At 45.6% G+C, this 72,089-nt stretch overlaps 1 long non-coding RNA gene across 1 annotated transcript; it reads left to right on the top strand.

Annotated features, from left to right (window-relative positions):
• The first annotated feature begins 18,326 nt into the window (after positions 1 to 18,326).
• Positions 18,327 to 57,191, top strand: LOC135050719 (uncharacterized). The gene is made up of 3 exons (XR_010241763.1): positions 18,327 to 19,712; positions 30,913 to 31,022; positions 56,602 to 57,191. It is a non-coding gene; the product is annotated as an uncharacterized LOC135050719 (long non-coding RNA).
• The last annotated feature ends 14,898 nt before the right edge of the window (positions 57,192 to 72,089 follow it).

Genomic DNA, 72,089 nt, shown 5'->3' with positions numbered 1-72,089 from the left:
CAGACTCGTCCATACTCCCTGGAAGTTTCTTCCTTGTGTGACTGCTCCCCAGCCTCTCAGGCTGGCGTCCGTGGTCACCAGGATCCAATCCTGAATGCCGAATCTGCGGCCTTCTAATAGGTGAGCCTTCTGCAACCACCACAGAAGTGACACCCTTGTCTTTGGTGACAGGGTTATTCGCAGGTGCATCTGCAGATGCGACCCTGACCATTTGTCCAACAGATCCCTTTGGAATATTCTTGCATGGAATCTGCCGAATGGAATTGCTTCGTAAGAAGCCACCATTTTTCCCAGGACTCTTGTGCATTGATGTACTGACACTTTTCCTGGTTTTAGGAGGTTCCTGACCAGATCGGATAACTCCTTGGCTTTTTCCTCTGGAAGGAAAACCTTTTTCTGAACCGTGTCCAGAATCATTCCTAGGAACAGCAGACGAGTTGTCGGGATTAAATGGGATTTTGGAATATTCAGAATCCACCCGTGTTGTCTTAGCACCTCTTGAGATAGTGCTAAAGCTGTCTCCAGCTGTTCTCTGGACCTTGCCCTTATTAGGAGATCGTCCAAGTATGGGATAACTAATACGCCTTTTCTTCGAAGAAGAATCATCATCTCGGCCATTACCTTGGTAAAGACCCGAGGCGCCGTGGACAATCCGAACGGCAGCGTCTGAAACTGATAGTGACAGTTTTGAACAATGAACCTGAGGTACCCCTGGTGTGCGGGGTAAATCGGAACGTGTAGATACGCATCCTTGATGTCCAAGGATACCATAAAGTCCCCTTCTTCCAGGTTCGCTATCACTGCTCTGAGTGACTCCATCTTGAACTTGAACTTTTTTATGTAGAGGTTCAAGGACTTCAGATTTAGAATAGGCCTTACCGAGCCATCCGGCTTCGGTACCACAAATAGAGTGGAATAATACCCCTTTCCTTGTTGTAATAGGGGTACTTTGACTATCACCTGCTGAGCGTACAGCTTGTGAATGGCTTCCAACACCCTCTCCCTTTCGGAAGAGACGGTTGGTAAGGCAGACTTCAGGAAACGATGAGGAGGATCCGTCTCTAATTCCAACCTGTACCCCTGAGATATTATCTGCAGGATCCAGGGGTCTACCTGCGAGTGAGCCCACTGCGCGCTGTAATTTTTGAGACGGCCCCCCACTGTCCCCGAGTCCGCTTGAGAGGCCCCAGCGTCATGCTGAGGTTTTTGCAGGAGCCGGGGAGGGCTTCTGTTCCTGGGAAGGAGCTGCCTGTTGGTGTCTCTTCCCTCTTCCTCTGCCTCGTGGCAGGTACGACAAGCCCTTTGCTCTCTTATTTTTGTAGGAGCGAAAAGGCTGCGGTTGAAAAGTCGGTGCCTTTCTCTGTTGGGGAGTGACTTGAGGTAAAAAAGTGGATTTCCCGGCAGTAGCCGTGGCCACCAAGTCTGATAGACCAACTCCAAATAACTCCTCCCCTTTATACGGCAAAACCTCCATGTGACGTTTTGAATCCGCATCGCCTGTCCACTGTCGTGTCCATAAGGCTCTTCTGGCTGAAATGGACATAGCACTCACCCGAGATGCCAGTGTGCAAATATCCCTCTGTGCATCACGCATATAGATAAATGCATCCTTTATTTGTTCTAACGACAGTAAAACATTGTCCCTATCTAGGGTATCAATATTTTCAATCAGGGATTCTGACCAAACTACTCCAGCACTGCACATCCAGGCAGTTGCTATAGCTGGTCGTAGTATAACACCTGCATGTGTGTATATATTCTTTTGAATAACTTCCATCTTTCTATCTGATGGATCCTTAAGTGCGGCCGTCTCAGGAGAGGGTAACGCCACTTGTTTGGATAAGCGTGTGAGCGCCTTGTCCACCTTAGGGGGTGTTTCCCAGCGCGCCCTAACCTCTGGCGGGAAAGGGTATAATGCCAATAACTTTTTTGAAATTATCAACTTTTTATCAGGAGCAACCCACGCTTCATCACACACGTCATTTAATTCTTCTGATTCAGGAAAAACTGTTTGTAGTTTTTTCACACCATACATAATACCCTGTTTTACGGTATCTGTAGTATCAGCTAAATGTAACGTCTCCTTCATTGCCAAAATCATATAACGTGTGGCCCTACTGGAAAATACGTTTGAATTTCTACCGTCGTCACTGGAATCAGTGCCCGTGTCTGGGTCTGTGTCGACCGACTGAGGCAAAGGGCGTTTTACAGCCCCTGACGGTGTTTGAGGCGCCTGGACAGGCATTAATTGATTGTCCGGCCGCCTCATGTCCTCAACTGACTGTTTAAGGGAAGATAAACCATCACGTAATTCCACAAATAAAGGCATCCATTCTGGTGTCGACCCCCTGGGGGGTGACATCTGCATATTTGGCAATTGCTCCGCCTCCACACCAATATCGTCCTCATACATGTCGACACCACGTACCGACACACACCGCAAACTCACAGGGAATGCTCTAATGAAGACAGGACCCACTAGCCCTTTTGGGGAGACAGAGGGAGAGTCTGCCAGCACACACCACAAAGCGCTATATATACAAGGGATATCCTTATATTAAGTGCTCCCTTATAGCTGCTTTAATATATATATATATATAGCCATTAATGTGCCCCCCCTCTCTGTTTTACCCTGTTTCTGTAGTGCAGTGCAGGGGAGAGACCTGGGAGCCGTTCTGACCAGCGGAGCTGTGACAGAAAATGGCGCCGTGTGCTGAGGAGATAGGCCCCGCCCCTTTTTCGGCGGGTTCTTCTCCCGCTATTTTTCCAGTCAGGCAGGGGTTAAATATCTCCATATAGCCCCTATGGGCTATATGTGAGGTATTTTTAGCCTTGTATAAGGTTTATATTTGCCTCTCAGAGCGCCCCCCCCCAGCGCTCTGCACCCTCAGTGACTGCCCAGTGAAGTGTGCTGAGAGGAAAATGGCGCACAGCTGCAGTGCTGTGCGCTACCTTATGAAGACTGAGGAGTCTTCAGCCGCCGGTTTCCGGACCTCTTCACGCTTCAGCATCTGCAAGGGGGTCGGCGGCGCGGCTCCGGGACCGGACTCCACGGCTGGGCCTGTGTTCGATCCCTCTGGAGCTAATGGTGTCCAGTAGCCAAGCAGCAAATCCACTCTGCATGCAGGTGAGTTTACTACTTTCCCCCTAAGTCCCACGTTGCAGTGATCCTGTTGCCAGCAGGACTCACTGTAAAGAAAAAAACCTAAACTAAACTTTCTCTAAGCAGCTCTTTAGGAGAGCCACCTAGATTGCACCCTTCTCGTTCGGGCACAAAATCTAACTGGAGTCTGGAGGAGGGTCATAGGGGGAGGAGCCAGTGCACACCACCTGACCTAGTAAAGCTTTACTTTTTTGTGCCCTGTCTCCTGCGGAGCCGCTATTCCCCATGGTCCTTTCAGGAACCCCAGCATCCACTTAGGACGATAGAGAAATGTCATTTCTGCAGTGGGGTACACTGGTATTCCACAGCGAATAACATCGGGGGTGTAGAGTTGGATCTTGATCCGAGGCACCAACAGGCTAAAGCTTTGACTGTTCCCAAGATGCACTGCACCGCCTCCTCTATATCCCCGCCTCCCTCCAGGCACTGGAGCTCAGTTTGAAAGTTGGTGCCTGCAGAGCAGGCAGCTAACATGGAGGGCTGCGCTAGGCAGCACTAAAAAGAGCTTTTCTGACAAGAAAGAAGACTTTAAGGGCTGCAGGATAGGCACTTGGTGCTATATGTCATACTGACATATCGTGCTGCGGCTCCCTCACCTCCCCCAGTGGTGCTGTATACTTCCGCGCCCTGGTTGCTGGGTACTTACAGCGGAGGCGCTCTGGTCTCATCAGGTACACTTACTGCCGCTACTCTCCTGGATCGCATGGCCGCACGATAGGGAGGAGGTAAGAGGGTTCCCCAGGCGGGACCCGATGTAATCGCGATTCGGTCGCAGTCTCTGGAGATGGACCGCGCCGCTGGCGTGGACACTGTGGCTGTGCAGGGACCCCACTATATCCACCAGGGCAAGGAGCACAGGTCAGATGCACTAAAATCCGTTTAGTACAGGCTTCATAGTACCCGGTGGTGAAGTCCAGCAGAGGGGATAAGGCTCTGACTTGTATCCCCTCCCCCAGCCCGAGGCACCATCAACAGCAGATGTTCCCTCCATGGAGTTGCATCTCTCTCTCTCCCTCACTCCCTGTCAGCGTTTGGGTGCCATTACACACAGATACCTCCCAACTTTTGGCTGGACGAAATAGGGACTCTCCGACCCGAAAAGGGGGCATGGCCTTGCTTGAGTGGGCGTGGCCTCTCCAAACGGCCCGTTTTTCTGCCTTTTGGGGGCGTGCCCAATGCTCCCCGAGCAGCTGGACAGCCCCCGCTCCCCTCCTAGCTCTGAATACATGCCGTGCGAGTGCGCATAGCATACCTCCCAACTGTCCCGATTTTCGCGGGACAGTCCCGTTTTTTGGGGACTGTCCCGCTGTCCCACCCGCGGGCCACAGTGTCCCGCGGTGGGGGGGTCAGTTGGGAGGCTCTGTCAATCGCTGCTCTGCTTAGCAGAGCAGCGGTGAATAGACGCTGTGCGCATGCGCACAGCGTCTATTCAGTGGAGTCAGAGGGAGAGGGAGCATGCCAGCGGCTCACAGAGCGCTGGGCATGCCCCCTCAGTGACGAAAACGGGGGCGTGGCTCGCGATCGCGGGTCCTCCCGCGAAGCCACGCCCCCTTTTATAGGCCACGCGAGTGTCCCGCTTCACTAAAGAACAATGTTGGGAGGTATGGCACAGCGTGTATTCAGTGATCACCGGCTGCTTTGCAGAGCAGAGTAGCGGGTGATCAAAGCCTCCCCCCAACTGCTCCCCCACCCGCGGGACACTGCTGCCCGCGGGTGGGACAGCGGGACAGGGTCCGAATAGCGGGACTGTCCCACTGAAAGCGGGACAGTTGGGAGGTATGCACACAGCTGCACTGATTCAGGGACTGCTGGGCACTGTCTCATCTGTAAAGCCGCCTGCCTCAACAGCGCTGTGCATTTACAGGACACCTAAGTATTCTACATGTCGTTTAGACAGTGTTAGTTAAGAACAAGTGCATAACTACAGAGATATTTAGTACAAGTATCCTGGATGTATTTTAGTAAATCTGACCTGTGATATACATCCTGTATTTACTGTGCAATGTTATCTCTGTATACATATATAGCTTTAGTTAGTATTGCTAGTCCAGTGCAGTTGTATTGTTTATAATAATTTCTGCATTGTACATGTGACTGTTTGAGCCAATAGCTGCTGTGTGGTTCATATTTCGTATATCTCACACATATTGCTATCCCTATATTCTGTACACTGAGGGGGGCTAAGTGCATCAGGGTCCTATATATATAGTGTTTCACAGGATATACTGTTTGGTATTTTTCTCTGTGTATTTCAATCACCTTATACCACTTAAATCCTCTGTTTGTGATCTGCATTGCAATCATACTCCACAGGGTTTTTTTGTCAGGTACTGTGTTTGGCTATATTGTACTGTTACGCCCTAGGGCTACATTATCCAATAATGTCTGTGTTACAGGGCGGGAGATCTGTGGCTGATCCTGTGTCATGCAGTGCTGACGCTGGCGATTTATCTGAAGAAAATATTCCATCTGAGGGTCCAGGTATTGGGGGTTCTGTACCCCTTGGTCAGCCTGCAGCACCGGTGGCACACCAAGACCCACCTTGGGCTGCTTTTTCTAATTTACTGACTACTGTGCCATTACAATCACATATTGTCCCTTTTGGTAATCCACCATGGGTGGATTCTCTGTCGACTCAGTTACAGCAGTTAAATCATTCCTTTGTTAAATAAAAGCCTGACCCTCACCCTCCTAGGACCAAAGGGCCATCTAAGCGGGCAATTTCTTCCTCACAATCCACGCATGTTTCGGATACTTCATCCGATGAAGATGGCGTATATACTGACCCATCAGACACTGATGCAGATGCTTATGATGGGGAATCATCTACAACCCAGTGGATGTTCCTGGCCTCTTGGAGGCTATCGATGATGAAACTAAACCTACAGATACGTCTAAGAAACCTGATAAGTTCAAACATCAGAAGGTTGCTAAATTAGTTTTGCCACATTCTGACCATTTAGTTGACATACGTCAGGAATCCTGGGAAAGAAATTCTCCCTGTCTACAAAGATGCTAGCTCGTTATCCCCTTGCTGCAGAGTTAAGTAAAAATTGGGAAACACCGCCGCCAGTGGACTCACATGTTGCACGTCTGGTGGTGTCTTCTACTCTGCCTGTCACTACCGTCACCTCTCTGAAGGAACCGATGGATAATCGTGTGGAGGGTTGCTTGAAGTCTATTTACACTCTTGCAGGTGCTGTGCATAGACCTACTATAGCGGCTTCTTGGGCTGCAAAAGCTATTGAAGCCTGGGTTCAAGAAGTTGAAGCGGAGCTACCTTCTAATTTTTCTGATAATGCCAGACAGTGTCTTTTATATATTACCACAGCCTCTCATTATATTCAGGAGGCGGCCTCTGATGCCGGTGTGCTGGCAGCCAAAGCATCTACTACGTCCATTCTGGCTCGCCGGATTCTGTGGTTGTGGTCCTGGTCTGTGGATCTGTACTCTAAAATGACCTTGGTGGTAATCCCTTTTAAGGGAAACATCCTTTTTGGGGAAGATCTGAACAAGATTGTTGCTGACTTAGTGTCTGCTAAAACCGCATGTCTGCCGAGAAATAATCCTTCGGCTCCGAAGGCTAAGAGTACCACCTTTCGTTCCTTTCGACCTCCAAGTAAAGCAAAGGGTCAGGCGTACCTAAAACAGGCTTGCACTTCCAAAACCTCTAAGCCCAAACCTAAACGTTCCTGGGCTGCCCGTCAGCCTGCTTCCAAACCAGACAAGCCTGCTGCATGACGGGGCGGGCTGCCAACTTCTGCAGTTCGCCCAGGTATGGTTACAGACCACTTCAGGTGCCTGGGTGAGGGAAGTCGTCACTCACGGATACGCCATCTCTTTTAAGAAACGTCCACTTGCCAGTTTTGCTCGACAAATATCCCTTCGGATCCGTTGAAAGCAAAAACTCTACATTTGGTGGTACAATCCCTCCTGGACACAGGAGTGATAGTGCCGGTGCCTCTGGCTCAGAGAGGCAGGGGGTACTATTTAACACTGTTCCTAGTTCCGAAACCAATGGATCCTCCTGGCCCATTCTCATCCTCAAGTCTTTGAACAAATTTGTGAAGGTATCCAAATTCCGTATGGAAACTCATTGCTCTTTTGTTCTGGCCTTGGAACCCAAGGACTATATGGTATCCCTGGACATACAGGATGCTTACCTACATATACCTATTGCCATGTCGCAACAGCAATATTTGTGGTTTGCTATTGGCAACGTACATTATCAATTCCAGGCCTTGCCTTTTGGACTGACCATGGCTCCACGAATCTTCACCAAGGTCATGGCGGTCATGACGGCCCTTCTCCGCTGTCAGGGTATCAGGATCCTGCCGTATCTGGATGACTTGTTGATCCTGGCAAACTCCCCAGGGGTTCTCCTCTGAAATCTGGAACAGATGGTCCAATTCCTGCAAGCCCACGGGTGGCTCATCAACTGGAACATATCCTCGTTGGTCCCTGCTGAGGACAGGATATGATGCTTCCTCTCTCGCCCTTGTGTGTCGATACACTCTACGATGCAAGTACTAGGCCTCATGGTGTCGGCTTTAATTTCAATTTCATACTCGCCCCCTGCAGCGGGTAATCCTTTCCAAGTGGGACGGCCTGCCTCACCGGATCAGGTCTCACATGATTTCCTTGACTCGTCTGTCTCCGAGCTGGTGGCTCCAGCACCAATGATTGAGCAGGGGTCGTCCCTTCTGGATCTCCAACTGGGTCCTCCTAATGATGGATGGCAGTCTGCGGGGTTGGAGCGCGGTGTTAGAGCAACTCTTTCTTCAGGGTCGGTGGACCAGGGAGGAATCTCTCCTCCCGATAAACATTCTGGAGTTGCGGGTAGTGTTCAGTGCTCTGGAACTGGCCCTGCTTCTGGTACAGAACAGGCCTGTTCAAGTACAATCAGACAACACCACCACAGTGGTGTACATAAATCATCAAGGCAGCACTCGAAGCTGCATGGCGATGCAGGAAGTGTTAAAGATTCTTCTATGCGCGGAACGCAATCTGCCAGTCATATCGGCAGTGTTCATTCCGGGGGTCCTCAAATGGGAAGCGGACTTCCTCGGTCATCAGTACTTACACGCCGGAGAGTGGAGCCTTCATCCAGAAGTCTTTCAACTCCTAGTGGACAAGTGGGGCCTACCAGATGTAGACCTAATGGCGTCTCGACACAATCACAAGGTCCCAGTCTTTGGAGCAAGGACAAGGGATCCTCCAGCAGCATTCGTGGATGCACTGGCAATTCCATGGAACTTTCGGCTGCCATACGTGTTCCCTTCAGTGTCACTCCTGCCCAAGGTAATAAAGAAGTTCAAGCAAGAAGGAGGATTACTACTTCTAATCGCTCCAGCGTTGCCCAGACGGCATTGGTTCTCAGACCTGCAGGGTCTTTCGATAGAGCATCCTCTTCTACTTCTGCAATGCCCAGACCTCCTCGTTCAGGGCCCTTGTGTCTACCAGGATCTGGCCAGACTGGCTTTGACGGCGTGGCTCTTGAAGCTTCAGTTCTGAGGGCCAACGGATTTTCTGAGGCGGTCATTCAAACTATATTGAAAGCCCGTAAACTGGCTTCAGCTCAGATTTATTAAAGGGTCTGGAATTCTTACTTCACCTGGTGTTCGGCAAACTTTTGGCTTTTCTGCAACAGGGCCTGGACTTAGGCCTTCATCTGGCCTCCCTCAAGGTTCATATTTCAGCCTTGTTGGTATGGTTTCAGAGAAAAATTGCAACTCTGCCTGACGTTCATACTTTCACTCAGAGTGTTTTACGGATTCAACCTCCTTATGTTCCTCCTGTGGCTCCTTGGAATTTGTTGGTTGTTCTGGATGCCCTACAAGAATCTCCGTTTGAACCTCTTGAGTCTGTGGACCTTAAATGGCTTAAGGTCTTATTTTTGCTGGCTATTGAATCTGCTAGAAGGGTTTCAGTCTTGGGTGCCCTATCCTGTTGGTCACCCTTTCTGATTTTTCACCGTGACCATGCGGTTCTTAGAACTCACCCTGGTTATCTGCCTAAGGTGGTGTCGTCTTTCCACCTTAACCAAGAGATTGTGGTCCGGCCTTTATCTCTCCTGGTTTGTCCTCCAAAGAATGGTCTTTGGATGTCGTACGGGCACTCCGTATATGTGTGAAGAGAACTGCCTCTCTTAGGAGAGCTTATTCTCTCTTTTTCCTTTTTGGTTTTCACAAATGTGTCAGGCCTGCGAATAAGCAGACCTTGGCCAGGTGGATTAGAATGGTGATTGCACAAGCTTATGTACAGGCTGGACTTCCAGCTCCTGCTACTATCAAGGCCCATTCTACTCGGTCTGTTGGACCTTCTTGAGTGGCCCGCCGTGGTGCGTCCCTAGAACAATTCTGCAAAGCGGCTACGTGGTCCTCTGTGAACACATCCATCAAGTTCTATGCCTTTGATACTTCCGCCTCCCAGGATGCTTCCTTTGGACGCCTTGTTCTTGTGCCCACTACAGTGCGTCCTCTCCCATGAGGAACTGCTCTAGGATATCCCTGATGTTATTCCCTGTGGAATACCAGTGTACACCGGTGCAAAAAAGGAGATTTATGGTAAGACTTACCATTGTTAAATCTCTTTCTGCGAGGTAGACTGGATTCCACAGGGGGCCCACCCTGATGCACTTATCTTCTTTGGGTTTGTATGGCATTAGCCGCTGGTAACTTCTCCTGTCATGAGAATGTGGTTGTCTGTGGCTACTAACTGTTATTGTCTCTTTTTCCTGCTACTGCATTGGACTGGTTATTAAAACTGAGCTCCAGTGCCTGGAGGCGGGGATATAGAGGAGGCGGTGCAGTGCATCTTGGGAACAGTCAAAGCTTTAGCCTGTTGGTGCCTCGGATCAAGATCCAACTCTACACCCCCAATGTTATTCCCTGTGGAATTCAATGTACCTCGCAGAAAGAGATTTAACAATGGTAAGTCTTACCATATGTAACCTTTAGTTTATAATTATAATACCAACTGGGTGGATATCCGTCACTAGTTGTATAGCTAGATGTAAAGACCACATTTATCTCAGCATATGTTTGTTTGTATATATATATATATATATATAGTAATCGGTGGGTATAATAGTGTCCTTTATACTAACATGATAATATTGCCAGTAATGGTGTAAATATGAGAAAGTCCTGAGGTAATTGTAGGACCCTTTTCTTTTTTATTTATTACTAATTGAGGGTGTTAAATATTTACATTAAATGGAATGACCACTTTTGTTGTTCACTTTAATATGCTGTGTTCTCTGATGTCTTTGTTGACTGTATAAAGACCCCTCTCGATATGAAGGTAAATCAGTACACAGGAGGGCACGAGGAACATTTAGAGACAGCTCGTGCTGTCGGCGGGAAAAAGGAGCATTCACGAGGACAGAAAATGCTCTCGTGGCCCCTGGGGCTCCTGTATAAAAAAGGGAGCTGAAGCGTTGAGCGGGACTTGTGTGTGTGCCTATGAAGGAGACACTCATGCCTCTCCCTGCCCGCCTCAAAGAGCTGTGCTGTAGACATTGGCAGCGCAGTGGATAGAAAAGGGGGTCTCCAGCGAGCGATAGCACACTGAAGAAACTGAGCAGCAAGCGGCTTACTGTAGAAGCCGTACGGAGCAGTGACCGGAGCCACCAGCTGACAGCGGCCGGAGCCCAGCAGATCGGATAGCCGGGGGAGCAGTGACCGGCGCCACCAGCTGACAGCGGCCGGAGCCCAGCAGATCAAATAGCCGGGGGAGCAGTGACCGGAGCAACCATCAGACAGTGGCCGCGGCGCTGAACCACAGGTCAATCACTCCTCCACTAATTCACCTATAGCTGAATCCCCTGCCCACCAATGAGAGGTTATTGGGGCGGGGCTATCTATCAGAGCGATAGTGAGTGTCAGGAGACATTCACTGAAGACATCTAAGGTCTGTAATGATATTACTACAGTGCACTTATTCACCCTTGACACTACTATACAAACTCAGTACATTTGTGGCAGAGATAGTTACTATTTATTAATTAATATTCACCAAGTGCTGACTGCCAATATATAACTATAAAGTGCAGACTGTAGTAAAGGATATCCATCAATACACTATGGACATAAGCATATTCAACTAAAATCTATAACTGGCTAGTTATCGTTACCTCTGTGGCCATGTACTAGAGACATATAATACTGCTCTGGATGAGTTACCTACTGACAAGCACAGGATTTATGATTCATCCATGTGCATCCAGCCAGTCTAGTCAAAAAGGATACAGTTACAATATATGTGTGGCAGTGTAAAGTAAGTGTAGCAACGAATGGATACATATTACAGCAAGAGAAACCAAGTATTTATTGAGAAGGAATCTTACTTCAGCTCAAAGTTAACTGCAGTTAATACATATTTACAAGCCATGTAAAAGATAGAAGTCTCTATTACCCAGGAGCCACAGCTGCTTTGATTTAATAGTAAAGGAGAATTATTTGTTACCAAGTTTCTGCTTATTTACGCTGGAGGACATACTTTACTCAGTATCCACCTCAATAGATTATATATGCATATATAATTAATCCACTACTCACGCAAGGGAGGATTACAAAGGATAACCCAACTTTATTTAACCGGAGGAGTTAATTAACTCATATGAATAAGTCTAAGCGTGGGACTTAATGGTAGTTATAAAGTAATATATTTATCTATATCGAATTTGTTATGATCTATGATGTTATATATATTTATCTATGTATATAAATATATAGAGATAATAGTTATGGTTACGAAAGGTGTCATCTCATGTGTATAATCTAATTTAATATAACTACACATAGGGGTTATAAGAAATATAGTGTAAACTATTATATTTATGTATTGTACCTATTATACATGTGAGTAAAGTTTAAAGAAAGATGGTGTTTCGTACCCTACGTACCTCTGTCATTGACGTGGCGATGAATTGACCGCAAGTGATACACTGCCAGAAAACCTGTGAAGAAAGAAGGTATTTAATATCAATCGGGAATATATAAATATATATCTCAATATCTACAGTATTAATACAGGGTGTTCCCAGGTCTACCCTGAACCTAATTCATATTCAGTGAATAGGGAAAAGATTTGGGTGGAGGCACAGTTTTACGGGATACATTATATTGGTAATTACAATCCCCATTGAAAAGGGTTACATTTGGAGGCACTGTGACTGAGATCCGAACAAATAGATAGAAATGGAGTTTATTAAGGGAGAAGATATATATAGCTGGTGTAGAAGCAAAGGTGTAGATGCACAGAAAAGTGTAAGCATTTTGGGAAATTTTATGGAGATAACAGATGAAGATATTGTAAGTTAAGTAAAGAAAATGTATGGAATAAAACAACCATATATTGTAGACAAATGGAGAGGAGTTAATGATGAGACATGTGCCATTTTAATTAGTAATGATAATCAGCTTGATGCTTCTGTAATACCAGCTAATATTTTAATTGAAAAGGCCCCTGGTAAGAAATGGAAAGTAATGTGGCCTGTGGATAAATATGCGGATGGAGGGGAAAAGGCTCTAATTAAGGAAGATGGTAAAGGAGAGAGTACCAGTGCGGGATGTTATCCTAACAATAGTCAGACATCTGAAGAAGATTCCTTAAGTAATCAGAAAATAGATCCTCAAGTTGAGAATGTGATGGATAAAGTGGTTAGTCATTTTGAACGCTGGCATTATGAAGGGGGATATAGGAGACTGAGAATCTTTTCGGGAGTAACTCCCGTTCCTACAGGAGAAGAGAGTTATGAAGTATGGAGAGAGGCAGCGGTACAACATTCAGAGGAGTGGAGATGTCCAGAACATATTAAACAACAAAGAATCGTGGAAAGTTTGAGGGGACCCGCGATGGGAATCATTCATGCTACCAGAAGAAGTAACCCAAAATCAACTTTGAAAGACTATTTTGAAGCATTGGACTATTCTTTTGGAACTTTGGAAGATGTAGGGGACCTTCTATCTAAATTAAATCAAACTTATCAAGAGCCAAATGAAACCCTCACCACTTATATTTACCGTTTAGACAAAATTCTATACAAGCTTCTGGACAAAGGAGGGATTAATCCACACGAAATTGATGAGAGGCGATTGAAGCATATTTTGAGAGGGGCCTTGACTACGAACCCTGTAGCTCAACGTTTAAGATGTAGTTTGCCCAGGGTGCCTGCTCCTACTTTAGGTGACTTAATAAAAGAAGTAAAACTAGAAGAGGTACAAATTGAAAATCGAGAGAAAAACTTAAAACGGGTTAAAGTGATTGTTCCTACCCCTGAAGTTTCTCCAGTAAATTATCAATTGTTAAAGCTAATAGAGGAACAAAATAAGAAATTAGATCAGCTTATTTCTCTACAAAATACACCATCTGCCACGTCAAGGGTATCATCTTCTGGTCGGGGCAGAGGATTCAGTCGGAGACCCGTGGATAATTCTAATATCACTTGCTTCAAATGTGGACAATTAGGACATAGGTCCTTTGAGTGTAGTCAAGGAAGAAGTTTCCCTTCACTCCCAGCTACCATTGATAGACGTCAGCCTGGACAGTCGGAAAACGTAGAAGGGAGGTCGATGAACCCCGCACCGACTCCCAACCCGTAATAGTCTGCACAATGGGGAGTACTCAGTGGTCTACTATTATTCCAGATGGAATGATGGGGCAGGCCCCTCTGATGACTGTGGTAATAAATGGACAACCGTGTACTGCCTTGCTTGATAGTGGATCTCAAGTTTCCATTATTTTTGAAAGTTGGTATGCTCAATATCTGTCTGATGTTCCTTTGATGCCCTTTGATGGATTAACTATTTGGGGATTAAGTGAGCAGAAGTATCCCTATCTAGGATATGTAATTACTCAAATAGAATTTCCTCAACAACCATCTGGATCTCATGACCCAGTACCTTTTTTAGCATTGGTGTGCCCTGACTCCCCTGGAGATAAAGGAGTAATATCAGTAATTGTAGACACTAATTCAAATTTGTTCAAAATGCTATCTGATTGGTGTTTGGAGCAACAAACGATATATACCCCAGCATCCATTGGTGTCCAGAAGATAGATTCGGGAAAAGTAAACCGGGTAGAGTGTGATGTAAACACCACTACCTCATTAATACCTATTACTCCCTATGACCCTGAAACGGAATTTATTAATAGAGTCACTGAGTGTTTTCAGAACAGAGATATTACTATGGATGAGAAAAATCAATTAATTTTCCAATTCATGACTAGAAAGCATGTTTATTCTCTCCATGAATGGGATTTAGGCACAGCCAGTGGAATTGAACATCGCATACACCTGACCAATGAGGCCCCTTTTAGAGAAAGATCTCGCCGTCTGGCTCCCGCTGATTTTGATGACGTCCGGCAGCATTTGAAAGGTTTATTGGAAAATCAAGTCATTGCTGATTCAGATAGTCCTTACGCATCTCCCATTGTAGTAGCTAGAAAGAAGAATGGAGATATCAGATTATGTGTGGATTATCGTACCTTAAACAATCGTACCCTTCCTGATCAGTACACGGTACCCAAAGTGGAGGAAGCCTTGGATTGTTTGCAGGGCAGTAGATGGTTTTCTGTTCTGGATATGAGAAGTGGTTATTATCGGATACCGATGCACCCTGATGACCGACCTAAGACGGCTTTTATTTGTCCTATTGGATTCTTTGAGTTTCTAAAGATGCCACAAGGGATAAAAGGAGCCCCAGCCACTTTTCAGAGAACCATGGAACAAATGGTAGGGGATATGTGCTATCGAGAAGTCCTAGTATATTTAGATGACCTTATTGTATTTGGACGAACTCTGGAAGAACATAACAACCGATTGTTGAAAGTTTTGGACAGGCTACAGAAAAGAGGATTAAAACTATCTGTTGACAAATGCAAATTTTGCCAAACCACGGTGAAATATCTGGGCCATGTTGTTAGTCGTGATGGAATATCTACTGATCCTGATAAGGTTGCGGCAGTACAGAATTGGCCACGACCCAATACTTTAAAGGACCTTCGATCCTTTCTAGGCTTCTGTGGGTACTATAGGAAGTTTGTGCCACAGTATTCCAGAATTGCCCGTCCTTTAAATGATTTAACGAAAGGATACCCTTCTCACCAACATAGACAACTAAAGGGTATTAAAAAAAATCTGAAAGACTATCACAAGCCACAAGAAGCTTTTGGTGATAGATGGACGCCAACCTGTGAGGAGGCCTTTGAAAAATTTAAATTTCATCTAACTCATTCTCCCGTTCTGGCCTATGCGAATCCTGAACTTCCTTATGAACTACATATCGATGCCTCCTTTGAAGGAATAGGGGGAGTCTTATACCAACAACAAGAAAATGAGTTAAAACCCATTGCCTATGTTAGCCGAGGTCTATCCACCAGCGAGAAAAACTATGCTGTCCATAAATTAGAGTTTTTAGCCCTAAAGTGGGCGGTAGTGGATAAGTTCCACGATTATTTGTATGGCGTACATTTCACTGTGCTCACGGACAATAATCCTTTAACATACATTAATACTACAGCTAAATTGGATGCCACCGGACATAGGTGGTTAGCCGCCCTTTCTAATTACCAGTTCTCATTAAAATATAAGCCTGGCGCCCAGAATATAGATGCTGATGCTCTAACCCGACTTCCCCATCCTCTGTTTGTGAGTTCCAAGTGTCATCAAATTAGATTGTTACCCAGTAGTTCCTCTGGAGCGGTACACTCTTTGAGAGCCACTGAAACTTCACTTCCTTCTATGTACTGTTGGATTAACACTCTTGATTTAGAAGACTTACCCCTCATTTCCAAAGAACAAATGAGAGAGGATCAACACCAGGACCCAGAGATTGCTATTGTAATGGAATATTTAGGAGATTCTAAAAGCGCTATCGGAGGCAATTTTTCTTTTACAAGCAAAGCTTTACTGCGGCAGAGAAAGAGATTGGTATTCAAGCAAGGAATACTGTTTAGAAAAACTACTACAAGAGAGGGACATGATAAATATCAACTTGTTCTTCCAAATATTCATATTCCTATGATTCTCCATTCTCTGCATGATAAACATGGACATTTGGGTGTGGACAAGACCTTACACCTCATACAAGAGAGAGTATATTGGCCTTATATGAGTAAGGATATTGAATACTATTGTAAAACTTGTAAGAATTGTATTCTTCGGAAAAAATTACCCACTCCTACCGCCACCATGGTCAATTTAAGTAGCTCTGGGCCTATGGAATTGATCTGCGTTGATTTTCTATCATTAGAAGGGCCCAATGGGAGGGAAAGTAATATTTTGGTGATCACTGATCATTTCACACGTTACGCCCAAGCCTATGTCACTCGGGACCAAAAAGCTTTGACAGTAGCCAAAACCCTTTGGGATCATTTCTTTGTACATTATGGACTTCCCGCCCGCATTCATACAGATCAAGGAAGAGACTTTGAAAGCAAGTTGATTAAAGAGCTGTGCATTTGTTGCGGGATAAAGAAGTCACGAACATCACCTTATCATCCACAGGGGGACCCGCAACCTGAGCGATTTAATAGAACTCTGCTCGATATGTTAGGAACTCTGGATCCCAAGCACAAGCTCCAATGGAAACGTTACATCAATCAACTTGTTCATGCTTACAATTGTACTCGAAATGAGTCGACTGGTTACTCACCTTATTCACTTATGTTCGGACGAGAAGCACGACTGCCTATAGATATTTCTTTGGGCCTTTCTGTTCCCCCTAAAAAACCTTCCACTTATAATACTTATGTCAACAATCTGAGGAAGGAACTAAAAGCAGCTCATGAGATTGCTAAAAGAGCATCTGAACGACATGGTGAAAAGAATAAACAGCGGTATGATGCTAAAGTCAAAGAACACGTGTTACTTCCTGGTGATCGAGTTCTATTGAGACGACTTGGGACTCCTAGAAGACAAAAATTATCTAATCGATGGAAAGAAATTCCCTATAGAGTACTAAAGCAATTACCCGACATTCCTGTTTATCAACTGGTACCTGAGGATAAAGATGGGCCCATACTAACATACCACCGCCAACATTTGTTGCCTATAAGTCAAGATATTTCTTTCATGTTGGAAAACGATAGTTTGTGTAACAACATAGATGGAAATTCAAATACAACCATCTCCAATTCTCCAGATCCTCCCCAAACTGATTGTTCCGAAGCAGAAAAAATCGATCGGGGATTTTTCTATAAAGAAGTTCCAACTAACACAAGTGGGGACATAGATGAGGCAGTAGCCAATTCTCTTCAACAATCCGATTCTATAATTGAATTACGAACAGACCCATGGAATATAAATGAACCTAACGATCCTCCCTGGGAGGATACATCATCTTATCACAGCCCTGAGGTTGAAGTACCTACTCCTTCGAGTAATATGGACATTAATGAACCCTTCAGACCTCAAAGAGAACGAAGACCACCTTTGATTCTCACTTATGATCAGCTAGGACAGTCATGCAGTGAACCTAGAGTGGTTTATCCTAGCATAATATATACTTGGCCTTATTTTGGTTATATGGGAAGTCAATCACTCCCTATCTTTTAAATGTATAGTATAAAGGGTTAAAAAAGTGGTAATCTGGGTTTCTAGAAATAAGTAATTCAGATCACCAGGGGGAGAAATGTAACCTATAGTTTATAATTATAACACCAACTGGGTGGATATCCGTCACTTGTTGTATAGCTAGATGTAAAGACCACATTTATCTCAGCATATGTTTGTTTGTATGTATATATATATATATATATATATATATATATATATATATAGTAATCGGTGGGTATAATAGTGTCCTTTATACTAACATGATAATATTGCCAGTAATGGTGTAAATATGAGAAAGTCCTGAGGTAATTGTAGGACCCTTTTCTTTTTTATTTATTACTAATTGAGGGTGTTAAATATTTACATTAAATGGAATGACCACTTTTGTTGTTCACTTTAATATGCTGTGTTCTCTGATGTCTTTGTTGACTGTATAAAGACCCCTCTCGATATGAAGGTAAATAAGTACACAGGAGGGCACGAGGAACATTTAGAGACAGCTCGTGCTGTCGGCGGGAAAAAGGAGCATTCACGAGGACAGAAAATGCTCTCGTGGCCCCTGGGGCTCCTGTATAAAAAAGGGAGCTGAAGCGTTGAGCGGGACTTGTGTGTGCGCCTCTGAAGGAGACACTCATGCCTCTCCCTGCCCGCCTCAAAGAGCTGTGCTGTAGACATTGGCGGCGCAGTGGATAGAAAAGGGGGTCTCCAGCGAGTGATAGTACACTGAAGAAACCGAGCAGCAAGCGGCTTACTGTAGAAGCCGTACGGAGCAGTGACCGGAGCCATCAGCTGACAGCGGCCGGAGCCCAGCAGATCGGATAGCCGGGGGAGCAGTGACCGGCGCCACCAGCTGACAGCGGCCGGAGCCCAGCAGAGCGGAGAGCCGGGGGAGCAGTGACCGGAGCCATCAGCTGACAGCGGCCGGAGCCCAGCAGATCGGATAGCCGGGGGAGCAGTGACCGGCGCCACCAGCTGACAGCGGCTGGAGCCCAGCAGAGCGGAGAGCCGGGGGAGCAGTGACCGGAGCCATCAGCTGACAGCGGCCGGAGCCCAGCAGATCAAATAGCCGGGGGAGCAGTGACCGGAGCAACCATCGGACAGTGGCCGCGGTGCTGAACCACAGGTCAATCACTCCTCCACTAATTCACCTATAGCTGAATCCCCTGCCCACCAATGAGAGGTTATTGGGGCGGGGCTATCTATCAGAGCGATAGTGAGTGTCAGGAGACATTCACTGAAGACATCTAAGGTCTGTAATGATATTACTACAGTGCACTTATTCACCCTTGACACTACTATACAAACTCAGTACATTTGTGGCAGAGATAGTTACTATTTATTAATTAATATTCACCAAGTGCTGACTGCCAATATATAACTATAAAGTGCAGACTGTAGTAAAGGATATCCATCAATACACTATGGACATAAGCATATTCAACTAAAATCTATAACTGGCTAGTTATCGTTACCTCTGTGGCCATGTACTAGAGACATATAATACTGCTCTGGATGAGTTACCTACTGACAAGCACAGGATTTATGATTCATCCATGTGCATCCAGCCAGTCTAGTCAAAAAGGATACAGTTACAATATATGTGTGGCAGTGTAAAGTAAGTGTAGCAACGAATGGATACATATTACAGCAAGAGAAACCAAGTATTTATTGAGAAGGAATCTTACTTCAGCTCAAAGTTAACTGCAGTTAATACATATTTACAAGCCATGTAAAAGATAGAAGTCTCTATTACCCAGGAGCCACAGCTGCTTTGATTTAATAGTAAAGGAGAATTATTTGTTACCAAGTTTCTGCTTATTTACGCTGGAGGACATACTTTACTCAGTATCCACCTCAATAGATTATATATGCATATATAATTAATCCACTACTCACGCAAGGGAGGATTACAAAGGATAACCCAACTTTATTTAACCGGAGGAGTTAATTAACTCATATGAATAAGTCTAAGCGTGGGACTTAATGGTAGTTATAAAGTAATATATTTATCTATATCGAATTTGTTATGATCTATGGTGTTATATATATATATATCTATGTATATAAATATATAGAGATAATAGTTATGGTTACGAAAGGTGTCATCTCATGTGTATAATCTAATTTAATATAACTACACATAGGGGTTATAAGAAATATAGTGTATTATATTTATGTATTGTACCTATTATACATGTGAGTAAAGTTTAAAGAAAGATGGTGTTTCGTACCCTACGTACCTCTGTCATTGACGTGGCGATGAATTGACCGCAAGTGATACACTGCCAGAAAACCTGTGAAGAAAGAAGGTATTTAATATCAATCGGGAATATATAAATATATATCTCAATATCTACAGTATTAATACAGGGTGTTCCCAGGTCTACCCTGGGGTTCACTACGGCTGGCCGGCGGTCGGGCTCCCGGCGACCAGCATCCCGGCGCCGGGAGCCCGACCGCCGGCTTACCGACAGCTTGGCGAGCGCAAATGAGCCCCTTGCGGGCTCGCTGCGCTCGCCACGCTACGGGCACGGTGGCGCACTACGCGCGCCACACTATTTTATTCTCCCTCTATGGGGGTCGTGGACCCCCACGAGGGAAAATAATTGTCGGTATGCCGGCTGTCGGGCTCCCGGCGCCGGTATACTGAGCGCCGGGAGCCCGACCGCCGGCAAACAGAAGACCACCCCTACCCTGAACCTAATTCATATTCAGTGAATAGGGAAAAGATTTGGGTGGAGGCACAGTTTTACGGGATACATTATATTGGTAATTACAATCCCCATTGAAAAGGGTTACACATAAATCTCCTTTTTTAGGTGATCAGCACACAATAACTACTGAAGAGCCACATTATTTGGCTCACATAAAGTATGGGAGCCCCCACATGAGCATGTACCATTATGGGGATGAAGATGTACATATCTCCAGGGATGTAACTAGAACTGTGTGGGTCCCATAGCAAAATATATAAGTGGCCCCCCAGCTCAAGACTTCAGAGTGTATGTGACTATAGATGTGATTTACATGTACACCTCTCCAGCTATTCCCCAGCATTATATATTGTGTTTTTGTTTACAAAAATGTCATCATTGTGCTTTCCCATGAGTCACATCAGCACTCTTCTGCACAGGTTGTAGAAGATCCCCACCAGTAATTAGTAATGGTTAGGAGAAGGACATTGTTTTTTAAATGAGCCCCCCCCCCCCACCCCCCATTGCCGTGGACTTCCAGTAGGATTAATTTTCTGCAGTGAAGGGGTTAAATAAATGTAAATAATGAACATACTTTGGACACTATTTTTATGTAATGAGAAAGTACATGGGGGCAGATGTATGAAGCCTGGATAAGTTATAAACCAGTGATAAGTGGAAGGTGATAATGCACCACCCAATGATTACAGGTTGTAAAATGACAGTTATGAGCTGATTGGCTGGTGTGTTATCACCTTCAACTTATCACTGCTTCAGTGGCGTAACTAGGAATTTTCCCGGAAAAGGGGGCGTGGCCTCACTTAAATGGGTGTGGTTTCACTGAAAGGGGCGTGACAATGCAGGTAAAGTCTTCCTTATACCCCAGATTCTGCACGCCGAGACATTGGCCACCACAGGGGGAAAAAAATAATCCTAATTCATGTCCCTAACATTATTTGTCATTTTTCCTCCTTATAGTAATCCCCTTACACATTATGCCACACACTGCAATGGCCCTTAGACATAATACCATACACCATAATGCCCATTACACAATATGCCACACACCATAATGCCCCTGACACATTATACCACACACTGTAATGCCCCTGACACATTATACCACACACCGTAATGCCTGTGACATATTATGCCACACACCGCAATGCCCATTATAAATTATGCCACATACTGCAATGCCCGAGACATTATACCACATACCACAATGTCCATGATACAGTATACCACACACCGTAATGCCTGTGACACATTATACCACACACCGCAATGTCCGTGATACACTATGCCACACACCGCAATGCCCATTACACATTAAGACCTACAGTAAGGCTTCTAATTACTTTTAAATTACCTGCTCGTTGCCAGGGATTTCATGCTCTTGGTTCCATGCAGTGCCAGGGGTTGTCATGCCCAGGGTGTCATACGCGTTGCCAGGGGTTTCATGAGCTGGGTGTTGTGCTTGTAACCAGGGGGTAATGCTTGTTGCTAGGGCTGTGCTCCCAGTGCCACATATGCCCCCAGTGCCATATATTCCCCCACAGTGCCAGGTACACATTGCCCCACAGTGCTAGATATTCCCCCAGTGCCAGATACAGAGATGCCCCCAGTGCCAGATACAGAAATGCCCCCAGTGCCAGATATGCCTCCAGTGCCAGATACAGAAAGGCCCACACAGTACCAGATATGCCCCCCAGTGCCAGATATGCCCCCAGTGCCAGATACAGAGATGATCCCAGTGCCAGATACAGAAATGCCCCCAATGCCAGATATGCCCCCAGTGCCAGATTCAGGTATGCCCCCAGTGCCAGATACATAAATGACCCCCAATGCCAGATACAGAAATGCCCCCCAATGCCAGATATACCCCCAGTGCCAGATTCAGATATGCCCCCAGTGCCAGTTACATATTTCCTGTGTCCCCCCCTCCTTACCGTGCTGCTACTGCCCTGTGTTTTAGTGTTAATGGAGGAGAGCTCACCGTGCGCCTCTCCTGCCCCTCAGCTCAGTCTAGGGCGGTGCTGGTGTCTACTTTCAATTAGGCACCGATCCATGAGCCAATCAAAGCTCGCGGTCCGGCAGCCAATCAGGAGCCTTGGCTGCAGGACCACGAGCTCTGATTGGCTCACGGGCCAAATTGAAAGTAGACACAGAGGGGCAGGAGAGGCACACGCTGCGCGCTCTCCTCCCCTCAAGAAGCAGCAACAGCATTATCAGCGGAGGGAAGGAGGGAGACATCAGATTGACATGCATACGGCTCGTCCGCATGACAATCTGCGCTTAATCAGTGGCTGCGCCCCCCGCAGCCCTGCGCCTTCAAGCCACCGCGGGGGCTGTGGGAGCAGTAGTTACGCCACTGCACTGCTTTATCCCTGCTCCAGGCTTAATACATCTGCCCCATGGTTTCCTCTATGCTTTAATTAGTATGACTGGTTGTTTTCACGTAAATAGTGAATGCAGCGTTAGTATCATTTGGAATAAGGATCAGTGATCCAAATGGGTAATGTATCCACAGTATATAAAAAAAATAAAGCCATCGACCAATAAATTGTAATTAAAACATCTTAATAAAATTCAAACAAAATGAAAGTAATACGAATGTAAATTGTTAGCTGTTTTGTTTGATTGGTGATTCTTACCCTTATATAGAGCTGTATAATTGACAACATTTTTATATTACATTTTTATTACATTAGTTATCTATTTGATAATTAAAAAAATTCTATTTTTTTGGACTTTTTTAATTATTTTGTTTGTAGGACCTTTATGCACCATCCAACCTAAGCATTTGATACAGTAGTTGAGTTTCCTATATTTATTCATCCCTACTTGAGTGTGATATATTTTTTTTCTTTTGTCATAGTCTGTACAGCATTATTAACAACAACATACACAAACCATTAATGCAAGAAAATACTGAAAGTACCATTTCTTTGTATGTAATCTCAAGAGAAATCCTGATTGCAAATGACATTAGTGGTGCATTCAGCAGCTAAACACACCTTAGTTTTTATTCCTTTAAAAAATACATGTTCTTTCATAAAAATTAAATGTGTTTCACCTGTTTTGTTTTGCCTGAAAAGTTGAGTTTTACAAAACTTCAGAAATGCAAAATAGCAAACTCATGTGCTTTGGAGCAGAAAATCAAATCAGATACACTTTTTCATATCTCGTATGCAGTGATGAAAGAAAGCGACATGTGCACATTTATGTGTATAGGTCTGTGTATGTATGTAGAAGATGGGGTTGAAAAGGAAAGAGGCAGCAGTGTACTGTTGAACATTCTGAATTAAAGATAAGTTGGATAAGACTTTGATCCTAGTAAAGGCATTTTTTTCAAATTCATATTAAAGCTCATATCTATAAGTCTACTGGATATCCGTGAACAGAGGTGGTAATTCAGACCTAATCGTAGCAGCAAATTTATTAGCAGTTGGGCAAAACAAATGGGGGTCATTCCGACCTGTTTGCATGCAACGGTTTGTCGCTGCGGTGCGAACGGGTCTGGAATGCTCATGCGTGATGGCTGCACTGCTCGCGTTGTTGCCCGGCGACAGGGGTCGCCGGGTTACATCATGGACAATGAAGAAAGAGGTCGCAGAGGCGACCGCAAGAAGATTGACAGAAAGAAGGCGTTCCTGTGCGTCACCAGACCGTTGTCTGCCGTTTTCGGAGAGTGGTGAAGAAAATGCAGGCGTGTCCAGGAGAACGGAGGGCGGATGTCTGACGTCAAAGCCGGCCCCAGCATCGCTGAGATCGTTGCACAGGGCAAGTATGTCCAGGGCTAGTCTTGTTCTGCATGACATTTTTTTAGCTTAGCAGGGTTGCACAAGCGATCGCAGCCCTACAAAGCTAAAATACACTACCCCATAGGCATGGACCAGTTGATCGCAGCAGCAAAAAGTTGCTGGCTGCGATCAACTCGGAATGACCACCCATGTGCACTACAGGGGGCAGATAAAACATTTGCAGAGAGAGTTAGATTTGGGTGAGTTATATTGTTTCTGTGCAGGGTAAATACTGGCTGTTTTATTTTTACACTGCAATTTAGATTTCAGTTTGAACACACCCCATCCAAATCTAACTCTCTCTGCACATGTTATATCTGCCCCCCACCCCACCCCTGCAGTGCACATGGTTTTGCCCAACTGCTACGATCAAGTCTGAATTACCCCCAGAAGCACTTCTTTTCATAGGAACAAATGCAACACCATCAGCTGGTTGCAAGCCGGACGCCGCAGGTCTGAGAAAGAGGCCATGAAATCTCCTTCCTTCCCTCTGATGGAGATTCTGGCCTCATCCCTCCCCTGCAAAGGCGGCGACATGCCTTCGTTTTGAGAACTGGAGGTCGTTGCCGGACGCCCACTCCCCATCCTCAAATGCCATCAGACTATCACTGACAGTCTGATGACGTACTGTTTCTGCTGTCGTAGACCCGTACTACACACATGCACAGTACAGGCCCGGAAATTGGTACTTTGCTGCATGCATCACATATATGTCAGGACCTGATTCAGGCCCGTTGGCCCTTGATTCAAGGGGACCCCACTCCGTACATTACACCCAGAACAATCATACCAAAATTTGAGATGTGTGCAGAAGAAGCCCTGTATGCAAAGCTCGTCCTTTCATGGCTGCCATGTCTTCGGAAACATAGCTCTGGCACAAGAGATATTAAAGGCTCTTTGCTATCTTCTGCTCAAGTATCATTCTTTTGAAGACATCACTGGAAAGATGGGACTGCCGGAAGCTAGCTAGGAGGGGTGGAGGATTCTACACACTTGGGGCCCTACTTATGGTATGTGTTGTGTTGATGGATAGCAAAATTATTTTTCCAATATGCAGCAAAAACAACTCAACAGGGGAACTGCAGTAACAAACTCAATGCTAAGCACTGTCAGTGGCCAGATTAATAGCTGAAGTCCAAAATGATTTAACAATGAAATACACTGCTCAAAAAAATAAAGGGAACACTAAAATAACACATCCTAGATCTGAATGAATGAATGAAATATTCTTATTAAATACTTTGTTCTTTACATAGTTGAATGTGCTCACAACAAAATCACACACAAATTATCAATGGAAATCAAATTTATTAACCCATGGAGGTCTCGATTTGGAGTCACACTCAAAATTAAAGTGGAAAAACACACTACAGGCTGATCCAACTTTGATGTAATGTCCTTAAAACAAGTCAAAATGAGGCTCAGTAGTGTGTGTGGCCTCCACGTGCCTGTATGACCTCCCTACAACACCTGGGCATGCTCCTGATGAGGTGGCGGATGGTCTCCTGAGGGATCTCCTCCCAGACCAGGACTAAAGCATCCGCCAACTCCTGGACAGTCTGTGGTGCAACGTGGCGTTGGTGGATGGAGCGAGACATGATGTCCCAGATGTGCTCAATTGGATTCAGGTCTGGGGAACGGGCGGGCCAGTCTATAGCATCAATGCCTTCATCTTGCAGGAACTGCTGACACACTCCAGCCACATGAGGTCTAGCATTGTCTTGCATTAGGAGGAACCCAGGGCCAACCGCACCAGCATATGGTCTCACAAGGGGTCTGAGGGTCTCATCTCGGTACCTAATGGCAGTCAGGCTACCTCTGGCGAGCACATGAAGGGCTGTGCGGCCCCCCAAAGAAATGCCACCCCACACCATTACTGACCCACTGCCAAACCGGTCATGCTGGAGGATGTTGCAGGCAGCAGAACGTTCTCCTTGGCGTCTCCAGACTCTATCACGTCTGTCACATGGGGTGGTCTTCTGTATGCCGACTGACGGGATCCCGGCGCACAGTATACCGGCGCCGGGATCCCGACAGCAGGCATACCGACACTTATTCTCCCTCGTGGGGGTCCACGACCCCCCTGGAGGGAGAATAAAATAGCGTGGCGCGCGTAGCCTGCAAGGGGCTCATTTGCGCTCGCCACACTGTCGGTAAGCTAGCGGTCGGGCTCCCGGCGCCGGTATGCTGGCCGCCGGGAGCCCGACCGCCGGCATATCGTAGTGAACCCGTCACATGTGCTCAGTGAGAAGAGCACAGGGCGCCAGTGGCGAATTCGCCAATCTTGGTGTTCTCTGGCAAATGCCAAACGTCCTGCACGGTGTTGGGCTGTAAGCACAACCCCCACCTGTGGACGTTGGGCCCTCATACCACCCTCATGGAGTCTGTTTCTGATCGTTTGAGTAGACACATGCACATTTGTGGCTTGCTGGAGGTCATTTTCCAGGGCTCTGGCAGTGCTCCTCCTGTTCCTCCTTGCACAAAGGCAGAGGTAGCGGTCCTGCTGCTGGGTTGTTGCCCTCCTACGGCCTCCTCCACATCTCCTGATGTACTGACCTGTCTCCTGGTAGCGCCTCCATGCTCTGGACACTACGCTGACAGACACAGCAAACCTTCTTGCCACAGCTCGCATTGATGTGCCATCCTGGATGAGCTGCAGTACCTGAGCCACTTGTGTGGGTTGTAGACTACGTCTCATGCTACCACTAGAGTGAAAGCACCACCAGCTTTCAAAAGTGACCAAAACATCAGCCAGAAAGCATAGGAGCTGAGAAGTGGTCTGTGGTCACCACCTGCAGAACAACTCCTTTATTGGGGGTGTCTTGCTAATTGCCTATAATTTCCACCTGTTGTCTATTCCATTTGCATAACAGCATGTGAAATTGATTGTCAATCAGTGTTGCTTCCTAAGTGGACAGTTTGATTTCACAAAAGTGTGATTGACTTGGAGTTACATTGTGTTGTTTAAGTGTTTCCTTTATTTTTTTGAGCAGTGTATTAGTGTGACTTAAAAATTGAATGCAGACTCTATTGTAGTCATGGCAGGCATGTATGGGATCAGTGACTGACAGGGAGTGGTGGTAATATATTGCCAGCTTGGATGCTTCTGGGATATCACCGTGCACGTTGGCTACTAGTTTAACTTTAAAAACATGAATTATGAAACCCAATGTAGGGAGTCTCATTTTTTTGGAGAGAGGTCCATTCTATTAGTCGTAGGGTCTTGACATGGTAGAAGGCTGATCATATTTGGAAATGCGTGTAACTGACACTCCTGCATGATATGTACAAATACAATATCACCTATGTACTGGTTTATAGTGATATGATGTGGGATTTTTCTTGAAAGTGATCCGACCAATGGTACGACGGGGTGTAGTATATGTTGCCAGCTCCCGGTGACCAGCATACCGGCGCCGGAATTCCGACTGCCGGCATACCGACAGCTGGGTGAGCGCAAATAAGCTCCTTGTGGGCACGGTGGGGCACTATGCGCGCCATGCTATCTATTCTCCCTCCAGGGGGGTCGTGGACCCCCAAGAAGGAGAAAAGTTGTCGGTATGCCGGCGGTCGGGATTCCGGCGCCGGTATGGTGGTCATCGGGAGCCCGGCCGCCGGCAACCTGAAGACCACCCGTACGACGGTCTGGGCTATTCCAACAATTGTATACTAACCAGTTTATCATCACTATATTAAGTTCACTGTATGATATTGACAGAACAATGGTCTGAATAATTGAACATGTTTACAAATCAAAACCAATGATCACAACTGTTTTTTTTACTTTTTCACTGTTTCACAATTATTGTTTATGTACATATGCTGAATGTTAGAGCAAGCCAGGGGGGCACTCACCTGCTAAGCCTAAAGCAAATTGAGTGAACAATGCTTCCAGACAGGCGGCATGGTGTGAGCTGAGCAGTACACACCACTCTGATTGGCTGGTACTTTATCTCAATCTACGTTATCTCCTTCCAAGGCTTAGTAAATAGACCCCTTAGTCTCTAAACAAAGTGACTTGCCATGACAATCTGGAATGGAAAGCTCACTCAAAAACAGGGGATATTCCACAAATTTACTTTAGTAAACGGGCCCACTAGAAACATTCATATATTCTATTTTAGGGTACATAGATAGATAGACAGACAGACAGACAGACAGACAGACAGACAGATAGATAGATAGATAGATAGATTAGTCTCTAAGCAAAGTGACTTGCCGTGACAATCTGTAATAGAAAGCTCTTGTCATCCTAGCTCTAGATCCTTGGTAGAGGTGGTCCATTACCAGGGCCCGCTTCAGGCACGTTCCCATAGGGCAGCCACGCAGGGCACCACCCTTAAAGGGCGCCGCACGCTCGCGCCGCCATATTGGAGCCTGCCTGGTGGCAGCTCCTGCAGCAGCACAGCAGTGTCCGTCCCGGTCCGCCTCCCTAGCACTAGCAGCAGCGGCTGTGTGTGACGATGAGGGAGGGGGAGTGCTGTAGGTGGGACAAAGCTAAACTACTCTGTGTGCGCTGAATGGCGCTGGTGTCTGAAGTCAGATGCCGGCGCCGCACTGCGTACACAGAGTAGCTTAGCTTTAGTCCACCCACAGCACTCCCCCTCGTTGGCACAGACACTGATAGGACCCAGGAGGCAGACCATGGGATGGATGCTGTGGCAGACTCAGTGCAGTAGCAGCTGTTGCTTCCCTGTCATGCACAGCTGAACACATGTGGGAGCATGTGTATCTGGCACTCTGGGGGCAGGTGTATCTGGCACTCTGGGGGCAAGTGTATCTGGCACTCTGGGGGGCAAGTGTATCTGGCACTCTGGGGGGCAAGTGTATCTGGCACTCTGGGGGGCAAGTGTATCTGGCACTCTGGGGGGCAAGTGTATCTGGCACTCTGGGGGGCAAGTGTATCTGGCACTCTGGGGGGCACGTGTATCTGGCACGGTGCGGGGCACGTGTTTCTGGCATGGTGCAGGGCATGTGTATCTGACAATATGGGGGCATGTATATCTGACAATGTGGGGGCATATTATGTGTATCTGGCACTGTGGGGACATATTACAATAAGTGGCACTATGGGGCATATAATGTGTATCTGGCACTGTGGGGCATATAATGTATATCTGGAACTGTGGGGGAATATAATGTGTATCTGGCACTGTGGGGGGAATATTATGTGTATCTGGCACTGTGGGGGCATATGATGTGTATCTGGCACTGATGGGGGCATATAATGTGTATCTGGCACTGTAGGGGTATATAATGTGTATATGGCACTGCACTACTAAGGGCATATGTGTATCTGGCACTACTGGGGACATATGTGTATCTGGCACTACTGGGGACATATGTGTATCTGGCACTACTGGGGACATATGTGTATCTGGCACTACTTGGGGCATATGTGTATCTGGCACTACTGTGGGCATGTGTGTATCTGGCACTACTGGGGGCATGTGTGTATCTGGCACTGCTGGGGGAATATAATGTCTATCTGGTACTGTGGGGGCATATAATGGGTATCTGGCACTGTGGGGGCATATAATGTGTAAATATGGCACTGCACTGTGGGGGCATATAAATGTGTATCTGGCACTGCACTACTGAGGACATATGTGTATCTGGCACTACTGGGGACATATGTGTATCTGGCACTACTGGGGACATGTGTGTATCTGGCACTACTGGGGGCATGTGTGTATCTGGCACTACTGGGGGCATATGTGTATCTGGCACTGCTGGGGGAATATAATGTCTATCTGGTACTGTGGGGGCATATAATGTGTATATATGGCACTGCACTGTGGAGGCATATAAATGTGTATTTGGCACTGCACTGCTGGGGGCATTTGTGTATCTGGCACTGGTGGGAGCATATAATGTGTATCTGGCACTATTGAGGGTGTATGTGTATTTGGCACTACTGGGGGCGTATGTGTATCTGGCACTGTACAATATACCGGAGACATCATGTGTAAAGTACACTACTGTGGGCGTTATGTGTAAGGCTGCTAATTGTGTGTGTAGAGGGGTGTGAAAATATATTTATAGTCTGATAATATAAAGTTGCGTGCGTGTGTGTGTGTGTGTGTGTGTGTGTGTGTGTGTGTGTGGGGGTGGGGGGGGGGGGGGCACTTTGAAATTTTCTCGCTCAGGGTGCTAGTAGGCCTGGAGCCGGCACTGTCCATTACACAGTGAAACTAACAGTTTATTGAACTAAAAGTTTGTGTTGAGATACATTCTACTAATAGATTTTCTGATATATCCTTATTACCACCATGAACATGGGGCAAAATTATCATGATCAAGTTTATAAAAGTTTATAAAAGGCATCAGTGTGACAATTATGATATGTTAATGAAAGTTAATTTTTTTGTACTTTTTTGCTTAGTATATTGGGGCAGATGTATTAACCTGGAGATGGCATAAGGAAGTGATAAACCAGTGATATGTGCAAGGTGATAAAGGCACCAGCCAATCAGATCCTAACTGTTAATATACATATTGGAGCTGATTGGCTGGTGCCTTTATCACCTTGCACATATCACTGGTTTATCACTTCCTTATGCCTTCTCCAGGTTAATACATCTGCCCCATAATTTCCTATTTCTGTAAATTTTAACTTCTGGCATATGTGTAATGTATATCTTATCCATGTGTAAATATAGGTGATTTTTCATGTATTTCTCATAGATTTTAAAAACAGTGAATCATAGTGAAACTTAAATAAAAGACTGAACACTAGGAGAAGTCGGAAGTCACCAAATCCAGAAGTCAGGTCACCCAAGGAGGGATCACATTGTGTAAGAAAAGAAGATTCCAAATTAGAGTAAATAGTTTTGGTAGCTCTATAGCATACTTTTAATATGGACAAAAATATGATATACATCAACTCTGCATTGCACAGTAATTATATAGCTTTAATAGACGGTCTCATATCTGGAAGCGGTTAGCATACCGCCAGTCGGGATCCCGGTGATCACAATACAGACGCCGGAATCCCGACAAGCAGTGAAACGCTGGCATCGGAATACCAGCGACACAGGTTATTCTCCCTTCCTGGGAGTCCATGACACCCATAAAGGGAGAATATAACCTGCAAGGGTCTTTCTGGCTCTCACCCCACTGCCAGCATACTGGTGGCTGGGATGCTACTGTCGGTATACTGACGATCGGCATCCTGGCCGCCAGTATGTCATACTGAATCTCTCATATCCACCTGTGATGGCTATAGGTGGAACTGAAGCTCGTACACACATACTGTATATAGAGTTTATATATACAGACCCAGGGACAAGCACAGGGTTTTTAAGGGGGGGGGGGCAGAAGGGGGGGCACTCCGGGCAGAGGCGTAACTAGGGTTTTTGGAGCCCAGGGCAAGATCAATAATGGCGCCCCCCCCCAAAAAAAAAAAAAAAAATTAAATAAAAATAATAAATGAATAAAATGATAATAAAAAAAAAATACAAAAGGAAAGTATGTGCAGACGCCACCGGTGTCACTGCATATAAAGATGTCAGGGTGTGTATGTATGTGTATGTATGTGTATGTAGGTGCAGTGGTTGAAGTTGAATTTTTGAAGGTGGAATGAAAGAGTGCAGAAAGCAATTATGCGCGCGCCGAAGGCGCGCGCGCTCCGGAAAAGGGGCGTGGTCACTCAAAGGGGCGTGTCCTTCAGTGTAGTAGGACCCCTTATACTATCTAGTACTGGTGCCCCTTTGACATTATAGCACACGGTATGAGCCGAAATTCACATTATAGCACACAGTATGAGCCGAAATTCACATTGCCCCACACGGCATGAGCCGAAATTCACATTATAGCACACAGTATGAGCCGAAATTCACATTACCCCACATAGTATGAGCCGAAATTCACATTATAGCACACGGTATGAGCCAAAATTCACGTTACAGCACATGATATGAGCCAAAATTCCCATTATAGAGTTAGGGGATCCTACCCCCAGAATTAACATGGCCTGTGGGGCACTATGATGAGGGGAGCCCACCCCCTTAATAGATTAATTGCAGAGTTTAGCAGCGGAAGGGCTGCAGCGGTTTCTCACCCCAAGCTGCGGCGCTTCTGCCACCTCCGACACTCCACATCTTCGGCACCACCCGGGATGCAGAGCACCGCACCGGGTATGCACCCTTTTCAGTGTGGTCTGCTGCGCTCCGAAGGGGTTCTTGTTTCATGCTGCAGGATCCCGATGTGCGCCTTCCTCCCCGCTGTTACTGTCATGGTAAGCATTAGTATCGTTTACCGCAGAGGCCATTTTCTGAGGCATATGTGTTAAACCTCAGGAACTGAGATGCCCTTCTCACCATATAGCTGTGTGGCCGAGCCAGGCGGGGGGACAGCCAGCAGCAGCATGCCGGATATCAGCAGCAGAGGGTGCGGGCTGTACATACTTGAGGCAGCTGGATATTCAACAGTGCTGAAAGCCTCCGGAGCCCGCACCCCCGGAGCTGCAGTACACCGGCAGAGGACACCCATCCCCCGAACCCTGCGTAGCCCAAAGCCGGAGATCAGCAGCATGTTGAACGCGGAAGCAGAAGCTGCTTATTGCCGGTCAGCATGCTGCTGATCTCCGGCTTTGGGCTCCGCACGTGCATTACAGCCCCCACCCTCGGCTGCTGATATCCGGCATGCTGCCCCTGCTGCTGGCTTTCCACCCGCCCGGCTCGCCCACCCAGCTGGATGGTGAGTGAGAAGGGCATCTCAGTGCCCGTGGTTTAATACATATCTGTTTTCGGTAAATGGCCATTAGTACATCCCACACACACTGATTACACACACACAGACTTGCCACCCCCAAATCCTACACACACCCACTCAGACTACACACACACACACACACACACACACACACACACATTCTCATACTTTCCTCTCCCCCACACACACACTGGACTGCAAAAATTTACACACACTGACACTGTTCCACACACACACAATTAACACACACTCACACTGTCCCACACACACAATTAACACATACGCACACTGTCCCACACACCAGTGGCATGCGGTGAGTTCAGTGGTGTGCGGTGAGGCACTACAGCCATAATGTCCGCCGAATCCTGCCGATGACCCCTACCGCCACCGAGCCAAAGCCCGCCACTGCCTCTGAGTCGATGCCCGCTGCCACCACCAATGGCTTACAAACTCGCCCACCATCAACTGACCCAGCCCTCCGCCACTAATTTGCAACTCAGTCCAAAGCCGCCAATGCCCGCTGCATGCCTGCTCATCATACTTGTGATATATTGTACATTTTTATAGAAAAAATTAATAATTAGTGTTTGGGACTGGGAAGGGAGTGGGAGGAGGACATGAATGCAATTTTGTTGTCCAGGGTTTCCATTAACTTAATGGAGAAGGGTCTGAATGGGTTAAAAATGTAAAAAAAAAACTGCGTGAGGTCCCCCTCCTAAGTATAACCAGCCTCGGGCTCTTTGAGCCGGTCCTGGTTGTTTAAATACTGGGAAAAAATTGGACAGGGGTTCCCCGTATTTAGACAACCAGCATCGGGCTCTTAGTCCGGTCCTGGTTCCAAAAATACGGGGGACAAAAGATGTAGGGGTCCCCCCATATTTTTAAAACCAGCACCAGGCTCCACTAGCCAGGGACATAATGCCACAGCCGGGGGACACATTTATGTAGGTCCCTGCGGCCGTGGCATTACCCCCCCAACTAGTCACCACTGGCCGGGGTTCCCTGGAGGAGTGGGGACCCCTTAAATCAAGGGGTCACCCCCCCTCCAGGCACCCAAGGGCCAGGGGTGAAGCCTGAGGCTGTCCCCCCCATCCGTGGGCTGTGGATGGGAGGCTGATAACCATGTAAGTAAAAAAATAAGAATTTACTTACCGATAATTCTATTTCTCATAGTCCGTAGTGGATGCTGGGTACTCCGTAAGGACCATGGGGAATAGCGGCTCTGCAGGAGACTGGGCACAAAAGTAAAAGCTTTTAGGTCACCTGGTGTGCACTGGCTCCTCCCCCTATGACCCTCCTCCAAGCCTCAGTTAGGATACTGTGCCCGGACGAGCGTACATAATAAGGAAGGATCTTGAATCCCGGGTAAGACTCATACCAGCCACACCAATCACACCGTACAACTTGTGATCTGAACCCAGTTAACAGTATGATAAACGTAGGAGCCTCTGAAAAGATGGCTCACAACAATAAACAACCCGATTTATGTAACAATAACTATATACAAGTATTGCAGACAATCCGCACTTGGGATGGGCGCCCAGCATCCACTACGGACTATGAGAAATAGAATTATAGGTAAGTAAATTCTTATTTTCTGACGTCCTAGTGGATGCTGGGTACTCCGTAAGGACCATGGGGATTATACCAAAGCTCCCAAACGGGCGGGAGAGTGCGGATGACTCTGCAGCACCGAATGAGAGAACTCCAGGTCCTCCTCAGCCAGGGTATCGAATTTGTAAAATTTAGCAAACGTGTTTGCCCCTGACCAAGTAGCTGCTCGGCAAAGTTGTAAAGCCGAGACCCCTCGGGCAGCCGACCAAGATGAGCCCACTTTCCTTGTGGAATGGGCTTTTACAGAATTTGGCTGTGGCAGGCCTGCCACAGAATGTGCAAGCTGAATTGTACTACAAATCCAACGAGCAATCGTCTGCTTAGAAGCAGGAGCACCCAGCTTGTTGGGTGCATACAGGATAAACAGCGAGTCAGATTTTCTGACTCCAGCCGTCCTGGAAACATATATTTTCAGGGCCCTGACTACGTCCAGCAACTTGGAGTCCTCCAAGTCCCTAGTAGCCGCAGGTACCACAATAGGCTGGTTCATGTGAAACGCTGAAACCACCTTAGGGAGAAATTGAGGGCGAGTCCTCAGTTCTGCCCTGTCTGAATGAAAAATTAGGTAAGGGCTTTTATATGATAAAGCCGCCAATTCAGAGACACGCCTGGCTGAAGCCAGGGCTAACAGCATGACCACTTTCCATGTGAGATATTTCAATTCCACAGTGGTGAGTGGTTCAAACCAATGTGATTTTAGGAGACTCAACACTACATTGAGATCCCAAGGTGCCACTGGAGGCACAAAAGGAGGCTGTACATGCAGTACCCCTTTGACAAACGTCTGAACTTCAGGCACTGAAGCCAGTTCTTTTTGGAAGAAGATTGACAGGGCCGAAATTTGAACCTTAATGGACCCTAATTTTAGGCCCATAGATAGTCCTGTTTGCAGGAAATGCAGGAAACGACCCAGTTGAAATTCCTCTGTAGGGGCCTTCTTGGCCTCACACCACGCAACATATTTCCGCCAAATGCGGTGATAATGTTTTGCGGTTACATCCTTTCTGGCCTTGACCAGGGTAGGGATGACTTCATCTGGAATGCCTTTTTCCTTCAGGATCCGGCGTTCAACCTCCATGCCGTCAAACGCAGCCGCGGTAAGTCTTGGAACAGACAAGGTCCCTGCTGGAGCAGGTCCTTTCTGAGAGGTAGAGGCCACGGGTCCTCCGTGAGCATCTCTTGAAGTTCCGGGTACCAAGTCCTTCTTGGCCAATCCGGAGCCACGAGTATAGTTCTTACTCCTCTCCTTCTTATGATTCTCAGTACTTTGGGTATGAGAGGCAGAGGAGGGAACACATACACTGACTGGTACACCCACGGTGTTACCAGAGCGTCCACCGCTATTGCCTGAGGGTCCCTTGACCTGGCGCAATATCTGTCTAGTTTCTTGTTGAGACGAGACGCCATCATGTCCATCTTTGGTTTTTCCCAACGGTTTACAATCACGTGGAAGACTTCTGGGTGAAGTCCCCACTCCCCCGGGTGGAGGTCGTGTCTGCTGAGGAAGTCTGCTTCCCAGTTGTCCACTCCCGGAATGAACACCGCTGACAGTGCTGTCACATGATTTTCCGCCCAGCGAAGAATTCTTGCAGCTTCTGCCATTGCCCTCCTGCTTCTTGTGCCGCCCTGTCTGTTTACGTGGGCGACTGCCGTGATGTTGTCCGATTGGATCAAAACCGACTGACCCTGAAGCAGAGGCCTTGCTTGACTTAGGGCATTGTAAATTGCCCTTAGTTCCAGGATATTTATGTGAAGAGACGTTTCCATGCTTGACCACAAGCCCTGGAAGTTTCTTCCCTGTGTGGCTGCTCCCCAGCCTCTCAGGCTGGCATCCGTGGTCACCAGAATCCAGTCCTGAATGCCGAATCTGCGGCCCTCTAGAAGATGAGCACTCTGCAACCACCACAGGAGAGACACCCTTGTCCTTGGAGATAGGGTTATCCGCTGATGCATCTGAAGATGCGATCCGGACCATTTTTCCAGCAGATCCCACTGAAACGTTCTTGCATGGAATCTTCCGAATGGAATCGCTTCGTAAGAAGCCACCATCTTTCCCAGGACCCTTGTGCATTGATGCACTGACACTTGTCCTGGTTTCAGGAGGTTCCTGACTAGCTCGGATAACTCCCTGGCCTTCTCCTCCGGGAGAGACACCTTTTTCTGGACTGTGTCCAGAATCATCCCTAGGAACAGTAGACGTGTTGTTGGAATCAGCTGCGATTTTGGAATATTTAGAATCCACCCGTGCTGACGTAGCACCACCTGAGATAGTGCTACTCCGACCTCTAACTGTTCCCTGGACCTTGCCCTTATCAGGAGATCGTCCAAGTCAGGGATAATTAAGATGCCTTTTCTTCGAAGAAGAATCATCATTTCGGCCATTACCTTGGTAAAGACCCGTGGTGCCGTGGACAACCCAAACGGCAGCGTCTGAAACTGATAATGACAGTTCTGTACCACAAACCTGAGGTACCCTTGGTGAGAAGGGTAGATTGGGACATGGAGATAAGCATCTTTGATGTCCAGAGACACCATATAGTCCCCTTCTTCCAGGTTCGCTATCACTGCTCTGAGTGATTCCATCTTGAATTTGAACCTTTTTATGTAAGTGTTCAATGATTTCAGATTTAAAATCGGTCTCACCGAGCCGTCCGGCTTCGGTACCACAAACAGCGTGGAATAATACCCCTTTTCCTGTTGTAGGAGGGGTATCTTGATTATCACCTGCTGGGAATACAGCTTGTGAATAGCTTCCAATACTGCCTCCCTGTCGGAGGGAGACGTTGGTAGAGCAGACTTCAGGAACCGGCGAGGGGGAGACGTCTCGAATTCCAGTTTGTACCCCTGTGATACTACCTGCAGGATCCAGGGGTCCACTTGCGAGTGAGCCCACTGCGCGTTGAAATTTTTGAGACGGGCCCCCACCGTGCCTGAGTCCGCTTGTAAAGCCCCAGCGTCATGCTGAAGACTTGGCAGAAGCGGGGGAGGGCTTCTGATCCTGGGAAGAGGCTGCTTGCTGCAGTCTTTTTCCCCTTCCTCTGCCCCGGGGCAGAAATGAGTGGCCTTTTGCCCGCTTGCCCTTATGGTCCCCAGAAAGGACTGAGTTTGAAAAGACGGTGTCTTTTTCTGCTGAGAGGTGACCTGGGGTAAAAAGGTGGATTTCCCAGCCGTCGCCGTGGCCACCAGGTCTGATAGACCGACCCCAAATAACTCCTCCCCTTTATACGGCAAAACTTCCATATGCCGTTTTGAATCCGCATCACCTGACCACTGTCGTGTCCATAAACTTCTTCTGGCAGAAATGGACAACGCACTTACTCTTGATGCCAGGGTGCAAATATCCCTCTGTGCATCTCGCATATATAGTAATGCATCCTTTAAATGCTCTATAGTCAATAATATACTGTCCCTATCCAGGGTATCAATATTTTCAGTCAGTGAATCCGACCAAGCCACTCCAGCACTGCACATCCAGGCTGAGGCGATTGCTGGTCGTAGTATAACACCAGTATGTGTGTATATACCTTTTAGGATATTTTCTAGCTTTCTATCAGCTGGTTCCTTGAGGGCGGCCGTATCAGGAGACGGTAACGCCACTTGTTTTGATAAGCGTGTGAGCGCCTTATCTACCCTAGGGGGTGTTTCCCAACGCGCCCTAACCTCTGGCGGGAAAGGGTATTCATTTAATTCATCTGATTCAGGAAAAACTAGGGGTAGTTTTTTCACACCCCACATAATACCCTTTTTTGTGGTACTTGTAGTATCAGAAATGTTCAAAGCCTCCTTCATTGCCGTGATCATGTAACGTGTGGCCCTACTGGACATTACGTTTGTCTCGTCACCGTCGACACTGGAGTCAGTATCCGTGTCTGGGTCTGTGTCGACCATCTGAGGTAACGGGCGCTTTAGAGCCCCTGACGGTGTTTGAGACGCCTGGACAGGCACTAACTGATTTGCCGGCTGTCTCATGTCGTCAACAGTTTTTTGCAAAGTGCTGACACTGTCACGTAATCCATACGACCATCCAGTCAGGTGTCGACTCCCTAGGGGGTGACATCACTATTACAGGCAATTGCTCCGCCTCCACATCATTTTCCTCCTCATACATGTCGACACAATCGTACCGACACACAGCACACACACAGGGAATGCTCTGATAGAGGACAGGACCCCACTAGCCCTTTGGGGAGACAGAGGGAGAGTTTGCCAGCACACACCAGAGCGCTATATATATGCAGGGATAACCTTATATAAGTGTTTCTCCCTTTTATAGCTGCTGTATATGTATTTTCTGCCAATTAGTGCCCCCCCTCTCTTGTTTTACCCTGATTCTGTAGCAGGACTGCAGGGGAGAGTCAGGGAGCCTTCCTTCCAGCGGAACTGTGAGGGAAAATGGCGCTTGTGTGCTGAGGAGATAGGCTCCGCCCCCTTCACGGCGGCCTTTTCTCCCGCTTTTTTTAGGAAAACTGGCAGGGGTGAAATGCATCCATATAGCCCAGGAGCTATATGTGATGTATTTCTTTAGCCATATAAGGTTTAAACATGTTTTATTGCGTCTCAGGGCGCTCCCCCCCAGCGCCCTGCACCCTCAGTGACCGGAGTGTGAAGTGTGCTGAGAGCAATGGCGCACAGCTGCAGTGCTGTGCGCTACCTTATTGAAGACAGGAACGTCTTCTGCCGCCGATTTTTCCGGACCTCTTCGCTCTTCTGGCTCTGTAAGGGGGCCGGCGGCGCGGCTCCGGGACCCATCCAGGCTGAACCTGTGATCGTCCCTCTGGAGCTAATGTCCAGTAGCCAAGAAGCCCAATCCACTCTGCAGTCAGGTGAGTTCGCTTCTTCTCCCCTTAGTCCCACGATGCAGTGAGCCTGTTGCCAGCAGGTCTCACTGAAAATAAAAAAAACCTATTTAAAACTTTTACTCTAAGCAGCTCTGGAGAGCTACCTAGCATGCACCCTTCTCGGCCGGGCACAAAAATCTAACTGAGGCTTGGAGGAGGGTCATAGGGGGAGGAGCCAGTGCACACCAGGTGACCTAAAAGCTTTTACTTTTGTGCCCAGTCTCCTGCGGAGCCGCTATTCCCCATGGTCCTTACGGAGTACCCAGCATCCACTAGGACGTCAGAGAAAAGAATATTGTTTTTTGTTGTGGAACTACAAGGTCCAGAAAGCCTCCCCCGCTTGCTGGTACTTGGAGAACCTCAAGTACCAACATGCAGGGAAATAACGGGCCCGCCGGTACCTGTAGTTCTACAACAGAAAAAATACCCAAATAAAAACACAACTCACACACCGTGACAGTAAAAATTTATTAAAGCACACTGACACACTCACACATACTTACCTATATCCCACGCCGGTCATGTCCACTTGTCCAGTAGAATCCAATAGGGGTAGCTGTAAAAATGAGAGACACATTACTTACCTACATCCCACGCCGGTCACGTCCACTTGTCCAGTAGAATCCAGTAGGGGAATCTGTAAAAATGAGAGACAGATTACTTACCTACATCCCACGCCGGTCACGTCCACTTGTCCAGTAGAATCCAATAGGGGTACCTGTGAAAATGAGAGAGAGATTACTTACCTACATCCCACGCCGATCACGTCCACTTGTCCAGTAGAATCCAATAGGGGTACCTGTAAAAATGAGAGACAGATTACTTACCTACATCCCACGCTGGTCACGTCCACTTGTCCAGTAGAATTCAATAGGGGTACCTGTAAAAATGAGAGACAGATTACTTACCTACATCCCACGCTGGTCACGTCCACTTGTCCAGTAGAATCCAGTAGGGGAATCTGTAAAAATGAGAGACAGATTACTTACCTACATCCCACGCTGGTCACGTCCACTTGTCCAGTAGAATCCAATAGGGGTACCTGTAAAAATGAGAGAGAGATTACTTACCTACATCCCACGCCGGTCACGTCCACTTGTCCAGTAGAATCCAATAGGGGTATCTGTAAAAATGAGAGACAGATTACTTACCTACATCCCACGCCGATCACGTCCACTTGTCCAGTAGAATCCAATAGGGGTACCTGTAAAAATGAGAGACAGATTACTTACCTACATCCCACGCTGGTCACGTCCACTTGTCCAGTAGAATCCAGTAGGGGAATCTGTAAAAATGAGAGACAGATTACTTACCTACATCCCACGCCGGTCACGTCCACTTGTCCAGTAGAATTCAATAGGGGCACCTGTAAAAATGAGAGACAGATTACTTACCTACATCCCACGCCGGTCACGTCCACTTGTCCAGTAGAATCCAATAGGGGTACCTGTAAAAATGAGAGACAGATTACTTACCTACATCCCACGCTGGTCACGTCCACTTGTCCAGTAGAATCCAATAGGGGTACCTGTAAAAATGAGAGACACATTACTTACCTACATCCCACGCCGGTCACGTCCACTTGTCCAGTAGAATCCAATAGGGGTACCTGTGAAAATGAGAGAGAGATTACTTACCTACATCCCACGCCGATCACGTCCACTTGTCCAGTAGAATCCAATAGGGGTACCTGTAAAAATGAGAGACAGATTACTTACCTACATCCCACGCCGGTCACGTCCACTTGTCCAGTAGAATCCAGTAGGGGAATCTGTAAAAATGAGAGACAGATTACTTACCTACATCCCACGCCGGTTACGTCCACTTGTCCAGTAGAATCCAATAGCGGTACCTGTAAAAATGAGAGACAGATTACTTACCTACATCCCACGCCGGTCACGTCCACTTGTCCAGTAGAATCCAATAGGGGTACCTGTAAAAATAAGAGACAGATTACTTACCTACATCCCACGCCGGTCACGTCCACTTGTCCAGTAGAATTCAATAGGGGTACCTGTAAAAATTAAAATGATACTTACAAACTGCAATCCACAGGAGGAGAGAGAGAGAGAGAGAGAGAGAGAGAGAGAGAGAGAGAGGGGGGGGGGGGAGAGAGACTAACCTGCTGCTGCTGCTGCTGGGGAGACCGGCACACACTGCAGGGCCACGACGGGAGGACGGAGCCGGCGGAGGAGGGGGAGAGCCGCACACCGCCGCTCCTGTCAGCGGCAGCGGAGGAGGACGGGGCGCACACTACAGACGCCAATAACTGCCGGGACAATTAACACACACACACAATTAACACACGCACACTGTCCCACACACAATTAACACACACGCACGCACACTGTCCCACACATACAAATAACACACACGCACACTGTCCCACACACACAAATAACACACACGCACACTGTCCCACACACACAATTAACAAACACGCACTGTCCCACACACACACAATTAACACACTCACACTGTCCCACACACACACACACACACACACACTTAACACACGCACACTGTCCCACACACACACAATTAACACACACGCACACTGTCCCGCACACACACAATTAATACACACGCACACTGTCCCACACACACACAATTAACACACGCACACTGTCCCACACACACACACAATTAACACACACTCAAACTGTCCCACACACACACAATTAACACACTCACACTGTCCCACACATACACAATTAACACACACGCACACTGTCCCACACACACACAATTAACATGCACTCAAAACTGTCCCACACACACAATTAACACACTCACACTGTCACACACACACACACACAATTAACAAACACGCACTGTCCCACACACACAATTAACACACTCACACTGTCACACACACACACACAATTAACACACACACACTGTCCCACACACACACCATTAACACACGCACACTGTCACACACACACAATTTACACACACTCAAACTGTCCCACACACACAATTAACACACTCACACTGTCCCACACACACACACACACACAATTAACACACACGCACTGTCACACGCACACTGTCCGACACACACACAATTAACACACACACACTTAACACACACACACACACATACAAAATGTCCCGCACCCCCTTCCCGCTCACCTGCACTCACTGCTGTTCTGGGGCCGCACGCCCCCCCGAGGTCGCGCACGTGCATGCGCGCACGCGATCGCGTACACAGTCACTTTGCAGGGGGGAGTAGGGGCCGGGAGGCTCCTGGCTGCCGCTGCCTGTCTATTGTGACAGGCACAGCAGCCGGGGAGACAGGGAAAGCGCCGCGGGTAGCGCCGGCGGAATCCCTGAAGCTTGGGGCGAGTGGGCCGTGCAGGTGCCGGTGGCGCCCCCCTCTGTTGGGGCTGCCATGGCGCCCAGGGCACGTGCCCTGCTCGCCCCGTGCTAGATACGCCTCTGACTCCGGGTCTTCCACAAATTAGTGTACAATTATGCAATTTTTGGATATAGTGTTAAAATCACTGAAGGGCCACTGGTAAAATGCAGAGACTTGGCAAACCATTGGAAAGGATATAACCTGCAGACAGCATGGATACTACACTGCCTGGGACCATAGGGTTAACGCAACCACTATATTTAATTGGCAGGAGGAAGGATCTTGGTGCAATTTTTATAGAAAAAGACCAAGTCGCCATGTTCATCCATGTTCCTGCTCTACTAGGTAACTGACCCTCTAATAAAGCAACAATGTATAATTCCAGTGCATAGCCTGGAACCTGACATTAAAGGAGGGGTTGGGGCCCACAGGCACTGGTGATTTCCCCTGTATCCATATGGGACAGTCCGACTCTGGTTAAATAGACATTTTTTTGTGGAACATCCGGGGTGCTGTCCCTTGCTTCATTGTGTATTATTACATGGGTCTCGCATCATGTTGTGACTGTGTACCTGTGCATTAGTAGTTAGATAATTGAGTGAACACACATGGCATTTATCCACTGCACTCAGCACTTCTGGATTTGGGGTGCAAAATTATATGTGACCATAATTAACAAAGGAGTTTGGTTCATATGTTGATCAATATATTTAAGCTTGCAGCCCCCATCAAGGGACCCAAGTTTTCTGCAAGTTCCCACTGTGTCACTCAGAATTATAACCATGGTACCTGCTATTGTGGCATCCTGGAAAAATGGTCTGTATAACCCTTTACGAAATTACTTACAGGTCCGCAGCAGCATGGGGGGGGATCCCGCGGCACAGCAGGAGTTAAAGCAGGGACCCTGGTCTGATCACATGGTCCAGATGCGGACTGCCAAATAGACGGGGGCAACCTGGGAGACCAGAGCCTTGTGGGAACAAGGAGGAGTTGTGGAGTGTGAGAGGTGGTGTTGGGAACGCTTACTGCACGAGGAGTAGAGCGGGAACTGAAAGACCAAGTGACAGCCATGGGACACTGGGCGGTGAGAGCAGTGCTGCAGAGTGCAAGCAGCGGGGTGCTGCTGGAGAGACAAGTGCTGCTGTTGAGACACATCAGCCGGAGACCGGACGCTGCTGGACCTGAGGAGAAGCGCAGACGGCGTGGCTATCTTGGGACTGAGAGAAGGCATTAAGGACTGGCCTAACAAGTGGAAACCTCTGCTTAAGACGGACTGGGTGAGTAAACAAGTGACTAAATAACAAGAGCCCAGGGCAAGCTTGATACCCATATTAAGGGACCCCTATCTCCATCTGTTCAAGTAAAGGGCATGGATGGCATCACGGCACATTCCCTAAGTAAACACTGAAATGCCACAATCCGTAAGCTAAGCACTGCAAGGAAGTTATTGAGGCCGCCCTCTTCCCCTTCCACATTGTGACTGTGAGAATTATTAAGACATCGCTGTATCAGCACAAATAAAGGCATTTATTCTAAAAGACTGAGTTTGTACAATTTTGAATACAACCTTGTAAACAGAAAAGAGACAGAATTGGTTTAATTGGAAAGTCCCTCATTGCTAAATGAGTTGTACCTGTTTTCGCTAGTTACATCCTTTTTGCATAGAGCTGTGAACAATTGTCTCCATTAACACCCAGGATTTCCCATTTCATTTGTCTGTAAATCCCCCATTTAAAAACTGTCGCACAACAGGTTTCATAGAGGTAATAGGTGTTTTCCTGCACAGAAAAGAGATGAGTATCACAGTAAAGACCAACCTCAGGAAGTGTGCAAGCCTGTCACACGGGCGAAACGCATATTCCTACTGGCACCTTGGCAGCAGAACTACTCAGCACACCCTTTGGTCTCACCCACGTTGGCGGCTTCTCATTTGAGACTGTCCGCCACACTGTTGATTCGAAACTGGTATGTAACTTCCCTCTACCCCATAATGTAAATTTGTGCCTTTCACTGTTTTCCTTTTGCCTTAGCAGCACTCTCAGTTGAGAGCATAAGTGGTTTAAATACACAGACAATACCTGCAATTATTTATGAGCCCATGTTCCCTGAAGAGTCTTTCTACTATGAATATTTGTCTTGCTCAGAATTTCTTGTAAAGTGACAGTGTCTAACATTGGAGTGCATTAGCACTGTCCCAACAATATCAGATATACATGTATGGCATAATATGATATAAATGCTTGCTTTGCTTGGAATCTTTTTGCCTGGTGTTTAATCCTTAAATCAAAAGTGTCATATTTAGGGGTACATTAGTGCTGCCTCAACGATATTGAGGACACACATATAGAGGGTTCCTCTTATACTGTTATTGAGGCTAGATATTGATATACAATTTGATGAAACTCTTTACCATCATTATCTTTCTAAGATTCTACATCAACTATCAAGGGCATAGCTACCATAGGTGCAGGCAGTGCAGCTGCTATGGGGCCCAGAGCCGAGAGGGGCCCACCTTCCCTTTTAAAGTTACATGTGTTATATACATTTTTTGCCATTGGGTGGTACGTAGGGGTCCTTTCAAACTTTTTCCTTGGGTCCTGCAATATATCTACAGTAGGTATGCCCCTGGACCTGCTCATTGTAGTGTGGTATAAAATGAACTGTATGGCATTTTAATGTGATTTAATATGAACCGGGGCACTGTAATGAGGCACAATATGAACGTGGAACACTATATATCATAATGCAAATTGGGGGTACTGTGCGGCATAATGTGTACTGTCAGCTCTAAAATGTGACATACATAGGGTGAACTTAAGCACTACTAAGATTCATAAAAGAAATTAGGGCACTACTATGGGGCATAACATTAAATAAGGCTCTACTGTGGTTCAGAAAATGGACTAGGGCATTATTATAGGGCATAAAATTAAAAACTGCTGCAGAGAAGTCTCTCTCTAGAAGCTCAACTGACATGAGTTTTACTGCCTAACACCAAAAGCAGATCCCCCTCATTTTTCCATAACCTTTGATACCACCCAGTTACCCACCTACCCTCTTCCAGCGACTTTCTGTGAATTCTCATCAACGATTCAGGAAGAGCATCAAGTAAGCTACTACCAAACTACACTCAAATTTCCCAATCTTATTCAATCTTGGAAGCTAAAAAGTGTTGAGCTGGGTCAGTACCTGGAGAAGGACCCCCAGGTAATACCCAGTGTAGTAAGTTTTGGGTACCTAACCATCCGGTCTAATGTTGAAAGCAGATTCACCACTTTTTATAAATCAATTTTTCCTATTTTCCTTCACTTTCCCCCCCCCCCAATATTCTGTCTCATTGCAAACACATTTTCTCTAACGTCCTAGAGGATGCTGGGGTCCATTTAGTACCATGGGGTATAGACGGGTCTACAGGAGCCTTTGGCACTTTAAGGGGTATATGCAATTGCCGGCGAATCGCGGCAATTTTTCGCCCGTTTTTTAATTCGACACAATTCGACCGTCGAATTCCGGCAGGTGGGTGCTGGAATTCAACATATTCAATAAAAAACGGATTCGACAGTCCCGCTGTCGAAAAATGGCCGGTTTGACGGATTTTGATTAGATTTTAAAAAATGTTAAAAAACGGGAAAAAACTATAAAATACACGAAAAAAAATTGCGTGGGGTCCCCCCTCCTAAGCATAACCAGCCTCGGGCTCTTCGAGCCGGTCCTGGTTCTAAAAATCCGGGGAAAAAACTGACAGGGGATCCCCCGTATTTTTAAAACCAGCACCGGGTTCTGCGCCTGGCGCTGGTGCAAAAAATACGAGGGACAAAAAGAGTAGGGGTACCCCGTATTTTTTACACCAGCATCGGGCTCCACTAGCTGGGTAGATAATGCCACAGCCGGGGGTCACTTTTATACAGCACCCTGCGGCCGTGGCATTAAATACGCAACTAGTCACCCCTGGCCGGGGTACCCTGGAGGAGTGGGGACCCCTTCAATCAAGGGGTCCCCCCCTCCAGCCACCCAAGGGCCAGGGGTGAAGCCCGAGGCTGTCCCCCCCATCCAAGGGCTGCGGATAGGGTGCTGATAGCCTTTTGAAAAATGAAAGAATATTGTTTTTTCCAGTAGTACTACAAGTCCCAGCAAGCCTCCACCGCAAGCTGGTACTTGGAGAACCACAAGTACCAGCATGCGGGAGAAAAACAGGCCTGCTGGTATCTGTAGTTCTACTGGGAAAAAATACCCAAATAAAAACAGGACACAGACACCGTGAAAGTAAAAGTTTATTTCATACATGCCAACACATACATACTTACCTATGTTGACCCGCCGACTGCCACGTCTCCAATGTCGCCGACGATCCGGGGTACCTGTGAATAAAATTATACTCACCTGATCCAGTGTCCTGGTCATTTATTATAATCCACGTACTTGGCAAAAAAAAAAACTGAACATCCGGACCAGGCGGACTGAAAGGGGTCCCATGTTTACACATGGGACCCCTTTCCCCGAATGCAGAGACCCCCCGTGACTGCTGTCACAGAAAGGTCCCTTCAGCCAATCAGGAAGCGCCACTTGCGCAGAGCCAATCAGGTGTTTACACATGGGACCCCTTTCCCCGAATGCAGAGACTCCCCATGACTCCTGTCACAGAAAGGTCCCTTCAGCCAATCAGGAAGCGCCACTTCGTGGCACTCACCTGATTGGCTCTGCGCATCTGAGCTCAGACGCGCATTGCACAGCCCCCTCCATTACTTTCAATGGTGGGAACTTTGCGGTCAGCGGTGAGGTCACCCGCGGTCAGCGGCTGACCGCAGGTAACCCCACCGCTGACCGCAAAGTTCCCACCATTGAAACTAATGGAGGGAGCTCAGACGCGCATACAGCCAATCAGGAGAGTGCCACAAAGTGGCGCTTCCTGATTGGCTGAAGGGACCTTTCTGTGACAGGAGTCACGGGGGGTCTCTGCATTCGGGGAGAGGGGTCCCATGTGTAAACATGGGACCCCTTTCAGTCCGTGTGGTCCGGGTGTTCGTTTTTTTCCCCGCCAAGTACGTGGATTATAATAAAAGACCAGGACACTGGATCAGGTGAGTATAATTTTATTCACAGGTACACCGTGGATTCTACTTGGACAAGTGGACAGAGGTCGGCGTGTGAACATAGGTAAGTATGTGTGTGTCGACATGTGTGAAATAAAGTTTTACTCTCACGGTGTGCATGTCCTGTTTTTATTTGGGTATTTTTTTCCCAGTAGAACTACAGGAACCAGCGGGCCTGTTTTTCTCTCGCATGCTGGTACTTGTGGTTCTCCAAGTACCAGCTTGTGGGGGAGGCTTGCTGGGACTTGTAGTACTACTGGAAAAACAATATTCTTTCATTTTTCAAAAGGCTATCAGCCCCCCATCCGCAGCCCTTGGATGGGGGGGACAGCCTCGGGCTTCACCCCTGGCCCTTGGGTGGCTGGGATGGGACCCCTTGATTGAAGGGGTCCCCACTCCTCCAGGGTACCCCGGCCAGGGGTGACTAGTTGGGTATTTAATGCCATGGCCGCAGGGCGCTGTATAAAAGTGACCCCCGACTGTGGCATTATCTGTCCAGCTAGTGGAGCCCGGTGCTGGTGTAAAAAATACGGGGGACCCCTACGCTTTTTTCCCCCATAATTTTTGCACCAGCACCAGGCGCAGAGCCCGGTGCTGGTTTTAAAAATACGGGGGATCCCCTGTCAGTTTTCCCCCCGGATTTTTAGAACCAGGACCGGCTCGAAGAGCCCGAGGCTGGTTATGCTTAGGAGGGGGGACCCCACGCAATTTTTTTTCTGATTTTTACCATTCCATTAAAAAAAAAATATATATATATATATATTTTTAAAAATATATAAATAATACTTGTGCCTCCAAAATAGACAAACCAAGTACCTAATCCCTTCTAATATAAATAGATATGCTATTACCAATAAAAAAACCACACAAAAAAACATGAATACGGTCACATGAATACCACCCGTAAGAGATTACAGAGGCAACACCTGAACCAGAGGAATAGACTTATTTTAATTTAAATAAGAAATCTGTGGTAGAGATGAGTGGGTTCGGTTCGTTGAGATCCGAACCCCCCCGAACTTCACCTATTTTACACGGGTCCGAGGCAGCCTTGGATCTTCCCGCCTTGCTCGGTTAACTCGAATGCGCCCGAACGTCATCATCCCGCTGTCGGATTCTCGCAAGATTCGTATTCTATATAAAGAGCCATGCGTCGCCGCCATTTTCACTCGTGCATTGGAGATTGAACGGAGAGGACGTGGCTGCGCTCTCTCCCTGAAAAGCTCCGTATCTGTGCTCAGTGTGCTGCAAATATCTGTGCTCAGTGTGCTGCAAATATCTGTGCTCAGTGTGCTGAAAATATCTACGTTCTCTGCCTGAAAACGCTCCATATCTGTGCTCAGTGTGCTGCAAATATCTGTGCTCCGTGTGCTGCATTGTGGGGACCACCAGTATATAATTATAGTAGTACAGTACAGTAGGCCATTGCTGTATCTTGCAGCTCTGTGTCAAGTATACTATCCATATCTGTGCTGCATTATTGTGAGCAGTATATAGTAGTACAGTGCAGCATTTTGGTGACCAGCAGTATACATAAACAGTAGTACAGTACAGTAGGCCATTGCTGTATATTGCAGCTGTGTCAAGTATACTATCCATATCTGTGCTGCATTGTTGTGAGCAGTATATAGTAGGATAGTGCAGCATTTTGGTGACCAGCAGTATGCATATAATACAGTACAGTAGGCCATTGCTGTATCTTGCAGCTCTGTGTCACGTCTAGTATACTGATCAGTGTTCAATATCTGCTGCATTGTAGTGACCAGTATGTATACTGTACTGTGCGACATGTGTTATACACCTGGTGATTTTATACATCCTGTAATCTGTACTGAGCAATGTGTGAGATACACCTGGGGATTATACACCCTGTATACTGTACTGTGCGGCGTGTGTGATACACCTGGTGATTATACACCCTTTATACTGTACTGTGCAACATTTGTGATACACCTGGTGATTATACACCCTGTATACTGTACTGAGCGATGTGTGAGATACACCTGGGGATTATACACCCTATATACTGTACTGTGTGATGTGTGAGATACACCTGGGGATTATACACCCTATATACTGTACTGTGCGATGTGTGTGATACACCTGGTAATTAATTATACACCCTGTATACTGTACTGTGCGACGTGTGTTATACACCTGGTGATTATACATCCTGTAATCTGTACTGAGCGATGTGTGAGATACACCTGGGGATTATACACCCTATATACTGTACTGAGCAATGTGTGAGATACACCTGGGGATTATACACCCTATATACTGTACTGTGCGATGTGTGTGATACACCTGGTAATTAATTATACACCCTGTATACTGTACTGTGCGATGTGTGTTATACACCTGGTGATTATACATCCTGTAAACTGTACTGAGCGATGTGTGAGATACACCTGGTAATATCTGTGCTCAGTGTGCTGCATTGTGGTGACCACCAGTATATTATAATAGTACAGTACAGTAGGCCATTGCTGTATCTTGCAGCTCTGTGTCAGACTCAGTTCTAGTATCCTGATCAGTGCTCAATGTCTGCTACATTGTTGTGACCAGTATATAGTAGTACAATGCAGCATTGTGGTGACCACCAGTATATAGTAGTACAGTACAGTAGGCCATTGCTGTATCTTGCAGCTCTGTGTCACTTCTAGTATCCTGATCAGTGATTAATATCTGTGCTCAGTGTCAGTGCTGCATTGTGGTGACCAGTATATTACAGTACAATAGTCCAGTGCTGTTCTCGCTGCTCAGTGTCAGTTCTCTGTAGTATCATCAGTGCTCAGTATAATCAGTGTTCAGTATAATCAGTGATTGATCAGTATAATCAGTTCTCAGTATAATCAGTGCGCTGTTAGACGTGTGCCCGTTTTCCGCCATTAGTGCCACTCCTAGATGGGCCAGGTGTTTGTGCCGCCCACTTGGGTCGCTTAGCTTAGTCATCCAACGATCTCGGTGCAAATTTTAGGACTAAAAATAATATTGTGAGGTGTGAGGTGTTCAGAATAGACTGGAAATGAGTGGAAATTATGGTTATTGAGGTTAATAATACCATGGGATCAAAATTACCCACAAATTCTATGATTTAAGCTGTTTTTGAGGGTTTTTAAAAAAAACAAAACACCCGAATCCAAAACACACCCGAATCCGACAAAAATTTTTAAGGGAGGTTTTGCAAAAACGCGTCCGAATCCAAAACACAAAACTCAAAAAATTTCCAGTGCACATCTCCAATCTGTGGTAACTTTTCCTCCTTCAAAGGAATTGAATACATTCTTTGAAAAATCCTGGGCTAACCCAGAAAAGAAATTTCATATTCCTAGAAGAATACGTTTGGCGTATCCTTTCCCTGAAAAGGATAGGAAGAGATGGGAAACACCCCCCATGGTAGACACCTCCATGTCCAGGTTGTCTAAGAAAATTATTCTACCTGTCCCTGGGTCGGCTTCCTTAAAGGAGCCGGCTGACCGTAAAATGGAGACAACTTTAAAATCCCTTTATATGGCTAATGGAGCAGGACTCAGGCCCACCATTGCATGCTCCTGGGTGGGAAATGCTATTGTAAAATGGTCAGAAAACTTGCTAGATGATCTAGACACAGTTGATAGGGATAATGTGGTCTTAACTCTTGGTCACATAAAGGATTCTGCAGGTTACATGGTGGAAGCCATGAAGGATATTGGTTTATTCTGTTCAAAATCCTCAGCTATGGCGGTTTCGGCTCGCAGAGCACTGTGGATTCACCAGTGGAATGCAGATTCAGAATCTAAAAAGAATATTGAAGCTCTCCCCTATAAGGGTGAGGCGCTTTTTGGGGACGAGCTGGATACCTGGATTTCAACAGTTACCTTAGGTAAGTCAGCTTTTTTTCCTTATGCAGCAGCACCTGCATTAAAGACATACTCTGCTCATCCGATGCAGTCCTTTCGGCCTAACAAGTACAAAAAGGCCAAGGGTACCCCCTTCTTCGCAGGGAGAGGGCGGGAAAGAGGTAAGAAACTTTCAGCAGCCTCAGGATCTTAGGAGCAGAAGTCAGCCATTGCTTCTGCAAAAACCACAGCATGACGCTGGGGCTCCCCTGCGGGAGTTTGCTCAGGTGGGGCGCGTCTGAAACTCTTCAGCCAGATCTGGATACAATCAGAGCTGGATCCCTGGATATTGCAAATAGTATCTCAAGGTTACAAGTTGGAGTTTCAGGATCTTCCCCCATGCAGATTTTTCAAATCAGCCTTACCAGCTTCTGTACAAGACAGACAGAAAATAACGGAAACAATACAAAAATTACGTCAGGACGAGGTAATCACCTTAGTCCCATTGCTACAACGAGGAAAGGGATTTTATTCAAGCCTGTTTGTAGTACCGAAGCCGGATGGCTCAGTCAGACCGATTTTATACCTAAAATCATTGAATCTTTATCTAAAAAGATTCAAATTCTAAGAGCAGTGATCTCCAGTTTGGAGGAGAAGGAATTTGTGGTGTCGGTGGACATCAAGGATGCTTATCTGCATGTTCCCATTTACCCTCCACATCAAGCATACCTGAGGTTTGCGTTTCAGGACTGTCACTATTAGTTCCAGACAATGCCATTCGGGCTCTCCACAGCACCGAGAGTGTTCACCAAGGTGATGGCAGAGATGATGGTTCTCCTTCACAAGAAAGGAGTCAACATAATTCCTTACCTGGACAATCTCCTAATAAAAGCGAGATCCAGGGAAAAGTTAGTGCTGAGCATTGCACTATCCCTGACAGTACTTCAAAAACATGGTTGGATCATAAACTTTCCAAAATCACAGTTGTAACCGACTTTCTGGGAATGATACTGGACACCGAGGTACATAAAGTATTTATACCGGTGGAAAAGGTTCTGGAAATCCAGACAATGGTCAAACAAATTTTGAAACCAGCATGTGTGTCGATTCATCAGTGCATCCGCCTGCTGGGGAAGAGGGTAGCGTCTTACGAGGCTCTACTGTATGGCCGATCCATGCGAGCGTGTTCCAGTGGGATCTACTGGACAAATGGTCCGGATCGCATCTACACATGCACCAGAGAAAAATCCTGTTAACGAAAGCCAGAATTTCGCTCCTGTGGTGGCTAGACAGTTCTCACCTCCTAGAGGGATGCAGGTTCGGGATTCAAGCCTGGATCCTAGTAACCACGGATGCAAGTCTCTGAGGTTGGGGAGCAGTCACGCAAGGGGAAAGCTTCCAAGGAAGATGGTCAAGTCAAGAAACACTTCTTCACATAAACATTCTGGAGTTGAGAGTCATTTTACAACGGTCTTCTACAAGCGGCGCATCTTTTTCAAGATCCAGTCAGACAATGTAACAGCAGTGGCTTACATAAACCGTCATGGTGGAACAAAAAGCAGAGCGGCAATGGCAGAGGTAACAAGAATACTCCTCTGGGCAGAAAGACATGCACAAGCTCTGTCAGCAATCTTCATTCCGGGAGTGGACAACTGGGAAGCGGACTTCCTCAGCAGACACGATCTCCACCCAGAAGAATGGGGCCTCCACCAAGAGGTCTTTGCGGAGGTAGCAAATCGTTGGGGCATTCCTCAAGTAGACATGATGGCATTTCATCTGAACAAGAAGCTTCAGAAATATTGTTCAAGATCGAGAGACCCACAAGCAATAGCAGTGGATGCATTGATAACCCAGTGGGTGTTCCAGTCGGTGTATGTGTTCCCTCCACTTCCGGTAATACCATAGATTCTCAAGATCATAAGAGCAACGGTTCGGGTGATCCTCATTGCCCCAGACTTGCCAAGGAGAGCTTGGTATCCAGATCTTCAGGAGTTACTGATAGAAGATCCTCGGTCTCTTCCTCTTCACGAGGACCTGCTTCTGCAGGGGCCATTTCTTTATCAAGACTTACCGCGGCTACGTTTGATGGCATGGCTGTTGAGCGCCAGATCCTAGCCCGAAAGGACATTCCCAACAAGGTCATTCCCACACTTATTCAGGCCAGGAAAGAGGTAACGTCTAGACATTACCATCGTATTTGGAGAAAATATGTAGCTTGGTGTAAATCCAGGAATTCTCCAACAGTGGAGTTTCAATTAGGACGTCTTCTCCAATTTCTACAGGCTGGTGTGGATGCAGGCTTAAGATAGGGGTCTATCAAGGTCCAAATTTTGGCCTTGTCTATTTTCTTTCAGAAACAATTGGCCTCCCTTCCTGAAGTTCAGATGTTCCTGAAGGGCGTTCTGCACATTCAACCACCATTCGTGCCTCCTACGGCACCATGGGAACTTAACGTGGTGTTGCAGTTCCGTCAATTGGATTGTTTTGAGCCTCCGCAAGAGGTTGAGTTAAAGTTTCTCACTTGGAAAGTGGTCATGCTGTTGGCCTTGGCATTCGTGAGGCGGGTGTCTGAGTTGGGGGCCTTGTCTCACAAGAGCCCCTATTTGATCTTTCATGAAGATAGGGCTTAATTGAGTACTCATCAGCACTTTCTTCCAAAGGTTGTGTCTTCATTCCATATTAACCAACCTATTGTGGTGCCAGTGGCTAATGACACCTCTGCTCCTTCAAAGTTCTTAGACGTGGTCAGAGCTTTGAAGATTTACTTTACGAGTACAGCTTGTATTAGGAAAACAGAAGCATTGTTTATCCTGTATGATCCCAACAAGATTGGGTGTCCTGCTTCTAAGCAGACAATTGCACGATGGATCAGATGTACGATTCAGTATGCTTATTCCACAGCAGTATTGCCGGTACTGAATTCAGTTAAGGCCCACTCTACCAGGAAAGTGGGTTCTTCCTGGGCGGCTGCCCGGGGTGTCTCGGCTCTACAGCTTTGCCGAGCAGCTACTTGGTCAGGGGCAAACACGTTTGCCAAGTTCTACAAGTTTGACACCTTGGCCGCTGATGACCTAAAATTCAATCAATTCTGCAGGAATATCCGCACTCTCCCACCCATACTGGGAGCTTTGGTACATTCCCATGGTACTAAATGGACCCCAGCATCCTCTAGGACGTTAAAGAAAATAGGATTTTATATACCTACCGGTAAATCCTTTTCTCGTAGTCCGTAGAGGATGCTGGGCACCCTTCCAGTGCTCCTTTTTCCTGCATATTATCTTTTCTTCTGGCACAAGTTATCACGTATTAAGTTGTTGTTCAGCAGTTGCTGTAAAGTTATTCATGCTCGTTGGCATGTGTTTGAGTTTTATGCCATGTTATGCGGCATGGTTGAGGACTTAAGACAGGCTCTTGTTGCAAATTATACATCTGTCTAATGGACTATAAAACTTAAGGCACTGACCTTCAAGCATTATTATTATTATTATTAAGCAGCATCATCATCACAGTTGTGACACTAGATAGTGATATTTTCACAAATCAATTTTTGTGTTGTTTCATTATGTACACCAGATTGGTGTATGCATTGTAGGGGATTTACATTTAAAAAGTTCAAATAAAAGTTATGTTTTAATCACTAAACACAACAATTTTCCTTTAAAGAGTGAGCAAGAAAAAGGTTTATCTTTCTCTCTGCACAGCAGGTTTTAATCAGAGCTCCAACGTTAATTGCCTGTGAAGATTGTCATACCTTGGCTAGGGAAAGCTAGAGCATTAGTGTTGGTTATCGCTAATTTAATTTTTCATCATTCTCCTCATCACCACATTATGTGATTCCAATTATCCCATGCCAACATTTGTGATTCTAATTAATGTGTTCATCTGTGATTCCAATGATATTCTGCCATTATTTTGTGATTCCAATTAATTGTCTTTTGCATATTGAATGCTCCTTTGTGGTGTGAACTGTAGCCAATTGTCTTCTCTTTGTTTGTTTATTTTTATAACCAATTTTTGTTTATGTGATTATTTAAAATTAATGTCAATCAACAAATCATCATCTTTGATCCAGAGTTTATTGCAGTTCAATCAAAAGACATCCTGTTGGAATTGCTGAGTCACTCCTGTTTTGTATCAATCCATCCTACTTCTCTGAACACGGTACTATAGGACACGGTACGGGAAGAACATTACAGGGTAAAGGTCTGTCACTTAGCCACCCAACATCTGTGATACAAGTTAGATTAAAAAATAAAAAAAGTACTTTTGTGGGGCATCCTACCCAAAATATATCTAAAACTTAGCTTATAATGATATACATTAAAATGGCATCCATAGTAGAATGCTATAGTAAAGTAAAATATAATAGCTAATGAATAAAATATACATGTATAGTAAATCAAACAAATATCCACATACACAATCAATAACCCTGCTTTACGTAAGGGGGTAAGGAGGATAATGGTAAGTTTAATCAAAAACAGTTTCAGAAATAATTTCTCAGGTCGGTGATGAGCCATAGCACAAATATTATATGAATAATTTGTACAGTCAGAAAGGAGAGCTCCCTAAGATATAATAATGTGATCCATTCCTAAAGACAGAGTTTTCACAATACACAAATGCTATTATAACACAGCTACACAGGTACAGGATTAATTCCATTGTGGCAAGATATAAACATCTCACCACAATGGAATAGTGCAGTTACGAGTATATTGTGAAATGTCAGTCAATGAGCTTATAAATATCACCTTGGTGTGATCCTTATGTAAGGTGAAAATACCTAATAATATAGGAGAATCCTGCCTCAAAATATAGTACTCACTGTAGTTAAACAACAATTTAGAAATTTGGATTTATACTGTGACTTGCAGGCACTGGAAAGGGACTGTATGTGTATAGTTTAACAAGATAATATCTTTCTTTCACAGCTTCACTATTTATTGGCTGGCCTAGACATTTTGTTCTACCTAAATCCCTACTGCCTACCAGCTGAATTGAGCTGTTGACACCGTATACATAGAAAGGATCTACCACACCAGAACTGTGTGGATGCAAAGACATGATCATAACTCCAGCGGTACAATTGTGGTAACTACTATGTCTTATGGGCCCTGACCTACATTGCTCTAATGGACTTAGGGCCTAATTCAGTAAGGATTGCAAATTCATGCATGTTATTTTCATCGTGGGACGTAAATACTCACTAATAGCACTTAGAATTGGATTCACGTTACTTAAGATGCTGTCATCACTTTCTGTTGGAGAAAGATTTGGATAAGAAAGCAGGTGGGACATTGCCGCATTGCAAGGGGATCCAGTCAGGATTCCGGCATTCGGCATCCTGGCAGTCAGAATACCAATGCAGGAATCCCTACTCTGTTTGGAATGCTGACACCAGCATCCCGAATAGGGTCTCCAGCCCGGTGGCGGAATCCCTTCAGCCAAGATCCCGAATGCTCATCCTCGCCACGTCGGAGAGGTAGGCCGCGGCGGGGGTAGGTTAGGTTTAGGCTGTGTGGGGAGGGTTAGGGTTAGACTGCGTCTCGGGGGGTTTAGGTTTAGGCTGCAGGGAAAGGGGGGTTAGGTTTAGGCACCCCCGGGGAGGGTTAGGGTTAGGCTGCGGGTAGGGGAGGGTTAGGTATAGGATACGGATAGGGAGGGTTACGGGATCAGGTGGGGAACGTAAGTAAATTTACCTTCCTCTGTTGTGATTTTAACTATGTGGACACTGCAGTCGGTATTCTGACCGCCGGCATCCCCACCGCCAGCAAATCAATCCCAACCATTGTAAGGAATACCTTTCACATTCAGGTACTCATTGCTGGGATATACATTAAAACCCTGTGTTATTACATTGACATTCACACAGGCTGGATTTATTTAACGATTACCAGCCTCTAATCTGTAGTGCTTTTTAGATTTTCTAGAATAATGTATCTACTATTTTTATGGTGTATATATGTATTTTTCTTAGTGCAAATTATCATATATGTTAATAAACTCTTATGCTATATAAGATAGATTTATTCAAGGGCTTTGGGTGTTTCCTTTTTAACAGTAGGTAAACAATAATACTGTATTACTATTTATACCCATATACATCCAATATTTGGTTGTCAGAAATTAAAAGATGCCTTCATCATCAGGAGCAAGTTCAAGTCGGTTTAGGCTCATTGGACCAAATAGGTTCCATTCCCATACACTTTATATGATTTTACTTGAGTTTAAAACAATAACAAATCAGTGTTTTTTCCACCATTAAGTACGGAGATGTTTACATAATATTAATATTTAGGTGCGATTGGTAAATAATATAATATATATAGTATACAAATAATATATTATATATAGTATACAATATGATTTAGCGTACAAATAATGGAAGTAGCTTTTTCCAGAAAAAAAGGGTAACTGTCGTATTTTATCACTGGCATAAAACAAACAATCATTTACTCATCTCTGACCAGTTGTATGCGCTATTTCATAGAGTATTTTTTAATACCCGCATAATATCTTAATGACATGTATTTACGGTATCTCTCTTGTCGAACTTAGTTATCAAAATTTTATAGTGTTTCACTTTACAGTAAGCAGATAAACATAAACAATTCTGGTTCCCCTCTATCTTAAACATGTTAGTTTGCAATTGTGTTACCATACATTTATCAATTCTGCAAGTGTGACAAACAAGCTAAAAGACAACATTCTTTACTTAAATCCCTAACAGTTCTATGGTTAAAACATTTCTGTAACGTCCACTAGTCACAGTGCAAGAACCGAGAACATACAGTGTGTAATATACTCAGGACTCTTTCTAGACAATTTGGCAAGATGTAAAAATGTGCCCCTTCCCCCCCACATTGACATTAAAAAAAATGTGCCCCCCCCCCACCCTAAATATATAAAAAACGTGCACGGTGCATGCTCCCAACAAGGGGCGTGGCCTCATTAAAATGGGAGTGGCCTCATCTGAAGAGACTACCTTACACCCCAGTTTTTGACCATGCACCAACAGATCACGGCCACCACATTGCGGCAGGCAAGAGTCCCCATTTTACACTTTACGGCAGGCAAGGGTCTCTATTTTACACATTACGGCAGGCAAGTGTCCCCATTTTACACATTATGGCAGGCAAGTGTCCCCATTTTACACATATTATGGCAGGCAAGTGTCCCCATTTTACACATTACGGCAGGCAAGTGTCCTTATTTTACACATGGCAGGCAGAGTCCTCATCGAGAGAGAGAGATACTAATACTTACGTTTTGCAGAGGCGCTTCCTGTTCTTCGGCCCGCCTCTCCAGTCCCTCCTCGCGCCGGCCACCTCTTCCTCCTTGTAGCTTGGCAGCGGCTCCCCCTCCTCCTCAGTACTCCACTTGGGGGGGCGGAGTTTCATGGAATGACGCAGTTGTGTCATGACGCAATCGCGTCATTCTGCAAAACTCCACGCCCCCCCCCAGCGGGTTACTCTGGATGAGGGAGGAGGGGGAAGCAAGGAGTCACACAAGTGCCGATTGCACGGCTCGCCCGCCCAAGAAACTGTATGTATATGTGTATATCTATCTATCTATCTATCTATCTATCTATCTATCTATCTATCTATCTATCTATCTATCTATATATATATACTGTAGGAATATTCAGTTAACACAGCACAGCCTATATGGTTAAACAGAAATATGGTATATAGATGGTTAAACCAATTTATCATTGTATCTTAATACTCACAGGTATAGAGGAACTGTTATATCTGTCCTCTGGGATATCAAGGAATCCACTGGGGCAGCTTTGTGTACACAGCAAAACTTAAAGAATTTCATATCATATCCTGCAGGGACTGTACTCCCTACATATTTGAGAAATATTGCTCTATTCTATAGATTACTATACCCATTAGGGACATGACAAGTGTTGGTAAATGTATGTACTAAATGAACTGGAATATTTGGAGTATTTTATATAATCATGATCCAGTACATGTACAATTGTTAAAGTCAGTGGTATTGATCCTATAGTAACAATAACATTTAGTACTCTTTGCCACCTTGGGGGTAATTCAGACCTGATCGTAGATCTGCTAAATTTAGCACATCTACGATAACTTTCTCTGACATGCGGGTGGACACCTAGCACAGGGCTAGTCCACCCTGCATGTCTGAACCTACCCCCCTGCAAGGGTGCAAAAGCATCGCACAGCACCGATGCTTTTGCACCCGCTGAGTAGCCCCCTGCCAGCGCAGCTCCTGCGCTCTGGCAGGTCGCTACTAGCCGCGTCCTGGGTCACAGCGGCTGCGTGTGATGCCACGCAGCCACCACGGACCGCCCCTGCAACGGTCCGGACACGCATGCGTTGTCCGTACCGCGCCCCACCAATGGTGTACTAACGCTGTTGGTATGCCCGCTCCCACCCAACAACCGCCTCTGCCTGTCAATCAGGCAGAGGCGATCGCAGCCCTGAGATGCTGATAGCATGTCACTGGGCTCCTGGGGTGCACATGCGCAGTGCGGCTACTGCGCATGCTCACTCCAGCAAGGGCTTCAGACTGCGATCGCTGCACCTGGCATACTCACACACTGCAGGGCCCTGGTCACCTGTTTCCCTGCACTCTTATGCTCAATGACGCTCATGCTGTTGCTGCTGCTGAGATGCCAGGTCACAGAGCCAATGAAAGATTTCCTCTGCAGGGTACCCACCTCAGCCGCCGTCCCCATCCCCCCCTTCCCGCCCCTGACGGGTGTATGCGGAACATGCTTGCTTCCAGCGGATGTGCTCAGTCGCTGGCTGATACATTGTATTACTGTGCTGTGTGCAGCGTATGTGCCTGATTATACAGCAGTGTATAATGCACAGAGCCGGCCATAGGCATAGGCAAACTAGGCAATTGCCTAGGGCATTTGATATGCCTAGGGGCATCATCAGCTTCTGCTGATTAAAATGATATGCGGCATGCCTATATTCTGTATGTAGCATTTCATATGCAGATACAGCCACAGTCTCACACAGTATATAGGCATGCTGCATATCAGTTTAATTAGCAGAATCTGCTTGTGCATCCTAGCCACATAGCAATGCAAGTAAGATGCATTTTCATTAAAAAAAAAGGTGCCCGACGTTGGCATTGAGGCAAGATTTATGAGGACACATCTGTATCCAAGCAGAGGTCACAGTGTTAGTGGCAGTGTGAGTGCTGTGTGCATGTGAGTGGGTTGGTTGTGCAGTAGTGTTCGGAATATGTGTAAGGCGCATTATGTGTGTCATGTAAAAATGCATTAATAATGTGCAACATATGTGTAAAGGGCACTATGTGTGTCATTATGTGTATAAGGGCATTAATAATGTGCGGCATATGTGTAACAGGGTACTACTGTATGTGTGTCATTATGTGTATAGGGGCACTAATAATGTGCAGCAAATGTGTAGGGGACACTATGCATGTCATTATGTGTATAAGGGCATTAATAATGTGCGGCATATGTGTAAGGGACATTATGTGTAAAAGGGCATTAATAAAGATTGTCATAATGTGTAAGGCGCATTAAGTTTATAAGGACATTAATAATGTGTCTCATATGTGTAAGGGGCATTACTGTGTCGAATTTTGTGTATAAATGCATTACTAATGTGTGGCATTATGTGTATAAGGTGCTCTACTATGTGGCGTTGCGTATAGAAAGGGCACTACTGTGTCGTCTAATGTGAATAAAGAGCGATAGGGTGTGGTGTAATGTGAATAAGGAGCAATTCAGTGTGATGTAATGTGAATAAGGGGCACTACTGTGAGCAGTAACGTTTATAAGGTAAAGTAATACTACTGTGGGATGTAATATGAATTATGGACACTATCGCAAGATAAAATGTGAATAAAGTTGCAGTATTGTGTGGCGTAATTGGAATTGGGGTTACTATTGTGTGGCCATGCCCCCTGCCAGCAAAAACACACCCCTTTTTGGGCTGTGCGCTAAATGTGCAAACTGTTCCTATTTAAAATATAGGGGGTCCAAACACCAAAATAAGGACTGCTATGGGTGAGGGGTGATGGTGCTGGGAAAGAGGTGCAAGGTCAGAGGCGGAACCAGCGGTGGTGCTAGGGGGCACCAGCCAAAATCTTGCCTAGGGCATCATATTGGTTAGGGCCGGCTCTGATAATGCATGGTGCTTTTTATAACTGTATACCCCTCCCCTCTCTGTATCTGTCCTGAGCCCTAACACCCATTACCACTACACATGCTATGGAATGAAAGGCATCTTAGAACTGCTGATATAATGTAATAATGTAATTCATTATACAAGATGCCTATTTTATAATTGCTGCATAATGTCAGCATTAGCAACACTTGTACAGTATTAAGCCTGTGGACCAGGGCTGTCACAACCTGCATTACAGATAGAGCCACGTGATAAAAGACAAGTATAAGTCATTTACAGATATGCATATGGGGGTCAAAATGTGTGTGTACAGTATATGGAGGCAGAGTGTATGTATGTGTATATATATATATATATATATATATATATATATATGGATATATGGGGGCATAGTGTGTTTGGGGTAGGGTGGAGGGCGCTAAATTACTGCCTTGTCCCGGGTGACAAAAATCCTAGTTTTGGTCCTGGTAAAAACAGTACAATTCTTACTATCTGACAGTGGTACTTGGAAGAATGGTATGATGTTTTATATGCTTAAGCTTGCTTTGCATTCTGGTTGATAGTTTAATTTCTTTAAAAGCTTTTTTCTTAATCATATCTTTGCTACTGAATCAATCTAACTCAATTAGCACTGAACTCCTGAGATATCAGTGCCCACATAAATCGAGCATACTAGGAAAGAATTTAAATTCAATGGGAGTTGAGTTCAAAAGGGTTCCAAATCTAGATCCGTTGGACTGTAATTGAATGAAATATTTAATTCTACAAAAAAATGAAGAAGCGTAGAATGTATTTTAAAATGACCTTCAAACTTGGACCATTTTATTCCTCTCCTATCTTCTGTTTGTGGTAAGCCCATGAAATTAGATTCTGAAACTAGAACACATTTCTTTACATTTTCTTGAAGTATAGCCATTTCGCCTTCAAAGGTAATAAAATGTACAAATTATAGCCAGTGAAGGTCTTACGATATTTTCATGATTGAAATAACCTGTGTTAGAGAATATGTACTAAGTGTACCGGGTTTTCAAGTATAATAAAACTGTCTCTGAATAATTCATTGTGGTATCTCTGAACAATCTCTATGCTTTTATGATACAGCATTGTGTTGTTTGTAACAAAAAGACATACTGTATATATTTTAACACAGCCAAGGTTGAGGATGCTATGTTGCTATGTGTAAACATATTTGTAAGTTATATTTTTGCAAATATCTTGACCTGTCCTCAGATGATCCTAAGCAAGTTTTCTTCTACAAAAGGAAAACATAGGTTGATAGTTGCAGGGAAATCTGTGAATGGTTACATAACGGAATAATGGAAGCTTTTACATACCCTCCAACTGTACCGTTGTGGCAGGTACAGTACCTTTTTTATGGTCTGTACCTGCCAAAAAGGGCTTTGTACCGATTTTTTACTCTTCAAATTAACACTGAAAGTATAGGAAATTTACCCATGGCCACGCCCACTTCCCTAATTTGTACCGGTTTTCATGTGTAAAATGTTGGAGGGTATGCTTTTATATATCAGAGTAATAATCTGCGAGACCAATATTGTTCTGGCTATCAGTGACAAATTGTATCAGAATTTACACAATTAACTTTTGCCATGAAAGAAGCCTTTCCGTATGAGGTGCAAAGTTCTAGTGATACAATGTTTGGCCAAATCCTGTTCTGGGCAGAATTTGTAAAAATGTTTTTTATGTAATGTCAAAGACGAAAAATATTGCAGAACACACATCACGTACAAACTGCACACACATGCCCACTGCGCGTGCACTTGTTCTGCCGTGCGTGCACATATCCGCAATTTGCGTATGGTCGGTCCCGCGGTCCTGCGCATTGGCGCGTGGTATGGGTATTTACGGCAGAGTTTGTGTACGCATGGAGAGCCATCAAAACACATTACATATTTAATCGAAATAGTGCACAATGTACACATAGGGGTATATTTACAAAGATTCGTGTTTTGGCCGTTTTGAAGGGTGTTTGAACTCGAATGGTATCGGGTGCATTTTACTGCAACTTTTTGAATCCTGATACGATCATTCACTAAGCTGCCGAGTTTTGCACATTCGTTTTTTCCGATGTCGATGTGATTCGTAATATCAGGCATTGTTTTACGGGAGTGATGAGTAAAACACTGCCTGACAAAACACAAGGAATCCCGGCCGGATCTATGAGATCCGTGCAGGGCTTCATTGTGTACCTTAAAAAGTTGATTAAAGTCTTAAAAAAATCTGAAAAAAATTGCGTGGGGTCCCCCCTCCTAAGCACAACCAGCCTCGGGCTCTTTGAGCCGGTCCTGGTTGAAAAAATATGGGGAAAAAAATGACAGGGGTTCCCCCATATTTAATCAACCAGCACCGGGCTCTGCGCCTGGTCCTGGTTCCAAAAATACGGGGGACAAAAAGCGTAGGGATCCCCCATATTTTTGAAACCAGCACCGGGCTCCACTAGCCAGGTACATAATGCCACAGCCGGGGGACACTTTTATACTGGTCCCTGCGGCCCTGGCATTACATACCCAACTAGTCACCCCTGGCCGGGGTACCGTGGAGGAGTGGGAATCCCTTAAATCAAGGGGTCCCCCCCCTCCAGCCACCCAAGGGCCAGGGGTGAAGCCCTAGGATGTCCCCCCCATCCAAGGGCGGCGGATGGGGGGCTGATAGCCTTGTGAAAAAATGTGAATATTGTTTTTAGTAGCAGTACTACAAGTTCCAGCAAGCCTCCCCGGCAAGCTGGTACTTGGAGAACCACAAGTACCAGCATGCGGTGGAAAACCGGGCCCGCTGGTACCTGTAGTACTACTACTAAAAAAATACCCCCAAAAAAACAGGACACACACACCGTGAAAGTATAAGTTTATTACATACATGCACACCTCCATACACACATACTTACCTATGTTCCCACGAGGCTCGGTCCTCTTCTCCATTTAGAATCCACGGGGTACCTGTGAAAAAAATTATACTCACATAATCCAGTGTAGAATCAGACCTTTGAATAATCCACGTACTTGGCAAAATAATAAAACGGAAATCCGACCACGCACTGAAAGGGGTCCCATGTTTACACATGGGACCCCTTTCCCCGACTGCCAGGACACCCCCTGACTCCTGTCAAAGAGGGTCCCTTCAGCCAATCAGGGAGCGCCATGTCGTGGCACTCTCCTGATTGGCTGTGTGCTCCTGTAGTGTCTGTCAGGCAGCACACGGCACAGATACAATGTAGCGCCTATGCGCTCCATTGTAGCCAATGGTGGGAACTTTGCGGTCAGCGGTGAGGTTACTTTCGGTCAACCGCTGACCGCAAAGTTCCCACCATTGGCTACAATGGAGCGCATAGGCGCTACATTGTATCTGTGCCGTGTGCTGCCTGACAGACACTACAGGAGCACACAGCCAATCAGGAGAGTGCCACGACGTGGCGCTCCCTGATTGGCTGAAGGGACCCTCTTTGACAGGAGTCAGGGGGGTCCTGGCAGTCGGGGAAAGGGGTCCCATGTGTAAACATGGGACCCCTTTCAGTGCGTGGTCGGGTTTCCGATTTATTATTTTGCCAAGTACGTGGATTATTTAAAGGTCTGATTCTACACTGGATTATGTGAGTATAATTTTTTTCACAGGTACCCCGTGGATTCTACATGGAGAAGAGGACCGAGCCTCGTGGGAACATAGGTAAGTATGTGTGTATGGAGGTGTGCATGTATGTAATAAACTTATACTTTCACGGTGTGTGTGTCCTGTTTTTTTGGGGGTAATTTTTTAGTAGTAGTACTACAGGTACCAGCGGGCCCGGTTTTCCACCGCATGCTGGTACTTGTGGTTCTCCAAGTACCAGCTTGCGAGGGAGGCTTGCTGGGACTTGTAGTACTGCTACTAAAAACATTATTCACATTTTTTCACAAGGCTATCAGCCCCCCATCCGCCGCCCTTGGATGGGATGGACATCCTCGGGCTTCACCCCTGGCCCTTGGGTGGCTGGAGGGGGGGACCCCTTGATTTAAGGGGTTCCCACTCCTCCAGGGTACCCCGGCAAGGGGTGACTAGTTGGGTATGTAATGCCAGGGCCGCAGGGACCAGTATAAAAGTGTCCCCGGCTGTGGCATTATGTACCTGGCTAGTGGAGCCCAGTGCTGGTTTCAAAAATACGGGGGACCCCTACGCTTTTTGTCCCCCGCATTTTTGCAACCAGGACCAGGCGCAGAGCCCGGTGCTGGTTGATTAAATATGGGGGAACCCCTGTCATTTTCCCCCCCATAATTTTTCAACCAGGACCGGCTCAAAGAGCCCGAGGCTGGTTGTGCTTAGGAGGGGGGACCCCACGCAATTTTTTTTCCAGTTTTTACACTAAACAGACCCTTTCCCATAGATAACCATGCACAGATCTCACTGATCCGTGCATGGTTATCCAAACTCGACTGGAAAAAGCAGGTCTATTTTTTTGCTGCTATTTTTAACGAATCGAAAAAAAAACAGACCCGCACTTGAGCACTCAGAAACTAACACCCAAATACGAATGAATAGGGAATGCCCGTATTGTATGAAATAACAGCCGTGTTTGACCGATGGTCTATTCATTCGTATTTCGGAACTTTGCAAATCAAACCATTACGAATACTCCAAACACTGCCGAGATTGGTGCTTAGTGAATTTCCGGATTGGGACTTAGAAAAAAAAAACACAAATCGGACAAACTCGAATTCTTAGTAAATATTGGCCATAGTCTCCTTGCACCACATCAGAAAGTTATAGCTGTTTAAATGGTTGCAGAACAAAGGGATTCACTTTTACAGGATAAGAGGGGACAGACTAAGGTTATAAGGTGGTATTTGGTATCCAGCTGTAGGGTATTTTAAGGGTAACATTCCGGTGTTGGTCTGCGGAAGATCGCATGTTCCTGCGGATAGTTATGTGCAGAAGCAGAATATAGATATAAACTGTATTTACTGTATATTATGTATGAGGCGGGAATCCAGAGGAGACCACCCACAAGAGCAGTTGAGAAAGACATCGCCTACCTTTTCAAATCAACCTATGACCTCTCCTGTACTGTAAAAGTGCATTCCTGTGTCCAATGGACAAAGGGATTACAGTATCCATTGTATTGCTTTTGGAAGAATTGTATAAATAAAGCCTGCTGCAGCCTGGCCACACACATGACTCACACCGTTATCTATCAGATGACCGGGGACCGGCCGGGTTGCGCAAGCGATTCCAATCACGTATGTACATTGACTGTTGCCATTATTCTGTTATATTGTCTTGTATTGTAGTGTATGATTTGTATTGTAAACCCCCTTTCAGCAAATATTACGCTGTGGTGTCGGAACCCAGTGATTTAACTACAAATCGGTGTTGTGTCTTCCTTTTCCTGATAAGGTTTAAGAGTGTATTAGTAATGCATCGCATTGCTGTATAAGGTTTAAAGTGTATCTCTGGGTGTGTGCGCGCTGTGTGTACTTTGTACCCCCAGCGTGGCGTTTGTACGCTAAGTCCGTACAGTGATACGGGACTCCGTACGCAAACAGTGTATAAAGTACGTAGCGTGTGTATTAAGTATAGCGGCCGCAGCAGCTAAAGGTTTAAAGTGTATTTAAGGTGTGTATAAGGTATGGCTTTCATTCCTGTAAAGATAATCAGCTTTATCAGTAATTTTTTAGTTTTTGAATAGTGCACTATAGTATTCAGTTTATTCTGCTCTGATGTTGTATAAGCAGAATCGAGAACACTTAAGGATAACAGACTACATTTTTCATTAACAAGTAACAAAGATAAATGTTGCAAACAAGCACACATAAAGAATTCTGATGTGGAGTTACAAATCAAAATGATATGTATTTTGTCTCTGTGCATAGTATATATTGTTCTGTGATAGCACTCCCAAAACTGAATATGCAAAATAAAATAAAGGCTATATATTGCTAATCCACCTTTGCATATAGTAATTATATTCGTTGCCACATATGCAAATGTTTTATGCTACATCTTCTTGCTAGTCTGAAACTCCACCGAAGAAGACCTTAATACATTTGTCCAAAATCTCTATAGCAATAATATGAATATTCAATTCACCATTTCTAGCTTTGAGAGAAATCAACTTCCTTGACTTGATCATCTATTCAGAAGATCAGAAACTCAACACCAAAATTTACCTTAAACCAAATGATGTAAACAACTATACAGAGGTGGAGTTAGACCTCATGGGGCCCTAAGCAAGATACTAATTAAGGGCCCTCCTCCCTCAAACAATCCATAGCACTATATTTTCATTGCTGATTTATGCCTCTTACATTGGCCCTCATTCCGAGTTGATCGCTCGCTAGCTGCTTTTAGCAGCAGTGCAAACGCTAATCCGCCGCCCTCTGGGAGTGTATCTTAGCAGAAGTGCGAACGAAAGGATCGCAGCGCTGCTACAAAAAATATTGTGCATTTTCTGAGTAGCTCGAGACCTACTCCTAGCTAGAGATCACTTCAGTCTGTTTAGTTCCTGTTTTGATGTCACAAACACGCCTACGTTTTCCCTGCCACTCCTGCATTTTAATCTGGCACGCCTGCGTTTTTTCACACACTCCCCGAAAACGGCCAGTTACCACCCAGAAACACCCACTTTCTGTCAATCACTCTGCGGCCAGCAGTGCGACTGAAAAGCGTCGCTAGAGCTTGTGTAAAACTGCATCGGCTTTTGTGAAAGTATGACGCACGTGCGCAGTGCGCCCCATACGCATGCGCAGAATTGCCGATTTTTGGACTGATCGCTGCGCTGCGAACAAAAGCAGCTAGCGATCAACTCGGAATGAGGGCCATTATTTGTTGTTTTTTTGCCTTTTATTACAGTATATTACTTCCCACTTCACTGATTGCCCCCTCACCTCTAATTTCCATTATTATACCACTCAGTTACTACATTTTAGATCAGTGCTCTCCTGACTTAATGTAGCAGGTCCTCCATGATCGTAGTTTACAACACTGCAGGAGACACAGGCATTTGCTGGAGCCGGCATCCAACAGCTGTCTAATCACTGTCAGCCTGCTGGTAGTATTCATCCTGCCCAGCTCTCCGTTATTTTTGATGGAGGTTGCGGTCTGCAGGAAATGCCCTCCATACAGCCTTATCGTCTTGCCCCCTAGGTCTCACAGTGCCCTAAGCAGCTGCCTTGGTTGCCTTGTGGTAAATCCTCCTCTGCACCTATATACCAATTAATTGCCAACACCATGCTTTCTGGCCAAAGGGAGTTCCTGAGAATAAGGAGAAATTGTAGCAATGACCAAACCTTCAAAATACAAATGGATCAAATTAAGAATGATTTCATAGAAAAAGGTTACGACGAAGGAGCTGTGAACACCATTATGACAGGTGATGGAAAAATTTACAGAAACACCTTTTTGAACCACTTCAGACTTAAATATCATTGCTCACCTCTACACATCAAAAGATTTTTGGGCATCAAACACATTAAGACAATATGGAGGGACAAGAATATTGAAAAAATCTTGCTAAATCCAAAATGAAGACCATTTTCATCCTTAAAACTCTGAACCCCAATGGCGTTAATCATGACTTTGAAATTAAATGATTCTTCTAATGGGATAACATTAGAAACTTCAAGTTCAAAATAATTCTCTTTTCCTCAGTTTGCATCATATTTTAATCATCCTTTAAAAACTGTTTTTATAAAAGTTTTAATCATTATTACGCCTTATCACTTTTTAATCCTGGCAGCATCAGTTTATAAGATGCTTTATTAATACCTTTCTATAATAGGAAATCGTGTGGACTGCACAATAGTCCCATTGGAGAAAACATCAACAATACTTAAAATGGGGATCGGCACACCCAGAACTACGTCTCCCATAATACATGGAGACTCCTAGCCACTTCCGGTCCCGGAAGTGCTGGCGGCATTAGAAACTGCTCCCATGGACTACATCTCCCAGATCTATTAGACAAGAGAAACCTTGATGTGAGGAATCCAACAAGCTATATCGTGAGTAATGGTACGCACCATTTCATCACTGAAAGAGAGGGATTCCATAGCAGTACTACCTCTGTAACAAAATCGTGAGGCCAAATACATTACCTACTGTATATATATTACCAACAAAGGGCTAAAGATACCTTGAGGAATTTGGCAACACATTTTATCACGTACGTTGGGTATGCTACCTGACTAAGTGATCATTGTTATTTCCACTTCCCAACTTCACCAAATTAAAGATACCTTTATGAGTTTCACCATCCCTTCCAATTGTGTAAGTTAGGTATGCTATTGATAATTTAGAAATCCCGTTATTCACCATCTATATAGGTAGACACATTGTCTCTTTAAATTATTTTTTGGCATGTGCTCACGAGCTTCATACTGAAAAGAAGAAAGGAGGACGAACGAGTTTGAAACAAGAACCCACAAAACAACTTTTTAGATAAGTATTACTATCCTTTGGGTCCTTGGAGATTTTTCTATTCAAATCCAGTAGAATATAGTAGCGTCATCTTCTTCACTCACAAATTTCTCCATCTTCTCAGTAGTGTTGCTGATTGTCTACTACACTATTTACTTTTCTTTTTCCTTTGTTTTTAATGCAAAGTTCGTTTTATGGTAAAATAAAGGTTTGACATTTTTTGGGATTAACAGTGAACTTTCAATTTATTTTTCATAATACAGCTTTGGGAGTTTGTAATTAATGTTTGCAATGAGGGCAAATAAAACTAATATTTTACAATGTAAATAGTGTAGATATTGTACATATTGTTTTCCTCAGTTTGTACTACTGTTAAAAGCATATTCTAGGCATGGTATTACATTATTGCTCCATGCAGGCTGTGACCAACTATAGTAGAATCTATGATCTGCAACTTTCTTTCTACTAGTGGGCTTAGGCAGCAGATCCATTTCTAGGGCCGGGAGAGTAGTGCAATCACACAGGGCGCCTGCGGCCACTGTCAGTTTCAGACGGTATTCCATTGTGTTTGGCCGTCTGCACAGAATACTGTTTAAAATGTCCCACCCAAAATGTGCACCGCCTCAGAGCAGACACTTCTGAAGGATGCCAAAGCAGGCGGTGGTCATTTTGTGAAGGACATTTAGATGCTAAAGGAGGCATGTAAGGAGGCATGAAAGAACAATGATGGTGGTGGGCAGCAGACCGCATCATCATCATCATCATTAAACCCCTGACAACAAGCAGGTAGTGTAAGGGGCATAAATATGTGAGCCATTTATTATTGTGTCAGTGGCACAATTGTGTGGGGCATAATATGGTCCATGGGGTATTACTGTGTGGGGCATAATAAGGTGTCAGCAGCATTACTGTGTGGGACATAATATGGTGCAAGGGGCATTACTGTATGGGACATAATATGGTGCAAGGGGCATTACTGTGTGGGGCATAATATGTGACAAGGGGCATTACTGTGTCGTGGCAAGGTAGTCTTTTTTAGTGTTCGCACTGAGAGCCAAGTTGTCTAGCCTGTTAGGCAGAAAGCATCCTGATTCTCTGCTGAAACGCAGAGAGTGAAAGTTTTCCATTACTAACTTGTCGACGCTAACACTGAAGCTGTACCTGCCCAGCTGGCTAGGTTGTGCACAGGTTACATGCACATTAGCAGCTGGGCAGGGCTAATGCCCAGCCCATCAGATTTTCAGAAGCTTACTGGTAGCAATCCTAATAAATAGAACACCTCATGGTTAATATTGTTTGTGTTTGAACACAAGGAGAATAATATACACACTTTAGGGGCAATACAATTGTTTGGGGCTTCTATTTTTTCCATCTAATCAGGAAAGTATAGATGTCCAATTATCATGATTCAGTTGTGTTTGGGCACCCATGCATATTGCACACGTCGTGCCCAAACAGGCATGGTTTAGCCACATAAAACGGCTAAACACATTTAAAGTCCTGCTTTGGGTTTGGCCTCCTGGCTTAGGGTACATTTCTTATCGCAGCTCAGGAGGCTGCAACAAGAAAGGTTTACCCCTACAGCTACTGGGTGTATAAACGGAGTGACAATGAGTTGCTTTATTCTGCGCACCCTAGTTGAATAGCCGTGGCGAAAACAATTACATTAGCCCTGTGTCTGAACTGACTAAAGCTCACAGCAACTTTGCTTTTATAGGTGAGACAGTTACCAACGCACCTCACCTAGGAGAACAGCTGACACAAGCCATAATTAAGTTAAAACAGCGTGCATGAGAAAATTTGATCACAAAAAGATTAATTAAAGAATGAATCTAATAAATTTCCCTTCCCTTGGGGTCCTTTGC

This window comes from Pseudophryne corroboree, chromosome 2 (genome assembly GCF_028390025.1).
Source record: "Pseudophryne corroboree isolate aPseCor3 chromosome 2, aPseCor3.hap2, whole genome shotgun sequence".
In the NCBI taxonomy this organism is placed as follows: domain Eukaryota; kingdom Metazoa; phylum Chordata; class Amphibia; order Anura; family Myobatrachidae; genus Pseudophryne; species Pseudophryne corroboree.
The sequence above is the reverse complement of the archived record's forward strand: the minus strand, read 5'-3'. Positions and strand labels throughout refer to the sequence as shown.